This window comes from Brassica napus, chromosome A7 (genome assembly GCF_020379485.1).
Source record: "Brassica napus cultivar Da-Ae chromosome A7, Da-Ae, whole genome shotgun sequence".
NCBI classification, from domain to species: Eukaryota; Viridiplantae; Streptophyta; class Magnoliopsida; order Brassicales; family Brassicaceae; genus Brassica; species Brassica napus.
Genome location: NC_063440.1, coordinates 5,194,697 through 5,255,644, shown reverse-complemented (window position 1 = coordinate 5,255,644; position 60,948 = coordinate 5,194,697). Strand labels below are relative to the sequence as shown.

The following is a 60,948-nucleotide window of genomic DNA, read 5'->3' as shown; positions in this document are numbered from 1 at the left end:
GGGGGGGGTTACGGAGTACTCTTACTCATGGCCACAAAACGCTTGATCGAAACGATGTTTGGGTATATGAAAGACAAACTCGCAGCACTGACTGCTCCTATGGCCAATGCTTACGCAAACGCCGTAGTTTTCAACAAAATCGAAAACTTAGTCGCGACCTTCTGTCACAGGAAGAACACTAAAACAAGCTCGCGATTTCTCCCTGTAAACAAGAAGGGAAACGAGAAATCTTATCAAAACCCCGTAAAGAAATCTCGATGCATAACGTTTTACCAAAACACGTTTTCCGAAAATATTTCGGAAGGATAAAACTTGTTCTCCCAAAAAAACCGCTGTAAACCCCTACGTTAATCGCGGAAAAAAGAAACACAACAAAACGATTACACAGCTCGGTCGCTACGTAGGGACCGAGCACGCACACTGCTCGGTCGCTACGTAGCGGCGGAGCACGCACACTGCTCGGTCGCTACGTAGCGACCGAGCACACACGCTGCTTGGTCGCTACGTAGCGACCGAGCACGCACGCTGCTCGGTCGCTACGTAGAGACCGAGCACACACGCTGCTCGGTCGCTACGTACCGACCGAGCACACACGCTGCTCGGTCGCTACGTAGCACCGAGCACGCACGCTGCTCGGTCGCTACGTAGCGACCGAGCACGCACACGCCGAGCACACACACTGCTTGGTCGCTACGTAGTGACCGAGCTCAAGCCAACTCTCCACTCGCTACATAGCGAACTGTAAGGCCTCAGAAAGGTCCTCCTTTGGGTTCTCTTTTGAATCCTCGTCGAAACAATTTTCATTTCGTCTCAATCGGAGTTTCCGCTAAGATTTTAAGACAAAAACAAGTAGGACTCTTCTCGGCTTGCTTCCACTCGCTACGTAGCGACCTGTCAGACTGTCAGTCGCTACGTAGCGACCTGTAAGGCCTCAGAAAGGTCCTCCTTTGGATTCTCATTTGAATCCTCGTCGAAACGCTTTTCGTTTCGTCTCAACCGGAGTTTCCGTTGAGATTTTACGACGAAAACAAGTAGGACGCTTCTCGGCTTGCTTCCATTCGCTACGTAGCGACCTGTCAGACTGTCAGTCGCTACGTAGCGACCTGTAAGTCCTCAAAGGGTTCCTCCTTTGCGTTCTCCTTTGAATCCTCTTCGAAACGCTTTTCGTTTCGTCTCAATCGGAGTTTCCGTTGAGATTTTACGACGAAAACAAGTGGGACTCGTCTCAGCTTGCTTCCACTCGCTACGTAGCGACATGTCAGACTGTCAGTCGCTACGTAGCGACCTGTAAGGCCTCAGAAAGGTCCTCCTTTGGGTTTTCTTTTGAATCCTCGTCGAAACGCTTTTCGTTTCGTCTCAATCGGAGTTTCCGTTTAGATTTTACGACGAAAACAAGTAGGACTCTTCTCGGCTTGCTTCCACTCGCTACGTAGCGACCTGTCAGACTGTCAGTCGCTACGTAGCGACCTGTAAGGCCTCATAAAGGTCCTCCTTTGGGTTTTCTTTTGAATCCTCATCGAAACGCTTTTCGTTTCGTCTCAATCGGAGTTTCCGTTGAGATTTTACGACAAAAACAAGTAGGACGCTTCTCGGCTTGCTTCCATTCGCTACGTAGCGACCTGTCAGACTCTCGGTCGCTACGTAGCGACCTGTAAGTCCTCAACGGGTTCCTCCTTTGCGTTCTCCTTTGAATGCTCTTCGAAACGCTTTTCGTTTCGTGTCAATCGGAGTTTCCATTGAGATTTTACGACGAAAACAAGTGGGACTCGTCTCGGCTCCCTTCTACTCGCTATAGCGACCGAGATGACATCCTCACTCGCTATAGCAACCTGTCAGGCCTCAAAGGGGTCCTCCTTTGCGTTCTTCTTTGAATTCTCATCGAAACGCTTTTCGTTTCGTCTCAATCGGAGTTTCCGTTGAGATTTTACGACAAAAACAAGTAAACCTCATCTTAAAACTCTTTGGCTTGTTTCTGCTCACCCTACCTCCATCTTTGCGTTCACTTTCGAATCTCGATCGAAACGTCTCTTGTTTCGCCTCGATTGAAGTTACCATTGAGACTTTACGATATAAAAAAAAACCGCAAAGACCTATTTTCTCGCATGGATTCAGATTAATCGTATAAAACAGCAATGGTTAACTTAACACCTTAGCCTCCTTAACTATACGATTACGTTGAACCTTTTTACAAAAATCGACGTCTTATCTAAGGAGAAGATAACAGTCAAGTTCGGAAGATAAATGACAAGTTTCAAAGGATAAACACCAATATCGGAAATGGCGAACATACACGAGAATAGGAAACGGAAATGAGCACGCAAAACTGAGAAGGGACAAAACTGCATCTTCGAGAGAACTAACGTATTTCCGACTTGAAATTTTTGAAATCAGACTTGGAATTTTCGTAGAAAATTACTTTGAGGCTGCCATAGAACTTTAGGGAACGTAAAACCTAGGCGGATAGTCTAGCGAACTAAGTTTTAAGCGATTTTTCCTGTCACGATATATTGTTCCATAATTGTTCATCCAGATCTTGCAAACTGATCTAAACTCTCCGAAATTCGAGAAACGATCGCCACGCATATCAAGCTTGCTTCCTAAAGAGAGAAAAAGTTAGAGACATGAACGTTGTCCCAAGTCGTCAACGTGAAAACAACCAAATCACAGTCCAAGCGTCGTCTATAAATCGTCCCGAATTATCGATCATTCCAAACATCAGGAGAGGAAACGTACACAACCCTTCAAAGTATCGGTTCAACCGTTTTTCATTCGTAAAAAAAAAAGGGGGAGTAGGTACGTATACTATACTCGTATACTCCCAAACTTCAAAAAAATTTCTGCAAATCGTCAAGAATAGGCAAACGACAATCTTAATATTCGTCTAAACGCTAGCAACATATCCAGACGATCATGAACATAATCTCAAAAACTATACATCATTTCTTGTCGCAATCATGCGTACAGAAAACTTGTACCAATATCAAACTGAAACTCGACGATTAGCCAAAGTATTGAAGCCTTTTCCGGCTTCAGAAAGCCAGTTTCGTTTTAAAAATTTCTACGAGAAATCTTCAATCACCAAAGCGTTTCTTTCAGTTTCCGTTGTACCAAGTAAGTCACGGAAAAGCATCGAAAACATTTGCGACGAAGAAAACTCGAGAATATATGTAGCATCGTGCACATTAAAAGGAGCATTTTTCTCCCGATGGTTAGCTAGAACCACTTTTGGTTGACCAATTCGTTCAAGAAACGAATGTGTCATGAGAATCCTCTCGAAAAACCTATGAAAAGCGTTCCGCGACTAGATCGTATTGAAATAAACTTCGGTAATACTCCATGGGTAACTCCAAGCAACTTTCATCTAAGATCAAAATCACAGCGGGAATGTTTCTCGTAGAACCCGCAAAAACAATGCTACTTTGACATATGTTTACATATCACTGATTTACAACCTTCGTAAAATCGGTTATATGATATGATAAATTATCGTGTAGACCACAGTCGGAAATCATATGATAAATTCTTCGTAACGAAACTAAGTCCTAACAACCAAACGGTTAACGGAAAATCTAAACTTTTCGAAAATTGACCAAGTTAAATACGTTCCACAATTCACTTTAAGCCCGCAACGTTTTAACCATAATACGCGGCATGTAAGGAAAAATTCGTAACAAAGCTTCTAGAGCTATACGAAACATCCTAAAAAATGCATGAAATACATCTCGGAAGGCCAACTCTTCACAAAGAACCATGAAGGAAAACGCTTGTTCCCATGGACAAATTTACACGACACCTCAGTCATAATTCCTCGATCGCAAATAAAGCTATTAGCATCCGAGCAGGAACAACAATTTTGGCTGCGAACATTCATAGTCAGACCAAAACGTTTCTCAAACACAGGGCTAATACTAAACCCTCGCAACATCGCGAAATATCTTCAAAGCCCGCGAACATTTCAAGCACGAAACGTGGCATACGAAAGAATAACAAATCTTCAGCATCGCGAGACGTCGCGGACGCCTGAAGATTAGTTCTTCGACGAAATTTCCTTCCTCGATAAAAACACCTTCATGGAAGACCAGACAGTCATACGCACTAACATCTTCTCAAAACATATTCTTCGCGAAGACTCAAAATAGTAATTTTTACCATTAAGTTTGTTGCTGATCACAACAAACTCTTAAACGTCCTAAACAGACTTAGCCATCTCGTAGAAGATGACTCTCTTACATCCGACACAAGGATAATAGCGCTATAAAAGAAATCCGAAATTTTGGTCTAGCACTTCCGGTTTCCGGAGAGATGCTCGATTCGTATCAAACAAGTCGTATAAGCCGAGAACCTATCGCGGACTTTAAATCGATACGAATCAGGAAGAAATCGCAACAGGAAAAACGATAGCCGGCCAGTCACCGCACAATCCTTAAACCGAAAGTAAACCTAGGTCTTGCCCTAAATCCAGCGCACTGGTCTCTAACATCTCTAGGCATAGTATCAAACACCCTGATACGAGATCCCAAAATTTGTCTCTTTGCCAATATTCGAACGTCTTCAGAAAAATCCCGCAAGTTTACACACTGCGGAAAACTCTCGAAACAGATTATGGATATGGCAATACACACAGAGTTAGATTACGAGACGACAACTCGTAGTCTTCCCTCTACACCCATACAAAATGCCATCGGCAGCAACACGCCTTATAACCGTTACATAAAAACTAGACCATAAAGGTCCTACTGGAAAACTAGTCATAAGAACCTTAAACTCCAAGACGAACTACGAAAGGCTTGATCCCTTCAACAAGGGTACGTAGGCAGCCGTCATACGGCGCAGCCCCAATCTTATCGCGTTCTATTTTTAGAAGAGCGAGAAGACCATTTACCACTGACCTTTTCAACCATTAATTCCGCCTAACTCACTTGCCTAACTTGCCAGACCACTCGCTAGAACCTCACGCTGTAAACTCATGGTTCTAACAAGCTGGGGGGCTAACTGTTGGGGTCAAAATCGGTCAAGACGGAATCAATGTCTAAAAGTCCGTAAAAATCAGCATTAACATTTTTACGAAAAAGTAATCTTCGTAAAGATATCTTTACAAAGAGCCTTGCGGTAAAATCTTGTTCAAATCTCAATCGAACCACTAAATACCGATTATCCGAAGGAAACATACATGTATCCAATTCGGCCACGGACAAGCTCGAGTACGACAATCGGACCACGGACAAGCCAAGCTCGATTGATACGCGGCGACCAAGCATACACACAGCCCGGTCGCTACGTAGCGAGCGAGCGTCCGTGATCGCTCGGTCGCTACGTAGCGACCAAGCTTGGCTCGAGCCCGGTCGCTATCGTCCCGCTCGGTCGCTACGTAGCGACCGGGCTCGAGCCAAAATTCGGTCGCTGTGTAGCGATTGAACCTTTCCGAACATCGATACGACACCAGTTCTTGCATTCTCGTCAAACCTTCGAACGCTATCTCCCGAAGACCGTAGAAAGCTCAGTCCATGTTTCCCGCCATTCTAATTCATCGATCAAACTTAGCGGATTAGAAACCGCGGAAAACTCGTAGTAAACGTGTCGAGTCGGAAGACGGCCCAAAGGGACCTAAAACACGACTCGAGGCCCATCCTATGATTTTCCTAACCAAAAGCCCGTAAACCACAGCATGGTTTACGCTTGGCCCACAAGGAAGGATAAATGTCAAGTTTCCGCGGATAAATACGGAAGTTTTGAAGATAATTGTGAAGATCGGGAAAAATGGAATATCTCCATTTTTATGCTATGACGGCTTAAGGGCAGAAGAGTAAAAGCGTAAACCGACCTTGGAGCTAGTATATAAGGAGTCCTAGGCGAGGAGCAAGAGGGGAGAGAGAACTTTTTAGACTCGGAATTCTCTGCACTTAGAAACTTTAGGCTTTATTCTCGACAAGTTTGGTTTATATGACTGGCACTCAATTACTAGACGAACTCGCCCAGGCAGTTCGATCTCTTGTCCAGCTCTATCAATTGAACTACGTTCGGCTTGATCCTCGAAAGGGGTACGTAGGCAGCCTTTAACAAGGTTCAGTCCGAAACCAATCAAAAACCTTTTATGTATCTTTTCGTCTTTTGTTATCGAGCTGCGAATTAACTAGGTTTGAGCTTTTAGGCCGCTAGAACTAAGTAACTCGCTGACAGTCTTTGCGGCCAAAGCTTTCATGATCTCTTGTAATGATCGCAACGCTCTTACGCGGACTCGAAATAAGATCTACTGTTTTCTCTAAAATCGTTTGTTATCTTTTCATGATTTCCGCATATATTCGGTCACTTGTCGTTGGCTCTCGCAGAGATCCGGGACCTCTGGGAAATTAGGGTTTTTCTAGTTTCCTTATTTAAACGGAAATCGACAGTGCGAATTTCGGTTCCCACAACCGGACTCATAGGCCACCGGTGGAGCACCTATCCATTTTTGATGGCCCTCCCCATCTTCTGGAGCACTTCTTTCCTGCATCAGATCCGTTAATAACGCACTTCAAGTAATGTACAACAATAACAGACCAAACTTAATGTGACAGATATAACTACTGTCTATGATATAATCAGTAGCAGACACGTTTCAATTCCGGTGGATGCAACCTTAGGTTTCGAGGAGGGGTTTCCATCCCATGAAGGATGAAAGGAGCGTACACTACCAACCGAACGGTAACAGTTCGGCTTTGTTTTCTCCCATGCGACTGGGGAGCCTTGCTCATACCGGTACGTTGGGTTTCTTTTCTGCCATGCCCCCGGGGAGGTTACCGCATGCTGGAAGGTAGAAGAAATCCGCAAATATTCACAACTATTGTTATTACCACTACTTAGCCAAACACTACACAACTAATTAAGATGCAAACGAACCTCTGCTGGTAACACATAGGACTCAGGCTCAACATCTAATACATCTCCAAATAGGACGAGGGCATTCGATTGTGTTTCTTGCTGCTGACCATCCCCCCCAGCACTGGGTTAGAAGTCTAAGCAATAACACAACAATAAAACTATCTATCACATTACCTGATCGCCTTTGTTTCCGCCGGATGGTGGAAAACGTGCATTGTCAGACTCGTTTTCTTTTGCATGATCATCATCATCATTCTGGTGACCACTTTCTCTCTCTGATGAGGGTGGGTTCTTCCTGCTCACTTCCTGGAAAACGGCAAAGGTGTCAGGACAGTAAATGACCACGAATTTGTATATTATGCGAAAAAATAACTTCGGCGTACAACCTTTGTCACCTCCTTTCCACCTCCAGATCGACGCCGAGGCAACGTTTTTTTCACACCATGCCGAGTGCCAACCGTTTTCCTTTTTTTTCCCTTCCTGTTTCACCCCTCGGTTTCACTTACAATACTATCATCAGGAGACGGAGTGCGACGCACCTGCGGATCATCCATCGCTTTCCTCTTCCTAGAGTTGCGTTTGCTCCCCTCGGGCAGACCCAAACTCTTGCAAATCAGTGTCCGCAACTCTTCAATATTGTTCTCCATCCCCTCAAACCGCTGGGATATCCAATGTTTTAAATTTTCATGCGTACACCTCTCTGAGCATTGACGATTCTCTTCTCCGCTGTTTCCAGAAGAAGAAATATCTTCAACTTCAATGGGCGCTGTATTACGCGGTCACAAATTTCTCTGGCGTACGGGAGTGGGACAAGCTCCATCCCCCTGGACAGCGTCTGGAACTTTAAATTTGGGGGAAAACGACTGGTCACCACCTGGAAAGTCCTCAGGCTTGAATGTTTCCCCACAAAGCAACTTCTGCACCAAAGAAGTAACTTGCCTATCTTCATTTTGGTCCAACAACAGCAGCCGTTCCTCATCAGGAATCACGGTGAAGTGGACAGAGAGCTGCAGGCAGGCAAAAAGCAATGGAAGACACGTTAACCACAAAAGCCGTAACCGTTTAACTTCACTGTATTTTTGCATCCGCTGTATTTAAAACAAAGGGAAAACAAACTTACGTCTGGATCTTCCTCGACAGCAACTATTTCGTTGACTGTGAGAATAGTGGACGGCGAAGCGTAAGCTCCGGGGGAATCAATGAAAGTGGCGCTGTTCCCTGCATCGGGAATTTTCTCCAATAGCAGAGGCACAACATCAAATACGAACAACTGCAGAGCAAGTGGAAACCCATAGCAAACTGTTGTCTTTTGCGATAGCCGATCACGCATCACTTGCAGTGGGTTCTCACCTGGTGCGACAACAAGGGGAGGCAGGAAACGCGGTACGGTCGTCAAGAACGACTCTCGTCCCCATGGATACGCTAAAAAGCTCTCAACGTCTGATAGCATCTCAACGTACCTAGGCGTTAGTTTAAGATCTTTACTACTGGGGCAGAGAACACCATCAACCAACGCGATCAGAGCCAAAGGGAGCCATTTCTCCACAGCTAGATATTCATTTCCCAACATGCGCAGTACACTCAGGACTGTTAACTTACCGACATCCGTATCAAAGAGCTTGTTCCACATCGTCGGAGGAACAGATTCAGATGCTTCCGCATCCTGAACACCGAAAGCTCCGCAGTTCAAACCTGTAACGTCTCGGAATTCATCCAGCGAGAAACGGAGTGGATTGGGCTCGAAGGTGAACCAGAACTCGTGTCTGCGAACCGTAACTAGCTGTCGGCTGAGGAGGCAGCCGATGAGCTTCGTAGAGTTCTGGCAGCGTACAATGGGAAGCTCAAACAGCCCCCGAAACTGGGAAGCCATCAAAGTGTCCATCGCATCCATCCCCCTTAGAGCAGCAGCAACAGAACCGATGACGTGTGATTTTGAGTAGATGTTTACTCGCAACTTTGTCGGGTACGCACCATATGCGAACAGTCTCCGGGGCAAGACAGATGAGGGCACCCCATCAGAGAATTGTCCCCCTGAGGAATCACCACCACCGGGGCCGTCCTCAGATCCAGAATCTACAAATAGAACAAAAATCGATAACTCAAATAAATGGCTTCGAACACAAAACGGTTTCGACTAATCATTACTAAAGAATCTGTCCGATGACATGCAAAGACGGAATCCACATGAACGGAGGTGGACGAAACACATACCCGGATAGCGCTGCTGTTTCGCAGGAGGGCGCTCCGGGAGCTCCTCGCCAGAGGATCTGGTCCGACGACGAACGGTTGTCTCACTTAGGTTGTACTTCGTCATCACTGCAGGCGTCGTCTGGGGTCTAATTATCGCCGGGGAAGATTCTCCAACGGCTGCGGATGGCTAGACAGGTGGATCTAGGTTGAAAGTCGAACAGTCCTCTCAGACTTTCACAGTAAAAGAATTTACCAGAAGGTCGTTTACCGCCCAGTGTAGGTAAGACGACGAAGTTAATAACCCGGGTTTTTCGGGAACCGGGAAAGTCGCCGAAATTCTCACGTGCGAGAGGGGAGTGGCACTTCCGATATTCCGCAGCTGGAGAAAGGATCGTTTCGTCTTTTGCTTTCAAGTTGCATAGGGTCACAAATACACGCGACCCATTTGCCGAATAAAAACTACGCGCGGCCCAAAGCCCGAATAATAAACTCGAAAGTGACCCACTTTGCCAATATTTTCCTCTTTAGCTTCATGTTTTCTTTAAAATTTAAGCTAAAGTTGAATTAATCATTACATATGTCAAAAATATTTTTAGATACCGGCTATTAGAATAAGTAAAATATTATATCACTTCTGTGTTACTAAAATTAATTAATTCAGTATTATGTTTTAAAATCATTTATTTTAATTAGTGAAAAGCTTACAAAATAGTAGATCAAAACAACCTTAATGATCAAATAATTTCTGTTTATTTTTTAAACTATTGTTTAAAAACTATTTACCATTTGTTCATCCAATATTTACTGTGTTAGTAAATTTAATATCTGAATACTATACTATCAAATACATATAAAACAATATATATTTTCTAAATAGTAAATATTAATATTATGTTTTCATAATGTCTTACATCATTTAAATTGCAAGCATTGGGTCTGAAGTATGAATTAATAATATTACGAGTATACAGTTATATTTGTAAATAGTCATTAAAATAATGTTTATAAATTTTACATTCATTTACTGCAATCAGAGACATTATCCAAGACAGGTTAGTCAAACAATTTCCCAGGAACAAACTAGAGAATGATGAGAATGAAGACACAGACGATCAAAAGACATAGATCAAAGACACAGACGATCAAAAGACAGATCATTTTACTCATGAACACGTTTACAAAACTCCTATAGTCTCTCACTCTATCTCTCTTTATCTCAGTAAAATGCATTTACTTAACATATAATATCAAATGTTTTGAGAACAAAAGGGGAGGTAACCCACTATTTAGCGCTAATCATATGACGCAGTTGAATCAAGTGGGGATGAGCTAGACGCCATGGCCGAGCCATTGCTAAGGGTTAACAAGAAGGTTGGTAACCATTGCTAAGGGTTACCAAGAAGGTTGGTCAGGTCAATTATCATGATCAAGCCAAGGTTCATGAGCTTCAAGTCATGTTTGCAGGGGAAGCAACACATAGAACCCATTACTCTACAATTCATCCTTACTTTAGTGGTTTCAGGCCAAGCATATTAATTATGATTTTCGAGTGATTGTTTTAAGATATGTTTTTTTGGTTAATGTGTTTAGAGAAGCTTAATTAGTTTTGTTAGGTTTAAGAAAAGAATATTAAGATATTTAATTGAATTTGCATTTCTCTTTGTTCTTCGCTACAAGAGAGAATGAACTCTACTATATGTAAGATCTTTATAAGGAGTAAGAAACATAGGACAAAAAAGTTAGTTAATATACACAAAAATATAGGTTTATGTTAATATACACAAAAATAAAAAGCATAAAAATTGACTATCGAATTAATTCTCACATGATCGTAGAGATATGTAACATTACCACCGGTTTAACTGGTTTTTCCGCTACCACCTGCAAACGCACATTTTACGGTTATTGGTGGTTGTTAATATCTGACAATAATCACAAAATGTTATAAATCGCTTTAAATCGCTTCAAGCCTTTTAAAATCAAAGATGGTTTCTATTACGGAGAATGCAATGAATAAAAAAATATAAAAAGTTTTTAAAAATTTTCAAAACTGAAATACTTTAAACAATATATATATATATATATATATATATATATTATATTTTAATTCACTAAAAGAATCATAAATTATATTATAAAAACTTTAACCAATTTTCACTATAATTTTTTAAACATTAGTATATATATAAGGATTTGTACATATATAAACAAGACAAAATATTTTTTAAGAAGTTCCAATAAAAATCTTCAAAAGGTTTTTAGTGAAATTATAAATTTTTGAAAACTAATAAAATAAAATAAATAGATGTAATATTGTTATTAATTATATTATATTAATTATTATTATATTTTATCATAATATTATGTTTTTAATATTTTGTAATATTATAATGTATTAATATTGGTCATTTATTATTAAATCACAGCAGTGTCTCATAATTAACTTGGCATAACTATTTCGCAACAACACTAATTTTTAACTGATGTAGCAGTCTTACAAATTTCTTAATAACGCTAAAAACCGTAACAATCCATATCTGCAAACTTTAACAACCGCATCCGCAACCGCTGCATTTTAACCAGTCATACTCCTAAAACATGTAGAGGGGATACTAAATGTTTCTATGCTACTTCGTTTATGTTAATATATTACAAAACAATTAAGTCACAGCACATCAAGAGTGTAAACATTACATCCAAATGCAAACCAACTATTAAAACATTGCTTACCCAAAGAAAATATATCTCAAACAATATATATGGTTGTAAATTTAAGGGAGGGAGAATCCATTAAATTACTTAGAGACTAACTGGAAACAAACATTATAAATAGTTTTAAGTGAAATGAAACATGTCTACAATTCAACCAATTAAATACCATAACTAAAATTTAATTAATTTTTCATTCTACTCTTCACCTTATATATAGTTTCCTATAACAAAAAAAAAAAATTGGATACTACAAATTTTGAATTGCCTAAGACAAAAAAAAATTAATGATTTAAAATTATTTTATATTTTTCTATAGCTACTTATGTTTTTATAATAGATTCTAAAATTTATATTATAAAAACATATTAAATATTCTAAAATTAGAAAACATACATATTAAATATTAAATATATTTAAACAGACATAAATTTAAACATAACATATTAAATATTATGTGTAATATAAATTAAAACAAAACATATTAAATATATAATTAAAAGTAAAATTTAAACAGAAAACCCGGGCGTAGCCCGGGCCGACCCTAGTTATTCCCTTATTGTCGATCAATTTTTTAGCGTAACTAGAATTGGTTTTTAACAACTAAAGTGAGTTTTTCATTTACATTGGATCAAACATTATAAACTCATTTTTATTTGCATCATAAATTATTATGTGTAATAATAACATTTTATAAATCATTATATATAAAATCAAATGATGAAAATTTAATGGAAAACTATTTTTACAAATATTTAATTACTATTTAATTGCTAAACAAATTTGTAACTATGCTTTATTAATTTTTTTTTAAAATAACAAATTTATAACTGTTTAGAAAAAAATCAAAATTAATGTGTGAAATGACAATGCTACAAGTGTATACTTTGGCAACCTCACAAATTTAATAGAATTATCAAAAGTTCTTACCAAAGTTTTTTAAAAATATTATACACAAATATGATTATAAAGAAAACCACAAATATAATTACAAAAAACACAAATATGAATATTTCATTTCTAACGAAAAATATAAACAAAAAATATACCTGGAGGACGAGTCAAAATGTAGTTTTATCTTTAAAATTGTTACAATGTACAGTTTCCCAATTTGTGTTACCAAAAAAAAAAAAGTACAGTTTCCCAATTTCACGCAAGAGGCCCAATTTCACGCAAGAGGCCCCGGTAAGTCGACCGAGAAGAAAGCAAAGAAAACAAAAATATCTAAAGATGGGGAAATCGAAGCGATACTGGCTTCTGAAAACAGAGCCAAGCGAGTGGTCATGGTCAGACCAAGACGCGAACGGCGGCATCAGCAAATGGGACGGGGTCAAGAACAAACAAGCCCAGAAGAATCTCAAGTCCATGGCTTCAGGCGACCTCTGTTTCTTCTACCATTCCGGTACGAAATCGAGATGCGTTGTGGGTGTGGTGGAGGTGGTTCGTGAATGGTACGCAGATGATGATGACGGAGAAGGAGTGGTTGACGTCAAAGCTGTTGGAGAGATGAGGAGATTTGTCGATTTGAAGGAGATGAAAGGAGACAAAGGGATTAAGGATTTTGTTTTGTTTAGACAGCCGCGGTTGTCTGTTGTTCCAGTGGAAGATGATGTTTGGAAAAAAATTTGTGAACTGGGAGATGGGTTTTGTGGAGATGGTAAGGAAGATCGTGAAAGTAGCGATGAGTCTTAAATTGGTAGTCTGTTTTTTTTTTTTGGTATAATTACGGATGGTGTTATTGTTATGATGCATGATTAAGACTCTAGTGACGCCATTGATGTTCTTCTTTTGTTAACTTAAGTATGATTTATGATCATTGATTGCGTTGTGGTGTGACTCCATTGAAGTTTCTTCTTTGTTTTGTGTACTCTATTACGCATTCTATCGAACATATGGCGTGCAAGTAACAAGGTGAAATCTATAGGGACCAGTCAAAAGAAGTAAACTTTCTAGAGAAGGTAAGTCGTTAATGTCATTATGTATATTACTTCTTCAAGATTCCTGATTTTTCTCTTCTCTCTTCGTCTTTGTCGCAGAGAACCAAAACGAGGAAGAAGGATTAAAGGTTCATTTAATCCCAATCACAAAACTACGTAGTTTTGAGATAATGGCAAAACGACGCCGTTTTACGGTGCTTATCGAACCCACTAACGGTTTGTTAACGCTCAATTAACTCTGTTAACGCTCGAGTAACGAAAAGTTAGAGTGGGTAGGTTTTTTTAAACGGAAAGGAGTTCGGGTAGGAAATTTAAATAAAAATAGAGTTCGGGTAGTATTTGGCACTACCTAATTGTCTGGGTCGTATTTAGCACGATGCAGATTGTTCGGGTCTAAATAGGCACTTTTCCCATTGATGTTTCTTCTTCTTTGCTTTGTGTACTCTATTACGCATTCTATCGAACATATGGCGTGCAAGTAACGAGGTGAAATCTATAGGGATCAGTCGAAAGAAAATTCAGAAATATCCAAAGTGTTGAGATAATGATTATTTATTTTGTAAGAAGATAATATTTATTTTCATATTTTGTCGTTTACCTTTCAAGTCGGTTTAACCGACTTCCACCTTCCCTATATAAAAGGATATTAAGACTCAGATAATTAATTAAGACAAGATCATTTGAGCTCTCTTTCTCGTTGTTTCCTCACCCCGAAATACAAAGAACAACAATAATAATTAAATAAAATACTTACTCTCATCTTACTTTTGTTCATTCACAAATACCTAAGTGACTTAATTGTTCTCTCTTATTATGCAACACGTTATCAACTCGAAGCTTTGACTAACTGTAGTTTATCAATCCGAAAGTTCTTAAACCAGTTGAAGTAATGTTTAAATTTACGTATTTCAATATACTTCATTTATTTAAATTTTTATTATTGTTCCGGAGTGAGAGGATAGGTCTTCTCTGTTTATTTTTTGGGATGATAGGCGTTATCTTTCCTGACTGATCGTTATGGTAGGCTATGCCTTCACGATCAGAGAAACACGTGGTACGCTTTGCCTCCGTTAATCGAAAAAAATGTTACGTGGAAGGCTTTGCCTACGTAAATAAAAAGAAAAGGTCAAAAATGGTAGACTAAGTCTCTTCGGACCTTAAAATAAGTAAAAGTCAAAATAGTATACCATGTCTATGACTTCTCGGATCATGTGGTAGGCTGAGCCTCCCGATTTTATTTATGCTATTTAAACTTCTGCAATTTAATTTATGCATTTATTTTATGCCTTTAATTTCTGCATTTAAATTCTCGTCTTTATTATAATATTATTTTATGAATAATGTTATCATGTGAGTTTTGACAAAGCTCGAAATTAATGCGCTGGATATTACGAGAAACAATTATAAGACTTGGGCATTGGGTGCAAAGATGCACCTAAGAGAAAATGAGCTTTGAGAAATCATCGATATAAACTATATCAGATGAGAAAAAAAAGCCATGATATTTACACCAATTCAAGGATGGTTTTGAATATCAGGTGTATCATGAAAAAAAGATCTAGAAGATCTTTGATGATTAAATCCTTGAAAGAGAGGACCGAAGTTGATGTATATCATCCGAATAAACTGAAAAAAAAAAGAAAAAAATGAAATCATGATACTAAACCATCAAGTCGGTCCTACTAGAAAATGACGAGAATGTGGATGCGGTAGAAACCGCAATCATGGTCGTGGAAGAGAGCGAGGAAGAAGATTCAGGCCCTATAAAATAATTAGAACTTCCACGAAAATGAAAGTGGCCGGGTGATAAAAGGCAAACAAAAAAGGTTTGCTACAGATGCGGCAAGAAAGAATTTTGGGTACGTATTTGTCGTATTCCCAAATATTTAGCCGATCTGTATCGAGAATCAAAAAGAAAAAGAGAAATGAAGTATTTTAAACTTCATCTCTTCTGAGCCCAAACCATCTTTCGTAGCTTGAATGCTCATCTTGTTGATTTAGATTTTCTGGTTGGTCCGGAAAATGAAAATTAAAAGATCAATGTGATATGAGAATTATTTTCCTGAATAAGATTTTGAAGATTGAGGATGTAGATAGATATACTTGGCAAATATTGAGTCATCTACATGACTACTAAACGTAACACAAATATATCTCCTCTCTCAAAATAAATAAGTATAGTATTTAGTAATATAAACATATTATTGGCTCTAGAGGAGCTTACGATGAAAAGACATGCATAAAAAAAGATGACAAAATTATAATTGAGTGGTAAACCTGAAGTTTACTGATATATAGCCATCTCCAATAATGTTATCGACATTATTGTGAAATGTTGAAAAACCAGAAGTTTTTCACATACATATAGCATGTCAAGAAAATAAAGAAAACCATCATGGGTGATGAATCATTAAACAAGTTCACAATATGTGATTTCTTTAAGCAGACCCCAAATTAAGATCTCACTCTAAAGGATTTGAAACATAATTCATTCCAAATGGGAAAACTGAATATCTTATTGGTTCTAGAGTGGGATTCAGTACGAGATTTTAGACATGGAGTGTCATCATCTCGAGGGGGAAAATTAAAGAATCCTAGTGAATGGGACATTAAGAAAATATGTTCGCACTTGAAAAAGAACTTGATAAAGTAAATTCAAGTAAGATAATCCCCATGATCGGGTGTTAATAAAGACATATACAATCCAGAGAGATAAAGTATATGGATTCTTAGAAATATGCTCGCAAGTTTGCTACAAGCATATAATAAGCTAATGAAATGAAATATGTGAAATGGATTACAGTGAAAAGTAGAATAATCCATTTACAAAATACCTGCCAGACATTTTGATGAAATAATGAAATCTCATATTCCAGCTGAAAATGCTCCAATAAGAAAATGTGTCCTAAAAGGACGATATATGAGTCTATATCACGCTGGAGACGTGATAGACGACTTTGGTTCAAGAGAGTCCTCGAAAAGGAGCAAAAATATGAATATAGGATGAATCTCATGATGAAACCGTTGATATGGTTAATATTACAGTCAGGTACCTGGGTAAATCATCAATAACGATAAAGAGATCTCGATTAACCATATCAGTACGGATAAAAAGATGGATCCAAAGAGAAAATAGATTGTTGACAATAAAAGGAAAAAGCGCTATATAAATAAGTATTATTAATTTACCTCTATGTGTGAGGGTAGAGTGAATTAATCGGCCATCAATTCGATATAAAGCTCGTTAGAAAAACGAGAGATTTTTGGATCAAAAGTCCAAGGTATAGTTCTCCAGAGAATGAAATGAAAGATGATCTTGAGGTATGAAAAACGGCTTGTTCCGAGGTCACTGGAGAAAATTTAAAATAGATGCAATATATTGAAATGTCTGGCAGGAGAAAAATGACTTGAGTTGCATCTCGATATTTAGTAGTCTCTGGAGAGTTAAAGATGCTCTCGGGAATGTATAAAACTCTAGAAGAGTTAGAGCAAGCCGTATATAAGGTATCTTGAACCAGTAACTGGTGATGTATTTACGGCACGATTTGCCGATTGCCATTTTAATGAGAATGAATTCCAGCGTTAGGGGAATTACATGGTGTACACATTCGTTGTTACACTTTGGTCCCCCTACAAATCAAAGAGAGCTGAAAGTTCAGGAAATTGTGCATTTGCATATTTTGGCAAACCAGTTACCAAATGTATTCACAGATACGACATGATATACCCGCTGAAATGTTCCATCAAAAGTTGATGTTTCTAAAGAACAAAGTGATGGTAACAAAATAAATGAACCTAGGGTTCAGTTAAAGAGGGCGAGACTACCGGGTTCTAGAGATAAAAACCCCCAAAAGAAATTGGTTGAGAAAATTTGCAAGGTTCCAGAAGAACCTGATATTATAAGGTGTCTGAAAGAAGGCATAAGTGGAAAGGTTCTAGAAGAACCTGGTATTGAAAGGTGTCTGAAAGAAGCCATAAGTGGAAAGATTCTAGAAGAACCTGATACTGAAAAATGTCTGAAAGAAGGCATAGATGAAAAGATTCAAAATGAACCAAATAAAGATGATCCAGATGATGAAAATAGAACATAAAAGAATGAGATTTCCATCAACTACACTCTTGATAAAAAGTTATAAGATAAAATATGTTGATGGAATGTTCTCATTTTCTGTGTCCAAAGATATCGATCACGAAAGTGATGATCCGATCTAAGGTCCATTTTGGAGTGTTAAAAAACATGATTGGGAGGAGTGGCAGAAGGCCATTCGAATTGAATTATTCTCCCTAAATAAAAAGAACGTCTTTGGACCTATAGTCATAACGCCTGAGAATATAAATGTTGTTGGGTATAAGTGGGTATTCGTGAGAAAAGTAACACGATATAAAACCTAATTAGTTGCCCAAGGTTTTTCTCAGAGACCGAGAATTGATTTTGAGGAAACATATTCTTCGGTAATGGATGCAATTACGTTTAGATTTTTATGAGCCTAACGGCATCTAAAAATATTGAAATGCATCTCATGAACTTTGTGACTACCTATTTGTATGGATCGTTGGATGACGATATTTATATGAAACTCTCTGAGGGATTGAAAATTTCAGGGGCATTGAAAGAAAAATCCAGGGAGATTTGTTTGGTCAAGTTACAGCGATCACTTTGCAGATTAAAGCAATCCGGACGCATGTTGTACAATCGCTTAAGTGTATATCTTTTGAGTAAAAGATATGTGAATAATGCGATATGTCCATGCGTTTTTATAAAGAAATCGTCATATGGCTTTGTGATCATTGCTGTATATGTAAATGACCTGAACATAATTGGAACTCAAAAGGAGGTTGATGATGCTCGAACTCATATGAAAGAGGAGTTTGAAATGAAAGATCTCGGCAAGACAAAGTTTTGTCTAGGGCTCCAGATAGAGCATTTCCGAGAAGAAATATTTGTGCATCAATCAAACTATACAAAAAGGTTATTGAAACGCTTTTGTATGAATAAAGCGACTCCTTTGAGTACTCCATAGTAAATTGATCTCTCGATGTTAAAAGAGATGTTATTTTAGAAGATCTTGGTAAGATCTTATATAAATAAGTACTTTGGAGAGTTAAGAATGTTATCCTCTGGACTATATTGTACGAAAATAACCATGACTGAGTCCTATGTCGTGGTAAACATGAAGTTTACTGATAGATTTATAATCTGGCATGAGAGGCTAGGACATCCTGGGCCGTTCCACCCACCGTGCGGACCGTTTAAGTATTTCATGGTAATGATTGACGCATCTAGTGGATGGTCAAGTGTGTCTCTTTTGACGACACGAAATATGGCTTTCGCAAAGTTCATCGCCCAGATTATAAAGCTGAGAACGCAGTTCTCAGAGTATGCCATTAAAAAAGTAATGCTTGATAATGCTGGTGAATTTACATCGCAAGCCTTTGATGATTATTGTATGTCAATGGGGATTGATGTAAAGCATCCGTTCCCCATGTTCATACACAAAGTGGCATGGCTGAGTCATTGATAACACAGTTGCAGTTGATTGCAAGACCGTTAGTCTTGAGAACAAAACTCCCAATTTCTGTATGAGGACATGCTATATTGCATGCGGCTGCACTGGTTCTGTTAAGACCGAGTGCTTATCATAAGTACTCCCCATTCCAATTAGCATCTGGGCAAGAGCCAGATATATCCTATCTCCGTGTCTTTGGGTGTGCGGTCTATGTTCCGATAGCTCCGCCACAAAGAAAAAAAAATTGGTCCACAAAGGAGATTGGGAATATATGTGGGTTATACGTCACCAAGTATTAATAAGATATCTGGAACCAGTAACTGGTGATATGTTTACGGCACGATTTGATGATTGCAATTTTAATGAGGATGAATTTCAAGAGATTACATGGCGTACACCGTCGTTGTTATACCTTGATCCCCCTACAAATCAAAGAGAACTGGAAGTTCAGAAAATTGTGCATTTACATAATTTGGCAAACCAGTTACCAGATGCGTTCACAGATACAAGAAGGGTGACGAACTCATGTATACCCACTGAAAATGTTCCATCAAGAATTGATGTTCCTAAAGAACAAACTGATGGAAAAAAAATGAATGAACCTCGGGTTCAGTTAAAGAGGGGGAGGACAGCGGGTTCTAAAGATAAAAATCCCCGAAAGAAAAAGAAATTGGATGAGCTAAATAGTAAGGTTCGAGAAGAACCTGATTATGAAAGATGTCTGAAAGAAGAAATAAATGGAAAGGTTCCAGAAGAACCTGATACTGAAAAATGTCTGAAAGAAGGCATAGATAAAGATGGTCCAGATGACGAGAAGGGAACATAAAAGTGTGAGATTTTCATCAACTACACCCGAGATGAAAAGATATAGATCAGAAATAAGATAAAAGATGTTGATGGAATGTTCTCCTTTTCTATGTCCAAAGAGATCGATCATGAAAATGATGATCCCGATCTAAGGTCCATTTTAGAATGTCAGAAAAGACATGATTGGGAGGAGTGGAAGAAGACCATTCAAATTGAATTACTCTCCCTGAATAAAAGAAGTGTCTTTGGACCTATAATCATAACGCTTGAGAATATAAATCCTGTTGGGTTTAAGTGGGTATTCGTGAGAAAAGTAAATGAGAAGAATGAAGTAACATGATATAAAGCCTGATTAGTTGCCCAAGGTTTTTCTCAGAGACCGGGAATTGATTTTGAGGAAACGTATTCTCCGGTATTGGATGCAATTACATTTAGATTTTTGATGAGCCTAACGGCGTCTAAAAATCTTGAGATGCATCTTATGGACGTTGTGACTGCATATTTGTATGGATCGTTGGGTAACAATATTATATGAAGCTCCTTGAGGGATTGAAAATGCCTGAAGCATTAAAAAAAAGTTCAGGGAGATTTGTTGGGTCAACTTACAGCGATCACTTTATGGATTAAAGCAATCCGGACGCATGTGGTACAATCTCTTAGAGCATCTCCAAAAAAGAACTCTATTTTGAAGTTTCCAAAACTCTATATTTGAAGTTTAAAGGTGTTTTTCTCCAAAAGCAAAACTTCAAACTCAACTTCAAAACTATTTGTATTTTATAATATGGTCCTTATATTTGTCATAACTAATTTGAATTCACAAAACTTTTGTAAATAACTAGCACATATATAAACATATTACAAGAATATTAATTAATAAAATATTCTATTAAAATATAAAATTTTAAACAAAATAACTTAATTAATATCTTTTGAGTAAAGGATATGTGAATAATGCGATATGTCCATGCGTTTTTATAAAGAAATCGTCATATGGCTTTGTGATCATGCTGTATATGTAGATGACCTGAACATAATTGAAACTCAAAAGGAGGTTGATGATGCTCAAACTCATATGAAAGAACAGTTCAAAATGAAAGATCTCGGCAAGACAAAATGTTGTATTGGGCTCCAGATTGAGCATCTCCGAGAAGGAATATTTGTGTGTCAAACAATCTATACGAAAAGTTTATTGAAACGCTTTCGTATGGACAAAGCGACTCCTTTGAGTACTCTAATGATTGGTAGATCTCTCAATGTTGAGAGTGATCCTTTTAGGCCCTGCGAAGATAGCAAGAAGATATTAGGTCTAGAAGTACCTTATATGAGTGCTATCAGTGGGCTGTTATATCTTGCAAACTGTACCAGACCAGATATAGCTTTTGCTACTAATCTACCAGCGAGATATAGTTCTGCTGCTACTCGCAGGCATTGGGACAGAATAAAGCACTTATTCCGTTACCTTTAAGGTACATTTGATTTAGGGTTAATGTATTTTCGAAAATCCAAGTTTGGTAGGGTTGGTTTTGCAGATGCAGGATACTTATAGGATCCTCATAAGGCTCGATCGCAAACCGGCTATGTTTTCGATCTCTTGAAGGTCCCAGAAATAAACTCTGGTTGCGATATCTTCGAATCATGCTGAAACTATTGCGTTTCACGAAGCAAGTCGAGAATGTGTGTGGCTTCGGTCATTGAGTCACCACATACAAGAATCAAGCAGAATAGTCAACGAGAAAGAGCCGACAAAACTTTTTGAGGATAATTCGGCTTGTGTTGCTCAACTCAAGGAAGGCTACATTAAGAGCGACAAAACAAAGCACATCCCTCCAAGATTTTTCTCGTACATAAGGGAGCTCGAGAAAAATAAAGTAGTGGACATCGAGTATGTACGGTCATGCGAAAATCCGGCTGACTTATTCACCAAAGCTCTTCCGACTACAACATTCCGAAAACATGTCTACGATATCGGAATGCAGCATTTGCGTGACTTGTGAAGAAAAAGCTATGTCCATTATTTTAAGGGGGATATTACGGCAGTGTACTCTTTTTTCCTTGTCATGGTTTTTGTCCCAATGGATTTTTCCATGACCAGGTTTTTAATGAGGCACTACGTAATACAAGATGGCAAATCAAGGGGGAGTGTTAAAGATAATGATTCTCCATCTATCTACACGTATTGGGCACTTGTCCTTATACAAAGTGACTTGTGCATCATCATCCTCCAGATGTCATCCTTATATTTTTGTCCTTTTCTTTATTGGTTTGCTATAAATAGCACTTCCTCCTTTTGGGTTTGTAACGTGAAACAATAAGAAAAAATTAATCATCAAATCACAACTTCCTCTCTCCTTTTACGTTTCCAGATAACACAAGAAAAATAATAAAAAGCTCACCTTTATTCTCTTTCTTGCGACACACACACATAATTATTATATCATCTCTCTCACTTACGTTCACCTTCTTTCTCCTTTTTATTATATACAAAGAAAATATATATAAATACAAAACCCTTTCACTTATATTATACAACACGTTATCAGCACGAAGATCTGACCAACTGAACACGAGCTCTCATATACCGGTGAAGTCTATCAATCCGGAAGCTCTAACCAACTGAAACTTATCAATCCAGAAAGTTCTTAAACCAACCGAGGTAATGCTTAAATTTATGTATTTCAATATACTTAATTTATTTAAATTTTATTATTATTTCCGAGTGAGAGGCTGGACCATCTCCATCTATTTTTCAGGATGATAGGCGATGTCTTCCCCGACTGATCCTTATGGTAGGCTATGCCTTCACGATCAAAGAAACACGTGGTAGGCTTTGCTTCTGTTAAATAAAAGAAAAGGTCAAAAATGGTAGACTAAGTCTCCTTGGACCTTGAATAAATAAAAGTCAAAATGGTAGACCATGTCTCCTCGGACTTTGAAAAATGATCAATATGGTAGTCTATGACTCCTTGGATTATGTAGTAGGCTGAGCCTCTTGATTTTATTTATGCTATTTAAATTCCTGCAATTTAAATTTCTGCAATTTTAGTTTTTTCTTTTATTTTATGCCTTCAATTATTGCATTTAAATTATGCATATAAATTCTCTTGTTTACTATATTTATATTATTATTCTATGAATACAGTTATCATGTCGAATTTGACAAAGCTCGAAATTAATGCCTTGGATATTACGGGAAATAATTATATGACCTGGGCAGTGGGTGCAAAGATGCACCTGAGAGGAAACCGACTTTTGGAAACCATCGATAGTTCAAAAACGGTGTCGTATTTGCATGCGGCTGCACTGGTTCGTTTAAGACCGAATGCATATCATAAGTACTCCCCATTACAATTGACATCTGGGCAAGAGCCAGATTATCCCATCTCCGTGTCTTTGGGTGTGTGGTCTATGTTCTGATAGCTCCGCCACAAAAAAAAAAAATGGGCCCACAAAAGAGATTGGGAATATATGTGGGTTATACGTCCCCAAGTATAATAAGATATTTGGAACCACTAACTGCTGATATGTTTATGGCACGATTTTCCGATTGCCATTTTAATGAGGATGAATTTCCAGCGTTAGGGGGAGGAATTGGTAAAATTTCTTAACAGATTACATGGCGTACACCGTCATTGTTACACATTGATCCCCCTACGAATCAAAGAGAACTGGAAATTCAGAAAATTGTGCATTTGCATACTTTGGCAAACCACTTACCAGATGCGTTCACAGATACAAGAAGGGTGACGAAGTCATGTATACCCGCTGAAAATGTTCCATCAAGAGTTGATGTTCGTAAAGAACAAACTGCTGGAAACAAAATGAATGAACCTCGGGTTCAGTTAAAGAGGGGGAGGCCAGCGGGTTCTAAAGATAAGAATCCCCGAAAGAAAAAAAAATTGGATGAGCAAATAGTAAAGTTCAAGAAGAACCGGATATTAAAAGATGTCTTAAAGAAGACATAAATGGAAAGGTTCCAGAAGAACCTGATACTGAAAAATGTCTGAAAGAAGGCATAGATAAAGATGGTCCAGATGGCGAGAAGGGAACATAAAAGTATGATATTTCCATCAATTATGCCCGAGATGAAAAGATATGGATCGGAAATAAGATAAAATATGTTGATGGAATGTTCTCTTTTTTTGTGTCCAAAGAGATTGATCATGAAAATGATGATCCCGTTCCAAGGTCCATTTTAGAATGTCATAAAAGACATGATTGGGAGGAGTGGAAGAAGGCCATTCAAATTGAATTAGTCTCCCTGAATAAAAGAAATGTCTTTGGACCTATAGTCGTAACGCCTAAGAATATAAATCTCGTTGGGTTTAAGTGGGTATTTGTGAGAAAAGTAAATGAGAAAAATGAAGTAACACGATATAAAGCCCGATTAGTTGCCCATGGTTTTTCTCAAAGACCGGGAATTGATTTTGAGGATACGTATTCCTCGGTAATGGATGCAGTTACATTTAGATTTTTGATGAGAAGATATTAGGTCCAGAAATACCTTATATTAGTGCTATCAGTGGGCTGTTATATCTTGCAAACTGTACCAGACAAGATATAGCTTTTGCTACTAATCTACTGGCGAGATATAGTTCTGCTCCTACTCGCATGCATTGGGATGGAATAAAGCATTTATTCCGTTACCTTCAAGGTATAGTTGATTTAGGGTTAATGTATTTTAGAAAACCCGAGTTTGGTGTGGTTGGTTTTGCAGATGCAGGATACTATTCAGATCCTCATAAGGCTCGATCAAAAACCGGCTATGTTTTTACAATTGGTAGAACCGCGATCTCTTGGCGGTCCCAAAAAAAAACGCTGGTTGCGACATCTTTGAATCATGCTGAAACTATTGCGCTTCACGAAGCATGTCGAGAATGTGTGTAGCTTCGGTCAATGAGTCACCACATACAAGAATCAAGCAGAATAGTAAACAAGAAAGAGCCGACGAATTTTTTTGAAGATAATTCGGCTTGTGTTGCTCAACTCAAGGAAGGCTACATTAAGAGCGACAGAACAAAGCACATCCCTCCAAGATTTTTCTCGTACATAAGGGAGCTCGAGAAAAATAAAGAAGAATACATAAGGGACATCGAGTATGTACGATCATGCGAAAATCCGGCTAACTTGTTCACCAAAGCTCTTCCGACTACAACATTCCGAAAATATGTCTACGGTATCCGAATGCGGAATTTGCGTGACTTGTGAAGAAAAAGATATGTCCATTATTTTCAGGGGAAGAGAACGGCAGTGTATTCTTTTTCCGTTGTCATGGTTTTTGTCCCAATGGGTTTTTCTATTACCAGGTTTTTAACGAGGCACTACGTAATAAAAGATGGAAAATCAAGGGGGAGTGTTAATGATTATGATTCTCCATATTTCTACATGTATTGGACACTTGTCCTTACACAAAGTGACTTTTGCATATGTCATCTTTATATTTTTATCCTTTTCTTTATTGGTTTGCTATAAATAACACCTCTCCTTTTGGGTTTGTAACGTGAAACAATAATAATAAATTAACCATCAAATCAGTCATATCTCTCTCTCTCTCTCACGACCTATCTCACTTTTCCTTTGTTTCTTTTAAATCATTATACAAACAATAAAATATACAGAAAATCTCCCTCAGTTATATTATTCACAACATGTTGGATAATAATAGGTGAGTGTTTATATATCAGAGAATTTTTTATTGTTTTTATATATATATTGTTTATATATATATATATATATTATATATATATATATATATGATTTTTTGTTTGTGAGATAACGTAAAGAGAGAAATTATGAGAGGGTATATGAGATTATTATTATTGAGTTTTGATACAACTTCTATTTATAGGAGTAGAGATGGTCAATTAATAACCAGATATTTCTACAACAATTATATAAAATGGCGAGATATTTAGTGTCTATAAAAATAAAAAACCTTAATGGATAATCACTATATATTTGATATTACCTTCAATATTCCCCCTTGATTATCCATTGTGTATTACACAATGCCTCGTTAAAAACCTAGTCATGGAAAACTTCATTGGGATACAAACAATGACAAGGGAAAAATAATACACTGCCGTAATCTTCCCTTGAGAATAGTGGACCTAGCTCTCTCGTCACATGTCACGCAAATGCCGCATTTCGATACCATAGACGTGTTTTCGAAATGTTGTAGTGGGAAGAGCCTTTGTGAGCAAGTCAGCCGGATTGTCGCATGACCGTACATACTTGATATCCACCTCTTTATTTTTCTCGAGCTCCTTTATGTACGAGAAAAATCTTGGAGGGATGTGTTTTTTTTCTGTCACTCTTAATGTAGTCTTCTTTGAGTTGAGCGACACAAGCCGAATTATCTTCAAATATTTTCGTCGGCTCATTCTCGTTAACTATTCCGCTTGATTCTTGTATGTGATGACTCATTGACCGAAGCCACACACATTCTCGACATGCTTCGGAAAGCGCAATAGTTTATGTATGATTCAAAAATGTCGCAACCAGAGTTTGTTTCTGGGACCGCCAAGAGATCGCGGTTCCACCAATTATAAAACCATATCCGACTTGTCTTCGACTCTATAAATATCATGTATCTGCAAAACCATACCAAACTCGGGGTTTCTAGGATAAATAAATCCTAAATCAATACGTACCTTGGAGAACAAATATGTTCTCGACGCCGTTCTAATTTCCATAAATAGGAAATGAGCTATATCTCGCAAAGACATTAGTGTATAAAAGTATATTTAATCAAACACAACTTGCAAGATATATATATATATATATATATAAGCTCATATATGTTTTATTATCATTAGCATCTCCAAAGTACTTATTTATATAAGATCTTACCAGGATATTTAAACATCTCTTTCAACATCGAGAGATCTATTTACCATTGGAGTACTCAAAGGAGTCGATTTATTCATACAAAAGTGTTTCAATAACCTTTTCGTATGATTTAATTGATGCACAAATGCTCCACATCAATCCCCATTGACATACAATAATCATCAAATGCTTGCGATGTAAATTCACCAGCATTATCAAGCCTTACTTTCTTAATGGCATACTCTGAGAACTGCGTTTTCAGCTTTATAATCTGGGCGATGAACTTTGCGAAAGCCATATTTCGTGTCGTCAAAAGAGACACACTTGACCATCCACTAGATGCGTCAATCAATACCATGAAATACTTAAACGGCCCGCACGGTGGGTGGATCGGCCCAGGATGTCCTAGCCTCTCATGTCAGATTATAAATGTATCAGTAAACTTCATGTTTACCACGACATAGGACTCAGTCATGGTTATTTTCGTACAATATAGTCCAGAGGATAACATTCTTAACTCTCCAAAGTACTTATTTATATAAGATCTTACCAAGATCTTGTAAAATAACATCTCTTTTAACATCGAGAGATCTATTTACTATTGGAGTACTCAAAGGAGTTGCTTTATTCATACAAAAGCGTTTCAATAACCTTTTTGTATAGTTTGATTGATGCACAAATATTTCTTCTCGGAAATGCTCTATCTAGAGCCCTAGACAAAACTTTGTCTTGTCGAGATCTTTTATTTCAAACTCCTCTTTCATATGAGTTCAAGCATCATCAACCTCCTTTTGAGTTCCAATTATGTTCAGGTCATCTACATATACATCAATGATCACAAAGCCATATGACGATTTCTTTATAAAAACGCATGGACATATCGCATTATTCACATATCTTTTACTCAAAAGATATACACTTAAGCGATTGTACCACATGCGTCCGGATTGCTTTAATCTGCAAAGTGATCGTTGTAACTTGACCAAACAAATCTCCCTGGATTTTTCTTTTAATGCCCTTGGAATTTTCAATCCCTCAGGGAGTTTCATATAAATATCGTCATCCAACGATCCATACAAATAGGTAGTCACAACGTTCATGAGATGCATTTCAATATTTTTAGATGCCGTTAGGCACATAAAAAATCTAAACGTAATTGCATCCATTACCGAAAAATATGTTTCCTCAAAATCAATTCTCGGTCTTTGAGAAAAACCTTGGGCAACTAATTAGGTTTTATATCGTGTTACTTTTCTCACGAATACCCACTTGTACCCAACAAGATTTATATACTCAGACGTTATAACTATAGGACCAAAGACGTTCTTTTTATTTAGGGAGAATTATTCAATTCGAATGGCCTTCTGCCACTCCTCCCAATCATGTCTTTTAACATTCCAAAATGGACCTTGGATCAGGATCATCATTTTCATGATCGACAGAAAAGGAGAACATTCCATCAACATCTTTTATCTTATTTCAGATTCATAATTTTCGTAGTTGATGGAAATCTCATACTTTTTTTTTCCTTTTCGTCATCTGGATCATCTTTATTTATGCCTTCTTTCAAACATTTTTCAGTATCAGGTTCTTCTGGAACCTTTCCATTTATGTCTTCTTTCAGACATCTTTCAATATCTCTTTTGGAACCTTACTAATTTGCTCATTCAATTTATTTTTCTTTCGAGGATTTTTATCTTTAGAATCCGCTAGTCCCCCCCTCTTTAACTGACCCTAGGTTCATTTATTTTGTTACCATCAGTTTTTTCTTTAGGAACATCAACTCTTGATGGAACATTTCCAGAAGGTATATCATGTCGTATCTGTGAATACATTTGGTAACTGGTTTGCCAAATTATGAAAATGCACAATTTCCTGAACTTCCAGCTCTCTTTGATTTGTAGGGGGACCAAAGTGTAACAACGAATGTGTATACCATGTAATTTATTTAGGAATTTCTCAAATTCCTCCCCCTAACGCAGGAATTTATTCTCATTAAAATGGCAATCGAAAAATCATGCCATAAACATATCACCAGTTACTGGTTCAAGATACCTTATATACAGCTTGCTCTAAATCTTCTAGAGTTTTATACATTCTCGAGAGCATCTTTAACTCTCAAGGGACTCCTAAATATCAGGATGCAACTTAAGTCGTATTTGTCCTGCTAGACATATTAATATATTGCATCTATTTTAAATTTTCTCCAGTGACCTTGGAACAGGCCATTTTTAATACCTCAAGGTCATCTTTCACTTCATTCTCTGGAGAAATATATACCTTGGACTTTTGGTCCAAAAATCTCTCATTTTTCTCAACGAGCTTAATATCGAATTGATAACCAATCAGTTCACTGTACCCTCATACATAAAGGTAGATTCATAATCCTTATTTATATAGCGCTTTTTCATTTTATTGTCGACAATCTATTTTCTCTTTGGTTCCATCTTTTTATCCGTACTGATATGGTTAATCGAGATCTCTTTATCATCATCAATGATTTACCTAGGTACCTGACTGTACTATTAACCATATCAGCGGTCTCATCATGAGATTCATCATCTATTCATATTTTTGCTCCTTTTCGAGGACTCTTTGGAACCAAAGTTGTCTATCACGTCTCCAGCGTGTTATAGACTCATATATCATCTTTTTAGGACACAATTTCGTATTGGAGCATTTTCAGTTGGATTTCATCAAAATGTCGAGCAGGCATTTTGTAAATGGATTATTATACTTTTCATTGTAATCAATTTCACATATCTCGTTCCATCAGCTTATTATATGCTTCTAGCAAACTTGCGAGAATATTTCTAAGTATCCATATACTTTATCCTTCTGGATTGTATATGTCTTTATTAACACCCGATCATGGGAATCATCTTACTTGAATTTACTTTATCAAGTTCTTTTTCAAGTGCGAACATAATTTCTCAATGTCCCACTCACTAGGATTCTTTAATTCTCCGCCTCGAGATGATGACACTCCATGTCTAAAATCTTGTACTGAATCCCACTCTAGAACCAATAACATATTCAGTTTTCCCAATTTGGATGAATTATGTTTCAAATCCTTTAGAGTGATATCTTAATTTGGGGTCTGCTTAAAGAAATCACATATTGTGAACTTGTTTGATGATTCATCACCCATGATGGTTTTCTTTATTTTCTTGACATGCAATATGTGAAAAACTTATGGTTTTTCATAATTTCAGAATAATGTCGAGAAAATTATTTGGAGATGGCTATATATCAGTAAACTTCAGGTTTACCACTCAATTATAATTTTGCCATATTTTTCTTATGCATGGCTTTTCATCATAAGCTCCTCTAGAGCCAATAATATGTTTATATTACTAATTACTATACTTATTTATTTTGAGAGAAGAGAGATATTTGTTACCTTTAGTAGTCATGTACGATGACTCAATATTTGCCACGTATATCTACTCCATCCTGAATCTTCAAAATCTTATTCAGGAAGATAATTTGCCATGTATATCTACCACTCGATCTTTTCATTTTCATTTTCCGGACCAACCAGAAAATCTAAATCCACAAGATGAGAATTCAAGCTATGAAAGATGGTTCGGGCTATAAGAGATGAAGTTTAAAATACTTCATTTCTCTTTTTCTTTTTGGAATACGACAAATACGTACCCAAAATTCTTTCTTGCCGGATCTGTAGCAAACCTTTTCTGTTTGCCTTTTATCACCCGATCACTTTCATTTTTGTGGAAGTTATAATCATTTTATAGGGACGGAATCTTCTTCATCGTCCTCTTCCACGATTATGATAGCGGTTTCAACCGCATATACACCTATTTAAGGTGAGTTTGGTCTCGGGTGAAGTAAACAATACTAAAAATGGGTCGAACAGAGGTGTTTATTAGATTTCGAGATGATGTTACAAAGGTGGAGAAAGTAAAAGCAAGCCGGAGCTCGTGAGAGCTTAAACCGGAAAAGTACAAATAGCAGAGAGATGATTGTACGGATGATAAACCCTAATCTCGCCGCTAAGTTTGTGTAGCTAAGTGTCGATACCTTTCTCCTTTGCTTTCCTCTCCTTTTATACTCTGTTCGATTACCTTAACCTAATCTCTTTTTACTGATTGGGCTTTGTCGGCCCTTCGGGCCTGATTATGAGATGCTCGCTCTGAGACGTTTAGTCGATCAACCTCGCTTCGCTTGCTCTCCGTTTCGACTAACGGCGCTTCCTGGTTAAGTTGAAGCCTCGAGAATCGGCTTCTGCGCCGACGTCGACTCGGTTTGCTGGACTGGGCCCTTTGTTCGATGGGCTTTGTGGATGGGTTAAATCCATCCCCAACAGTAAGTCCCCCCCTGTTTATTGATGGTCGAGCAATCGATCTTCGATGAATTTGGTGTCTGTAGTTCGGAGAACAAAAGGTTCAATCCGAGCAAGTGACTGATCGTTGAGGAGTCAATCCGTTCAATCGATACTTCTCGATCGAGAGAATGGATTGACGCGTCCGTTTCTCACGCGTTGCGATCGTGAGATAAACGCTTACGGGTCGAGAAGACGGACCGGCGCATCTGTCGATCACGCGCCTGATTGGGTTTAGGCCCACTTAGGCCTTATTAGGCGTAATGATGACGCCTTGATCTCCGCGCTTATCTCTCCCTATAAATAGCTCCCCCCCTCTCCACTTCTTTTCATTTTTCTCCGCAGCGCTAAAGGTACTTTCTCTCTCTACGCTCCTTCTCTCTCTTTATCTCTGTTTTTAGATCTGCGATTATCCGAGATGTCGTCATCTCATCGTTTGACGCGAGAACAAAAGGGAAAGGGGGCGGTATCTTCTCGGGATTCTGACGGTATCCATCACGAAGCGATGATGGATATGGGAAATACGGACTTATCGCAGCGTCTCTTGGTCTCGGAAGCGAGAGAACAGTTCCGGGGTGATGACGACGGTCAAGAAGCGGTCGACATCTCGATTGTTCCGATCAGCTATTATCCCGGGAACATCTTCGCCGAGGAGAGCCCACTGGAGGTTTGGAGAATTCGACCTTCGGTCGTCGACGGACAAGATTGGTCCAACGTCGAGAGGACGAAGTCCACCGTGGAGTCGGTGGAGGCTATCCTCCGAGATCTCAATGCACACGGGGTCTCGTTCATCATTCCAAAGCGGGATCAGAGGCCTTGGTCGCCTCCGAAGGGGTATCAGTGCATTTACGAGTCATATTTCAGGAACGACACGAAGTTATGGTTCCCAATTCCCCGAATCGTCACGGCTTATGCTTTCCGCAGAGGAGTCGCTTTAAGCCAGTTGATGAACGGTTCTCTCCGGTTGATGGTCGTTTTATCGGTGATCGCGGCTGAGGCAGGGACATCGATGAGTGTGAGGTCGTTTGAAGAATTGACCTCAGTTTCGATTTCCGACGATGGGCTCGTCTCGACGAGGATGCGCCCAAACTATAACGTGGTCACGGGGTATCCGACCAAAACTTCAGACTGGCAGCGCTCGTACTTCTACGTGAAGTCGAACAGATCAGCGTTCGAAGAGCCTCCGAAGTCTGGTTACCGCGTTCTCTGGAATGCAGAGATGGGTACTGCACGCTGTCTTATGTGACGATTGTGGCGTGTGCTCGTCTAACGCGTATATTTTTTTTTGTAGTTGGTCACCCGAATCTTGCTACGTACCCCGAGGATTGGAAGGAGAGTGCTCGGATTGTCGCGTTGCAGAAGCAAGATCACTGGGAGGATTTTACTCGGGAGAGAATTCAAAGATCTGTAGAACGGATTGCGAGTCGTAAGTTCTCACTCCCCCTTTATGTTTCCTATCAAGCGAATAACATCTTATTAGGGATTTTCTTTTGCAGAGCATTGGATTTCGGATTCGCTTCCTCTCATCAATCGATCGACTTTGAAGCGGTTGTCTCTTTTTACACGAGCCGAGCAAAAGGAAATCAATCAGGCCCGAACAATGAAGCAACTGCCCGATCTTAGCCTTATTGCGGCGGGGAAGATAGGTGCCAAAAAGGGTACTGACGACTCTGCGGGGGTCGAGATTACGGACGCTGTCCCCGTTACCGCCGAGCGGGCGCCTACTGGTGGTTCTTCTCAGGGAAAGACCTCGAAGAAGAAGAGAAGCAAGGAGACTCGGAAGGAGTCCAATGAGATAGGTCAAACCGATCCGGATAACCCCTCTAAGAAGGGTAGTAAGAAGAGGAAAGCCGCGGAACCACCTGCAGAAGACGTTCCCAGGAAGAAGAAAACGAAGAAGCAAGATTTCTCCGTGCCCCGACCATCCTCGGTTTGCGAGGAGGAACTCCAGGCTTTGGTCCCTGACGCTACTCCCGAGGTTGGGACCTCGGATGATGATGAAAACGAGACCATCGCTTTGCGTCGGAGAAGACGAGAGGGCCTTCAGCAGAATCGCGGAGCCTTAGTGGGTGGTCAGGTCCTCTCGGAGACTCCAAAGGAGTTGCCAGCCTCTGAAAGACCGCGAGTCCCTCTGAGGGGCGACTCTTCGGCTCATATCACGGAAGGTTCTGAGACCCGTGTGTCCGGCCGTCCCAAGGAAACCCCGGAGGATGGGTTCAAGTTCGAGTTCAACCGAGAGCTCCCGCTGGCCTGTTACCCGGAGGATTGCGCTCGCTTGCTACGGCTAGTCAAAGGCGGTCCCGATCTGCTTCCTTCAGTGGGGGACCTCATCTTCAAAGATGAATATGAACAGGCTTCTTGCTCGTCGGTAAAGGTAAGTTGTTGCTCGTTTCCTTCTTCTCTGAACCTTAAATTATTTTGGCTAAGTCTTTTTTTTGTGTTTTGATCAGAGTCACGGCGGCTGGAATGTTCTGGTCGGGAAGTATGACTCAGCCCTTAGGCGGGCTAGAGAGCAGATCCGCGAGAGCGAAGAAGCCAAGAAGAAAGCGGAGGAGGCTCTTCGGGTGTCTTCGCGGGAAAAGACTGAAGCCATTGCTCGGGAGAGGTCTCTCAGGAAAGCGTTTGACGAGACGCGAACATCTGACGCGGCTGAATTGCAGATGTGTAAGGAGGCGATGAACAACCTTGAAGTTGTGGTGGACAAGCAGCGGAAGGAAAAGGTCGACCTAGAGAGAAGGATGGCCGCGGAATCACTTAGGCATTCCGAGGAGATGGCCAGGCTTCGGAAATCTCGTAGGTACGAGGTTACGCACGAGAGGATTCGCGTGTTGATCGCCATGATTGCTAAGGCCGAGAAACGCTTCCATAAGATTTCTCTTCGTGAGGACCAAAGGGACAAGTATGACGATGCTAGATGTGTCTACAGCCAAGCCTTTGGAACAAGGAAATGTCTCGAGCAGATTAAGGCCTCAGGTGTCGAGATCCCGCAGGAAACCATCGATTTCTTCGCTGGGCAAGAGAGGCATTATGAAGAGGAAGCAGAACGCTTGGAAGTAAAGGAAATTCCAGCAGAAGATCTTCGCCTCTCCCCGTTAGTGTTGGAGTCTCGGTTCCTGATCGAAGAGATTTGGCGTCAGCTCGACCCATTTGGATCGAACATTGGTTTGATCGATTCAGAGGCTGCCATTGCTCTTCGTACTCCCCTCGCCGACCGAGATCCCCGATCTGCAGATCCGACGGAGAAGCCCGCTCAGACGGCCGTATCTTCCAATCAGCACACCAACCAAGGTGTCGACCCGACGGAGCGAACATCAGTGGGACCGGTTGTTCAGAAGGACGGGGCTGTGCCTACCATCGTGCTGACCGATTCCTCTGCGAAGGCATCGAAGAATGCCAGCTCGTCGGCTTCCTCGTCGGAAGACCCGGGGAAGGGAGATGACCTTCCAACTGAGACGCCAGCTGCGAATGTTACTGAGTCAATCCCAACAAAGTTTGGCCGCGTCTCGGGTCCCGGAGAGGGTGACGGCAGTGGCGACAAGGATCCTCCTGTGGTCGATTAATAATCAATGTTGTTTGTTGTAACTTCTTTCGCTTTTTTTTTTGTAGCCTTGATTCCTCGGAATCTATGAACTCAACATTCTGTAAAAACTTTGAAATTTCTATTAAGTGTTTGTTCTTTATGTGGGTTACGGATAACAGCTAACAACTCAGTAGATTATGAAATTATTCGTTGCTCGTTAATTCGATCCCGCTATTCTTTCTTTCAATAAGTCGGGAGCAAATTAAGACAAGAATTCTAAATAAGTTTCCGAGGGAAAGGTTTCTGGACGCGACACGGTAATCGAGAGAAATAAGGTCGGCCAACTCATTATTCTTCGATTTGTGACAAGGTCCGAAATTCCACTCGTGAGTTTGGTCAATGATTTTCATCATTGGTGACTCTGTTTTTCCCTTCGTTCAACATCTGATCAGGATATGTTCGATTAATTGGGCGAGTGCTCGTGCGCCGCTTTCGAGTTAAGGGGCTGGCATCGTTTGCTCGTTAGATAAACGAGACGAGTAAAAAGTTTTTTTTTTTGTTTGTTTGGGGCTGGAACCCGTAGAGGGGATGCCTACGTACCTCCGAGGAGGATCAAGCCTTTCGTAGTTCGTTTTGGTCCAAGTAAAAGTGGCTTGGTAGTCATTTTTACTTGGTCGAGTAGAAGTGACCGTAGGGTGCATCTACTCATGTTTTTTTTTTTTTTTTTTTTTTTTTTGCGAGTAAAACGGTGATGTAGATCATTTTACTCGTTCTGAAAGGTTACTCGTTTTACGAGTAAAAACGACGAAGATGTGTTGGGGTCAAAAACGGTTACGACGGAATTACCACCCGAAAATCCTCGGAGATCGTATTTCCGAAAGAGTTAGTAAAAGAAGGGATGTAATTTTCGTCGAAATAACCTATACGAGGTTTTTACGAAGAAGTATCCTTTGGGATTCAAACCAGACCCGAGCCAAGTTCGGTCGCTACGTAGCGACCGAGCGATCGTCCCGCTCGGTCGCTACGTAGCGACCGAGCTCGAGCCAAAGCTCGGTCGCTACGTAGCGACCGAGCGATCGTCCCGCTCGGTCGCTACGTAGCGACCGAGCTCGAGCCAAGCTCGGTCGCTACGTAGCGACCGAGCGATCGTCCTGCTCGGTCGCTACGTAGCGACCGAGCTCGAGCCAAGCTCGGTCGCTACGTAGCGACCGAGCGATCGTCCCGCTCGGTCGCTACGTAGCGACCGAGCTCGAGCCAAGTTTGGTCGCTACGTAGCGACCGAGCGATCGTCCCGCTCGGTCGCTACGTAGCGACCGAGCTCGAGCCAAGCTCGGTCGCTACGTAGCGACCGAGCGATCGTCCCGCTCGGTCGCTACGTAGCGACCGAGCTCGAGCCAAGCTCGGTCGCTACGTAGCGACCGAGCTCGAGCCAAGCTCGGTCGCTACGTAGCGACCGAGCGATCGTCCCGCTCGGTCGCTACGTAGCGACCGAGCTCGAGCCAAAGCTCGGTCGCTACGTAGCGACCGAGCGATCGTCCCGCTCGGTCGCTACGTAGCGACCGAGTTCGAGCCAAGCTCGGTCGCTACGTAGCAACCGAGCGATCGTCCCGCTCGGTCGCTACGTAGCGACCGAGCTCGGGCCAAAGCTCGGTCGCTACGTAGCGACCGAGCGATCGTCCCGCTCGGTCGCTACGTAGCGACCGAGCTCGAGCCAAGCTCGGTCGCTACGTAGCGACCGAGCGATCGTCCCGCTCGGTCGCTACGTAGCGACCGAGCTCGAGCCAAGCTCGGTCGCTACGTAGCGACCGAGCGATCGTCCCGCTCGGTCGCTACGTAGCGACCGAGCTCGAGCCAAGCTCGGTCGCTACGTAGCGACCGAGCGATCGTCCCGCTCGGTCGCTACGTAGCGACCGAGCTCGAGCCAAAGATCGGTCGCGGTGTAGCGATTGAACCTTTCCGAACATCGATACGACAACAGTCCTTGCATTCTCGTCAAACCTTCGAATGCTATCTCCCGAAGACCGTGGCAAGCTCAGTCCATTTTTCCCGCTATTCTAATCCATCGATCAGAACTTCGATTAGAAACCGCGGAAAACTCGTAGTAAACGTGTCGAGTCGGAAGACGGCCCAAAGGGACCTAAAACACGACTCGAGGCCCATCCTACGATTTTTTCTAACCAAAAGCCCGTGGACCACAGCATGGTTCACGCTTGGCCCACGAGGAAAGATAAATGTCAAACCAGACCCGAGCCAAGTTCGGTCGCTACGTAGCGACCGAGCGATCGTCCCGCTCGGTCGCTACGTAGCGACCGAGCTCGAGCCAAAGCTCGGTCGCTACGTAGCGACCGAGCGATCGTCCCGCTCGGTCGCTACGTAGCGCCCGAGCTCGAGCCAAGCTCGGTCGCTACGTAGCGACCGAGCGATCGTCCCGCTCGGTCGCTACGTAGCGACCGAGCTCGAGCCAAGCTCGGTCGCTACGTAGCGACCGAGCGATCGTCCCGCTCGGTCGCTACGTAGCGACCGAGCTCGAGCCAAGCTCGGTCGCTACGTAGCGACCGAGCGATCGTCCCGCTCGGTCGCTACGTAGCGACCGAGCTCGAGCCAAGCTCGGTCGCTACGTAGCGACCGAGCGATCGTCCCGCTCGGTCGCTACGTAGCGACCGAGCTCGAGCCAAGCTCGGTCGCTACGTAGCGACCGAGCGATCGTCCCGCTCGGTCGCTACGTAGCGACCGAGCTCGAGCCAAAGCTCGGTCGCTACGTAGCGACCGAGCGATCGTCCCGCTCGGTCGCTACGTAGCGACCGAGCTCGAGCCAAGCTCGGTCGCTACGTAGCGACCGAGCGATCGTCCCGCTCGGTCGCTACGTAGCGACCGAGCTCGAGCCAAAGCTCGGTCGCTACGTAGCGACCGAGCGATCGTCCCGCTCGGTCGCTACGTAGCGACCGAGCTCGAGCCAAGCTCGGTCGCTACGTAGCGACCGAGCGATCGTCCCGCTCGGTCGCTACGTAGCGACCGAGCTCGAGCCAAAGCTCGGTCGCTACGTAGCGACCGAGCGATCGTCCCGCTCGGTCGCTACGTAGCGACCGAGCTCGAGCCAAGCTCGGTCGCTACGTAGCGACCGAGCGATCGTCCCGCTCGGTCGCTACGTAGCGACCGGGCTCGAGCCAAAGTTCGGTCGCGGTGTAGCGATTGAACCTTTCCGAACATCGATACGACACCAGTCCTTGCATTCTCGTCAAACCTTCGAATGCTATCTCCCGAAGACCGTAGCAAGCTCAGTCCATGTTTCCCGCTATTCTAATTCATCGATCAAACTTCGATTAGAAACCGCGGAAAACTCGTAGTAAACGTGTCGAGTCGGAAGACGGCCCAAAGGGACCTAAAACACGACTCGAGGCCCATCCTACGATTTTTTCTAACCAAAAGCCCGTGAACCACAGCATGGTTCACGCTTGGCCCACGAGGAAGGATAAATGTCAAGTTTCCGCGGATAAATACGGAAGTTTTGAAGATAATTGTGAAGATCGGGAAAAATGGAATATCTCCATTTTTTGCTATGACGGCTTAAGGGCAGAAGAGTAAAAGCGTAAACCGACCTTGGAGCTAGTATATAAGGAGTCCTAGGCGAGGAGCAGAAAGAAGAACTTTTCAGAGCAAACTTAGCACTTAGAGCGATTTAGGCAACTTTCCGTTTTTGTTATTTCGAGCTGCGACTCAATTAGGTTTAGCCGTCTTAGGGTTGCTAGAACTAGGAATCTCGCCGACAGCTCTCGAGCCCAGGCTTATACCTTGTTGTAACGCTCATACGCAGATTCGGAATAAGATCTACTTTGCTCTCTTTTCGATTTCTTATTTTTATCGTTGTTATTCTCGTGTTCTGATTGCTTGACGTGTGGTAATTAACAGATATCCGGGTCCTCTGGGAAACTAGGGTTTTCTTAGTTTCCTTATTTAAACGGAAATCGACAGTGCGAATTTCGGTTCCCACAGTTTGGCGCTAGAAGGAGGGGGCCTTACGGATCAATCTAACCCGCAAAAGCCACACACAGTCAGACATGTCAACCAACGACGCGGATAACGTGCAAACTCCCCTTAACGGAGGCAGCGGCACCGATCTCCACACTCCGGTAGCGGACGTATCTGCGGCCAACGCGCAAGCCAACGCCGCGACTCTCGAGGAGTTTAAAAAGATGTTCGCCACCTATGAAAAAAGGTCGGAAGAACAGGATAAGCTCGTGAATACCTTGACCAAACAGGTTGAAACCTTAACGGCAAGGACCCAAGCTATCCGTCCCCGCGGAACCACCAAAATCCGCGGGAAGAGGCTCGACTTCGCCACCCCACTCGATAGAGCAGGAGTCGCGCGGGAACGACCTTCCGGTCAAAACCCTAGCGAGAAATCTCCCATCGAAAAGGGGAACTCTGAAAGTCTTCCGCCCCCTGCAAAGGACTCGGAGGATAACGAAGCCGAACACATTGACCTGGATCCTAGCGATGTCTCCAACGACACCGACGAGGATGTCGACAGACATCCAAGAAGGACCAGAAGCCGATCCGCTCGGGAAGGCTCCCCGTTCGAAAAACCAATGACGGAAGAAGAAGAAGTCGCCTATTGGAACGAACAAGAGGAGCTGGCCGAAAGGCAAACCGAGCTCACTCGCAGTAAACGCCGACAGGCTCGGAAATCCACTGACGAGACATCGGATATCCGCGATCTTCGCGACTACATCACTAAGACTGCGGCAGAAGTGAGAGCCGTAAAGTCTCAAATCCATCATGCTACTAGTGCTGCCCCCGAGATCGATCGACTGCTGGAAGGAGCTCGAAAGACCCCCTTTACCAGTCGCATTTCGGACATGAGGGTGTCCGATCCGGGAAAAATCAAAGTACCAAAGTACGATGGTACGGCCGATCCGAAAGCGCACCTTCAGGCTTTCCACATCGCGATGGGAAGAGCAAGACTGAAGGACGGCGAAAAGGATGCCGGCTATTGCCGCCTGTTTGTCGAAAATCTTGAAGGAGCAGCGCTCGAATGGTTCGCACGCCTTCGTCGCAACACCATCGGGAGTTTTCGACAGCTCGCATCGGAATTCCTCAAACAGTACTCTGTATTCATAGACAGGGAAACCTCCGATGTTGACCTCTGGAGTCTCTCCCAGAGGGAAGACGAACCCCTCCGCGAGTTTATCAGTCGGTTCAAGCTGATAATGTCCAGGGTCAGCGGGATAAGCGACAAAGTGGCCATCGACGCGCTGAGAAAGACGCTCTGGTACAAGTCGAAATTCAGAAAATGGATAACTCTCGACAAACCGCGAACGATCCAGGACGCCCTCCACAAAGCAACGGACTACATCATAGTCGAGGAAGAAACTAAAGTCTTATCGCAAAAACATAAGCCGGCAAGACCATCCTCGAAAGACGCAGATCCGAAGGGGAAAAAGAAGAACTCTCGTAACGACAAGTACGTCCATCACGAGGGGGAAGATCTCCAAGGGGCGCATAACTATGCGATCAATTCGGATCAAGGCCGGACCACGGGCAACACATGGACTCGCAATCAAGGGTATGACGAGAACACCTTCTGCGAGTTCCACCAATCCCGAGGACACTCCACGACCAATTGCAAAGTCTTGGGAGCAAGACTGGCCGCGAAGCTACTCGCTGGAGAGCTTTCGGAAGTAACTAGCGTCAAGGATCTCATCCTCGATTCTGATCGGCCCCCAAAACGGACAGAAATCCGCCCGCTGAAAAATCCCCTCAACGAAACCAACCTGGGGATAAACGCGGTAGGAGGCCGGATGACAAGGGAACGATAACAATCGTCGCAGAGTCAATATGATCATCGGAGGATCACAATACTGCGGCGATACCGTGTTGGCCATCAAGGCTTACCAACGGAAGGCAGAATCAAGCGCAAATTGGCCTACATGGTCTCCTCCTCGAGACGGCCAAAGTTGCTCGATCACCTTCACAGAGGAAGAAGCCGGCAGTATCGACCAACCTCACTGCGACCCGCTCGTCATAGATCTCGTCATACGAGATTTAGAGGTCGGAAGGGTACTCGTCGATACGGGAAGCACGGTCAACGTAATATTCCGCGACACTCTTAAGCGGATGAGTATCGAACTCGGAGAAGTAATTCCGACGCCAAAACCACTCACGGGTTTTTCAGGCGAAGTATCGATGACTCTCGGATCGATCCAATTGCCAGTCATGGCCAAGGAGATCACGAAAATCGTTGAATTCGCGGTAGTCGACCATCCCGCTATCTACAACGTGATCATGGGAACCCCATGGCTCAACGCCATGCAGGCAGTTCCGTCAACTTACCATCTGGGGATGCCAAAAACAGTCGCGACTATGCTTTCTCGCGGAGCATAAGTTAAGACAAATCACGGCTTCTGCAAACGGCAAACGCGCGAAGATAGATCGATCTTCGGCCAAAAGCGCCCCGCACAGGACGAAGTAAAATCATCTGTCAACGCAAACGCATCGGACGACGAAGCTCGACATAAATCCGAAGCCCACGCGACAACTCAACCGGAACATCCGGAAAATAGCGTCGACCCAGCCACGATCGACACGGTCAAGGCGGACATCGCGACACCAACCGCCGAGTAAGAACACTCGCGGCATGAAACAGAACTACGAGATGGCTTGATCCTCGAAAGGGGTACGTAGGCAGCTTGTCAAAACACGAGTTCAGCTATCCCCCTCTCTAAAAAGGGGGGGAGTGGGTGCGTATACTCGTATACTCCCACAATCGCCATTATTGTAATCGAGTTTTTAGAAACATAAAATTTTTACAATATACTGTCTTTTTATCGAAAACGCCTACGCTTCAGTTTACACTCGTCTGCGGCCTCATCCGGCCCAAAAAACGTATCACCTCTCAAACACGCAAAAATGCACGCATAATCCTCGAAAATAACTGCGAGACGTCGCAAAAAGTTAAAATTCGAGGACAATGCTAAACAAATTGTCCAAACGCGACCACCAAAAACCTTACACCCCGTTCGTCGATTGGCCCCGACGAACACGCCAGCCGTCTTAAACAAACGCAATCCGATCACTCTTTTGATCTTTAAAAACGTCCAGCACAAGGACAAAAGCGCGCTACAACAAAAATCCGAAATTTTGGTTTAGCACTTCCAGTTTACTCTGAGAAGATGCTCGATTCGTACCATACAAGTCATATAAGCCGAGAACATATCGCGGACTTTAAACCGGTGCGAGTCAGGAAGAAATCGCAACAGGAAAAACGATAGCCGGCTAGTCACCGCACAAACCTTAACCGAAAGTAAACCTAGGTCTTGCCCTAAACCCAACGCTCTGGTCTCAAACATCTCAAGGCATGATATCTAAAAGATACGAGATCATAAACCATGCCTCTCCGTTCGTATCTCAATGTTCTCGAAAATCGTAAAGACAGATAAATTTTTACGAAAATCACGAACGAACCAACAGATTGAACGTCTAATTAGAACTACATACGAGACGACAACTCGTATTTACTTCAACCCTACTCAGGAAAAACTCGAAACAAAACATTTATCATATAAATAAACCGCGTAAAGCGGCAAGGGATTCAAAGCCACCAACGGCCAGTCCCGGAAATACAAATACGGCCATCTTGGCCTAAACGAAATCCAAATTCAAAGGGCCACATTCGGCCGAAAACAAGGATAACTGATCCATCCCTCATACTCCAAAGTCAAAGTCCCCGGACAACGAAGCACCAAACGCATCCGCAGGACGATCCACTTCCTCGCCACCATCGTGAAAGTCGATCGGGACCTCCTCGGTATCAGGAGAAACCGGGATGGAATCCCAGAACCCTTGAATCCTCTCGTCGATCGGAGGGATAAGCGCCTCAGCGTGGGCACGGTCACTCATCCCACTCTTCATCAAGCTCATTTCCTCTTCAAACACATAGTCGTCGGCTTGCGTCCTCCAAAGACTTCCGACCGAACCACGGCACTCGCGAAAGTCGCCCACCGAGGTAAAGGCATTCTTAAGGTTCCCGTACTCAACCTGGAACTGAGATGCGCGAGTCTTCATCACCTCAACGATTTCTCTTTTGCCTTTCCTCTCCGCTCTACGAACAGCCCGCGCATGATCACGAGTAAGCTGTGCCTCTCGCTCCAGCATCTCGCCTTGCACGCGAGCAAGATCCCGCTCCGCTTTCTCCGCTTTAAAGCGGTAGACCATGGCTTCTCTATGACCCGCCTCGATGGCCGAGCCCAGCAAGCTCAGGCCCTGCAAATTTGATAGGGGTGTTACAAATCCATACGTAGGATAATAAAAAAAAAAAACTAACCCCATTGATGATGCGAGATCCTTCCGCAACGACTCTCGGCCTCGCCGATTCTTTCGTAGGAGGAGGAGCATCGAAACCCGATGGCAGCCCAGCAAAGAAATCATCGAAATCCGGAATAGGGGCCTCGCTCGAACCGCTCCCGTCGCCGTAAGCAAGGTTCGGATCCCATCCTGGAAGCATAGAGTCGTCCATCGAAAACTCTATGTCGCCAAGATCGACATCTTTTCCCTTCCAAGAGCTCGACTCCGGCACAGCTGTCGGAGCTTCGACGGGATTCTGGTCGTCGGGTTCGGAGTCGCTTCCCGTGTCCGCATCCAAAGCAGGACCGGGTTGCACGAATCTCAGTGCCTTCCGAACCCTCTTCGGCGTAAAAGAAGTCCAGAAGAAGGGACCATTCCTGAGAAGATCCCTCACCGAAATAATGTCTTCGGGGAACGGAGCAAGAGGATTGATGAAAGGACGATTGTTCGGCAACCTTCGGAACAGTGGAATGCAACTCTCTTCGACGGACGCAGCGTCCAAACGAACAAAGAAAAAGAACTTCTTCCACGAGTTGAAGTTCGAAATGAACTTCTTAACCACCGACATAAATTTCCGAGGGACAAACCTATGCTTATCCGAATCCGTGACAAGTTGAAGCCTCAAAAGCGCTTCATAATGATCGACGGAGAGGGAAAGGCCATGCTCATAGCTTAGGACCAAGATCCCAATAAGGTGTTGAATGGCAGGGGGTGTCAACTGACTTATCGCAACTTCGAAACGGTCCAACACTCTGACGAGAATTTCGGGTATGGGGAACCAGAGGCGACAACGCACTATGAACGCCTCATAACAAGTAAAGTAACCCTCCGGGGGGTTGTTAGCACATTCCCCGCGGCAGGGAACCCGGAACTCCACGGCATCCGGGATGTGGTAGAACGACCGCATCGTCGCGAGAAACTCGTCGGTAGTCCTGCTTGCATCCTCTTCCTCGACTCCACGATGGACCAGGATCGGGAATGGCTTCTCCTTGGGAGGGGTCAACGAGCCATAATGAGCAACCCACCATGCCTCGTTCTCGGCAGGATGCACCGAGTGAGGCACGAACTCCATCTTCGGAACGACGAGCTCTTCGTAAGGGCTCGCGGACGAAGACCCTTTTTTCGCAACCTTTTTCTTGCTCGACATCTTCGCACTTCTCTTGAGAGAATAGAGGAAAAGGGTGGAAAGAAAGATAGAAAGTTTTTGAAAGATCTTAGAGAAAAACAAGAAAGTGAAAAAATTATGGAACAAGTTACCTCTCTTCTTATAAGACATGAGGATTTACTATTCAAGCTCGGACTTTCGGATATTAATTCCACCCATCACGCCTAACTTGCCAAACATGCCTAACCGCACGCTAGGATCCTACGATGCATGATCCTAACGGGCTGGGGGGCTAACTGTTGGGGTCAAAAACGGTTACGACGGAATTACCACCCGAAAATCCTCGGAGATCGTATTTCCGAAAGAGTTAGTAAAAGAAGGGATGTAATTTTCGTCGAAATAACCTATACGAGGTTTTTACGAAGAAGTATCCTTTGGGATTCAAACCAGACCCGAGCCAAGTTCGGTCGCTACGTAGCGACCGAGCGATCGTCCCGCTCGGTCGCTACGTAGCGACCGAGCTCGAGCCAAAGCTCGGTCGCTACGTAGCGACCGAGCGATCGTCCCGCTCGGTCGCTACGTAGCGACCGAGCTCGAGCCAAGCTCGGTCGCTACGTAGCGACCGAGCGATCGTCCCGCTCGGTCGCTACGTAGCGACCGAGCTCGAGCCAAGCTCGGTCGCTACGTAGCGACCGAGCGATCGTCCCGCTCGGTCGCTACGTAGCGACCGAGCTCGAGCCAAGTTCGGTCGCTACGTAGCGACCGAGCGATCGTCCCGCTCGGTCGCTACGTAGCGACCGAGCTCGAGCCAAGCTCGGTCGCTACGTAGCGACCGAGCGATCGTCCCGCTCGGTCGCTACGTAGCGACCGAGCTCGAGCCCCGCTCGGTCGCTACGTAGCGACCGAGCTCGAGCCCCGCTCGGTCGCTACGTAGCGACCGAGCGATCGTCCCGCTCGGTCGCTACGTAGCGACCGAGCTCGAGCCAAAGCTCGGTCGCTACGTAGCGACCGAGCTCGAGCCAAAGCTCGATCGCTACGTAGCGACCGAGCGATCGTCCCGCTCGGTCGCTACGTAGCGACCGAGCTCGAGCCAAGCTCGGTCGCTACGTAGCGACCGAGCGATCGTCCCGCTCGGTCGCTACGTAGCGACCGAGCTCGAGCCAAAGCTCGGTCGCTACGTAGCGACCGAGCGATCGTCCCGCTCGGTCGCTACGTAGCGACCGAGCTCGAGCCAAGCTCGGTCGCTACGTAGCGACCGAGCGATCGTCCCGCTCGGTCGCTACGTAGCGACCGAGCTCGAGCCAAGCTTGGTCGCTACGTAGCGACCGAGCTCGAGCCAAAGCTCGGTCGCTACATAGCGACCGAGCGATCGTCCCGCTCGGTCGCTACGTAGCGACCGAGCTCGAGCCAAGCTCGGTCGCTACGTAGCGACCGAGCGATCGTCCCGCTCGGTCGCTACGTAGCGACCGAGCTCGAGCCAAAGATCGGTCGCGGTGTAGCGATTGAACCTTTCCGAACATCGATACGACAACAGTCCTTGCATTCTCGTCAAACCTTCGAATGCTATCTCCCGAAGACCGTGGCAAGCTCAGTCCATTTTTCCCGCTATTCTAATCCATCGATCAGAACTTCGATTAGAAACCGCGGAAAACTCGTAGTAAACGTGTCGAGTCGGAAGACGGCTCAAAGGGACCTAAAACACGACTCGAGGCCCATCCTACGATTTTTTCTAACCAAAAGCCCGTGGACCACAGCATGGTTCACGCTTGGCCCACGAGGAAAGATAAATGTCAAGTTTCCGCGGATAAATACGGAAGTTTTGGAGATAATTGTGAACATCGGGAAAAATGGAATATATCTATTTTTTGCTATGACGGCTTAAGGGCAGAAGAGTAAAAGCGTAAACCGACCTTGGAGCTAGTATATAAGGAGTCCTAGGCGAGGAGCAGAAAGAAGAACTTTTCAGAGCAAACTTAGCACTTAGAGCGATTTAGGCAACTTTCCGTTTTTGTTATTTCGAGCTGCGACTCAATTAGGTTTAGCCGTCTTAGGGTTGCTAGAACTAGGAATCTCGCCGACAGCTCTCGAGCCCAGGCTTATACCTTGTTGTAACGCTCATACGCAGATTCGGAATAAGATCTACTTTGCTCTCTTTTCGATTTCTTATTTTTATCGTTGTTATTCTCGTGTTCTGATTGCTTAGCGTGTGGTAATTAACAGATATCCGGGTCCTCTGGGAAACTAGGGTTTTCTTAGTTTCCTTATTTAAACGGAAATCGACAGTGCGAATTTCGGTTCCCACAAGATGCATGGAGTTCCAAGCTCGTGGGACTGCTTCTCCGCGGGAAGTCTCGAGTCGGTATACTCCTGGTTTGACGACTCGAGTGATCTTATACGGTCCTTCCCAATTCGCGCCGAGTTTTCCAGCGTTGGGTTCTTTGGTGTTCTCAAAGACTTTTCTCATAACCAGATCGCCGAGCTCGAGAAGACGCGAGCGGACCTTTTTGTTGTAGTAGCTCTCGATTTGGTTTTGGTAGTTTTGGATTCGAAGTAAGGCTTGGTCGCGCTTCTCCTCTAGCCCGACGAGGGCATCTAGCAGCATCTCTTGATTAAGCTCAACATGCTGAGGCATCTTGGACCGGCGGAGACTTGTTACATTGACCTCGGCTGGAGCCATTGCCTCCATCCCGTAAGCGAGTGAAAAAGGGGTAGATTTTGTTGCTCCTCGGGGGGTTGTCCGGTGCGACCAGAGCACGCCGTCAAGTTCATCGGCCCAATGTCCTTTTTTGAGGTCAAGGCGCTTCTTGATTCCGTCGATGATAATCTTGTTCGAGGATTCTGCTTGTCCGTTTCCTTGAGGATATCTCGGCGTCGAAGGGCTTAGTCGGATGTTCCACTTGTTGCAGAAATCTTTAAAATTTCCGGCCATAAACTGTGATCTGTTGTCTGTCACGATCTCGTATGGTAGACCGTGGCGACAGATGATGTTCTTCCAGACAAAGCCGCGAACTTCCTTCTCTGTAACCTGCGCGAAGGCTTCTGCTTCGATTCATTTGGTGAAGTAGTCGGTCAATACCAGCACGAAGCGACGTTGGCGAGAATTCGGCATTGGTCCGATGATATCCATCCCCTATCGCATAAATGGGTAAGGGGCTGCGGACGTTCGTAGTAGCTCGGTTGGGCTATGGATACTCGGAGCGTGTCGTTGACATTTGTCGCATCGCCGGGCGTATGCTTCGCAGTCGGTATTCATAGTTGGCCAGAAAAATCCTAAGTTCCGAATCTTCAGGGCTAGTGACCGACCTCCAGAATGGTTTCCACCTGCTCCTTCGTGAGTTTCCGCCATTACTAGCTGCGTTTGCTCGGCAAAAATGCATTTCAGGAGGACCTTGTTAGCCGTTACTCGGTGGAGTTCTTCTTCCATGACGACGTAGTGCGCGCTGCGCCTCTTTAATCGTCTTGCGGCCCATTTATCCGTTGGAAGTGTGCCCGCGGTGAGATATTGGATGAATTCAGTCCTCCAGTCTGGTAGTAGCTGATCTTGGTCTGTCATCTCGGAGTCGTCGTTGGTCTCAGATAAGGGCGTTGTTTCGGGTTCTGTGGTGACGAAGTTAGCTGATTCCGTTGAGATGTCGATGCTTGGTTTCTCGATTCGGTGGATTGGAATAATCCTTTTGACTTGATCGCGTAGCTTGCTTCCGAGTGCTGCTAACGCATCCGCACAGACATTTTCTCCACGAGGAACCTTTGTGAGCTCGAAGAATTCGAACTCTTTAGCCAATGCTTGTACGACTCGGAGGTAAGCATCCATTCTATCGTTGCGCGCATCGTAATCACCGCTGAACTGACTGGCGACGAGCTGTGAGTCGCAGTACGCACTGAGTCGCTTAGCCTTGACTGCTTTGGCGAGGCGAAGGCCGGCGATGAGTGACTCATACTCTGCTTCGTTGTTTGATGCTGGGAAACCGAAACTGAACGACTGTCGAATGAGTTCTCCCGATGGGGATTGAAGCTGAACTCCTGCTCCAGAGCCTTTGTTTGTCGAGGAACCGTCGACATGCAGGATCCATGTTGAATCCGAGGTTTCCAAATCTTGAGCGAGTTCCGGAGATAACTCCACGAGGAAATCGGCGAGGACTTGAGCCTTAGCGGCGGTTCTACACTTATAAGTGATGTCGAGCTCTCCGAGTTCGATCGCCCATTTGGTAAGACGGCCAGCTCTGTTCGTGTTTTGCAGGACAGTTCTGAGCGGCTGGTCGGTGAGAACTTCTACCGAATGTGACTGAAAATATGGGCGGAGTTTCCTCGCTGATTCGACGACGGCCAGGGCCATCTTTTCAAGTGTCGGGTACCGGGTTTCTGGTCCGGTCATCCTCCTGCTCATGTAGAAAACAGGTCGTTGTTCTCCTCGGTCCTCCTTGATTAGCACGCTGCTGACTGCGGCGGATGAGACCGCAATGTAGAGAGATAAAACGTCGCCTATGTCCGGCTTTGCCAGGATAGGGGGCGTCGTCAGGTAATGTTTGAGCTGATTAAAAGCCTCCTCACATTTATCGTCCCAAATGAATTTTTTGTTTCCTCGGAGGAGATCGTAGAAAGGGAGACATTTATCGGTTGACCGGGAGATGAAACGATTAAGTGCTGCGATTCGGCCTGTTAGTCGCTGGACTTCTCGGCAGTTTCTCGGACTGGGTAGATCGAGCACAGCTGATATTTGCTTCGGGTTCGCTTCGATTCCTCGCTGCGTCACTATGTAGCCGAGGAATTTTCCGGACGATACGCCGAAGGTGCATTTGGCCGGGTTTAGTTTCATCTTGTACGCATTTAGGATGTCGAAACACTCCCGTAGGTGTACCAGGTGGTCGTCTGCTCGGACTGATTTGACGAGCATGTCATCAATGTAGACTTCCATCGTTGTACCGAGCTGTTTGGCGAACATGCGATTGACAAGTCGTTGGTAGGTCGCACCGGCATTCTTCAGCCCGAAGGGCATTACTTTGTAGCAGTAAGTTCCTCGATCAGTTATGAACGACGTCTTCTCTCGATCATCAGGATGCATCATGATCTGGTTGTATCCCGAGAAAGCGTCCATAAACGTGAGCATTTCATTGCCGGCAGTTGATTCGACAAGCCTGTCGATGTTCGGAAGCGGATAGCTGTCTTTTGGGCAAGCCTTGTTGAGGTCGGTAAAATCGACACACATGCGCCACTTGCCGTTTTTCTTCTTGACAACCACCGGGTTAGCGAGCCACTCCGGGTAACGAACTTCTGCTATCGAGCCCGCGCTTAATAAGCGCTCGACTTCCTCAACAACTGCTTTGGATCTTTCGGGACCCAACATTCGTCTCTTCTGTCGAATGGGCTTGATATTTGGGTCTACGTTTAACTCGTGAGTCGTGATGGACGGGTCGATTCCCTTCATGTCAGTCATCGACCAAGCAAAGGTAGACAAGTTTTTCCTCAGGAAATCCGTGATATCGCGCTGCATCTCGTCCGATAAATAAGCGCCTACTCGTAGCACTTTACTTGGATCTGATTCGTCGACTGGGACTTCGAGCACCTCTTCTTTTTGTGGGCAGATCTTGCTTACAGGAGGGGAGATCGAGTTGACTAGTGATTGAGATCGCTGCAGTTTGACCGTGGCAATCAAGAGATCTCGCGCGGCCCGTTGATCTCCTCGCACTGTCTTAATCGTACCATCCATTCCCGGGAATTTGACGCATTGATGGTACGTTGATGCGATCGCTCGCATGGAGTATAACCATGGAGTGCCTAGTATCACGTGGTAGGGAGCCTTGGTGCTGACTACCGAAAACTTGACCATCCGAGCTACTCCCTCAGCTTGTACCGAGAGACGGATAGTTCCCATGATCACTTCAGAGGAACCGTTAAAGCCGGTGAGAGTTCTGGAAGACGGTTTCACGTCTTTTAAGTCGATTCCCATTTTTACGAGAGTTTCGTGAAAAATGATATCGACCGAGCTGCCAGTATCGATCAGTACTTTGGTGACGTCGTACTTATCGATAGCCAAAACGACGAGAAGAGGGTCGTTATGAGGAAAGTTTACTCCGAGAAGGTCTTCGGTTGAGAAGGAGATTGGAGGATCAGCTGGGGACTTCTGCGGCCAGCGCTGCGAGGTGTCCACCATTCGTCGGTGATCTTTGACCGCTCGTACAGAGTCCCCGCAAGGTGGAGATCCTCCCATAATCACGTTGATCCGCGGCCTGACACTTGATTGCTTCCTGGTGAGAAGAGCTCGGAGGTCTTCGCTTTCTTTCGGCGACCCGGCTTTTTTGTGGTCTAGCTTTGCACGCAGATCACTGACTCGCGCGTTAAGCTGATCTCGCAGATCGACGATAGGGTTTCCGTCAGTAGTTGCCAGTGAAGATCCTGGGCTCAGCGAACGCTTAGTTCTTTTAGCGTTGAGCTCGACTCGGAGATCGGAAGGTCTGGGAGTCTTGTCTTTCGTCGCCGTGGTCTTTCGTTTGAGAAGTACACGTAAGTCCAACGGGTCGAGGGCTTCCTCGAGATCGCTCTCTTCGTCTGATGAGGACTCCGGTTGGGCGCGAATAACTTCGATCCTTTGTCTGGCTGCCGGCGGATCTTCGTCAGCTGAGGCGTCACCATCGTCGTCTGGGTGTGGGATTTGCTCGGCGACCTTTGGCTTTTGGTCGTCTTGACGCGGTTTAGCTGGATTTTTTCGCTGATTTTTCCTGTCCTTGTTTCTGCTCCAACTGTTCTCGCTTCTTGGCTTCGGAGGAGGAATCTTAATTTCACCGCTTTCGAGTGAGGAGAGGAACTGCGCGAAAAGTGTTTTGCACTCTGAAGTATTGTGACCCTTTACACCGTGGAGTTTGCACGATTTAGTAAGCCCTGGTGGGGTCCGGGAAGATCCCGCTGCCGAATCGACCTGGGCGACCGTGGCTGGCGCTGTTGCTCGGGGAGATTCGCTTGGAGGATCGGTTTCCCGATGAAAGGTGTTCCACTTCTTCCCGTTTTCGTCGACGACGTAAAGGAGACCGTTCTTACGGTTATTTTTATCGCTTGGAGCATGCTGACGAGGTTCGACGTGAGCTGTGACGGCGTTTTTAGGCGCCGATTGCTTCGCCGGGTTGTGCTTGCTCAAGATGGCTTTAGTGTCTTCTTCCATACGGATGAAATTGTGAGAACGAGCGACGGCATCTTGCAACGTCGTGGCGGTGCATCGATAGAGATCTTCTCGGAACTTACATTCCACAAGGAGATTGTTCCTCAAGGCATCGACAGCAATGTGGTCTGGGATATTGATTCTTGACACGACGGACTTAAAACGCTCCATGTAATCACGAAGATTCTGGTCCTTCGTTTGATTGAGGTTCCAGAGAGTCGAAGCCGTTGCTTCACGCTTGGTGAACATGATGTAAGTCTTGAGGAAAGCTGAGGAGAGCTCTTTGAAGCTTCTAATTGAATTCTCTTCGAGTCCCGAGAACCAGGTTAAGGCTTGCTCGTTGAGTGTCTCAATGAAGAGTTGGCAGTATCCCGCGTCTCTTTCGTCGGGAGCAAGTCTGGCCCTTGCTACCGCAATGTTGAAAGCTGTCAAATGCTCGACGGGATCTCCTCCTGGTTTGTATTCTGGAAGACGCAACTTGTCCATCTTTCGGAGTTTAACCTCCGTCAGTTCCTCGGTGAAAGGAGTACGCGATGTTGATGCGATGACACTGTCAATCTCGGGTACTGCGCTCGTTGCTTGGTGGATCCTCGAACTCATTTGTTGGAAATTTAGTTTAAGCTCGGCGATTTCTCGGACAGTCGATGGATCTGACGCTGTAGGAAAAACGTCGGCGGCTAGGGTTTCCGCGAGTTGGAGAGTAGGATCGACTGGGTTCGTCGTTCGTCCTTCTGCCGGAGTAGGGGGGTTTGTATTGAAAAGGTGACGACGAAGCGGTTGTGAGTTGCCGGTGGAGGCGCTAAGAGCAGCGATAATGGCGGCGAGCTGATCATTCGTCGTCTTCTGAATTTCTTCTTGGTGAGCAAGTCGGGCTATGACTGAACTCATGAACTCCGACGAGAGGAGGGGAGGAGGCGTGAGTGCCGGCTCCTCTCCGGAGGTATCAGGGTTCGTACCTCCGGTGGTCATATCGGTCTAGAAACGCTAGGTCTGTTCTGCCCCACGGTGGGCGCCAATTGTTTAAGGTGAGTTTGGTCTCGGGTGAAGTAAACAATACTAAAAATGGGTCGAACACAGGTGTTTATTAGATTTCGAGATGATGTTACAAAGGTGGAGAAAGTAAAAGCAAGCCGGAGCTCGTGAGAGCTTAAACCGGAAAAGTACAAATAGCAGAGAGATGATTGTACGGATGATAAACCCTAATCTCGCCGCTAAGTTTGTGTAGCTAAGTGTCGATACCTTTCTCCTTTGCTTTCCTCTCCTTTTATACTCTGTTCGATTACCTTAACCTAATCTCTTTTTACTGATTGGGCTTTGTCGGCCCTTCGGGCCTGATTATGAGATGCTCGCTCTGAGCCGTTTAGTCGATCAACCTCGCTTCGCTTGCTCTCCGCTTCGACTAACGGCGCTTCCTGGTTAAGTTGAAGCCTCGAGAATCGGCTTCTGCGCCGACGTCGACTCGGTTTGCTGGACTGGGCCCTTTGTTCGATGGGCTTTGTGGATGGGTTAAATCCATCCCCAACAACACCCTCGTCCTTTCCTATTAGGACCGACTTGATGGTTTAGTATCATGATTTCATTTTTTTCTTTTTTTTTTCAGTTTACTCGGAAGATTTACATTAACTCCGATCCTTTCTTTCAAGGATTTAATCATCAAAGATTTTCTAGATCTTTTTTCATGATACACCTCATATTCTAAACCATTATTGAATTGGTGTAAATATCATGGCGTTTTTTTTCTCATCTGATATAGTTTATAATGATGATTTCTTAAAGCTCATTTTCTCTCAGGTACATCTTTGCACCCACAGTCCAAGTCTTTTAACAATTTCTTATAATATCAAGGGCATTTATTCATTTTGAGCTTCGTCAAAATTCACATGATAAGATTATTCATAGAATAATATTATAATAAAGATGAGAATTTAAATGCATAAATTAAAGGCATAAAATAAATTGCAGAAATTTAAAGAGCAATAAATAAAATTGGAGGCATAGCCTACCACATGATCCGAGGAGTCTTAGACTACCATATTAATCATTTTTCAAAGTCCGAGGAGACATGGTCTACCATTTTGACTTTTACTTATTTCAAAGTCTGAGGAGACTTAGTCTACCATTTTTGACCTTTTCTTTTTATTTACAGAGGCAATGCCTTCCACGTAACCTTTTTTTTTTCAATTCACGGAGGCAAAGCCTACCACGTGTTTCTCTGATCGTGAAGGCATAGCCTACCATAACGATCAGTCGGGAAACGCAACGTCTATCATCCCAAAAAATAAACGGAGAAGACCTAGCCTCTCACTCCGAAACAATAATAAAATTTATAAATTAAGCATTTTGAAACACATAAATATAAACATTACCTCGACTGGTTTAAGAACTTTCGGATTGATAAACCTCAGTTGGTCAGAGCTTCGTGCTGATAACGTGTTGGATAATAAAAGGGGAGTAAATAGATAACTATAGCTTTGCTTATATTGATTATATATATTGTGGGAACCGAAATTCGCACTGTCGATTTCTGTTTATATAAGGAAACTAGGAAAACCTTAATTTCCCAGAGGATCCAGATATCTGCTAATACCACACGTCAAGCAATCAAAACACGAGAATAACAACGATAAAGTATAAGAAATCGAAAAGAGAACAAAGTAGATCTTATTCCGAATTTGCGTATGAGCGTTTACAACAAGGTATAAGACTGGGCTCGAGAGCTGTCGGCGAGATTCCTAGTTCTAGTAACCCTAAGACGGCTAAACCTAATTGAGTCGCAGCTCGAAATAACAAAAACGGAAAGTTGCCTAAATTGCTCTAAGTGCTAAGTTTTCTCTGAAAAAGTCCCCCCATGCCTCTCGCCTAGGACTCCTTATATACTTGCTCCAAGGTCGGTTTACGCTTTTACGCTTCTGCCCTTAAGCCGTCATAGCATAAAATGGAGATATTCTATTTTTCCCGATCTTCATAATTATCCTCAAAATTTCGTATTTATCCACGGAAACTTGACATTTATCCTTCCTTGCGCGCCAAGCGTAAACCGTGCTACGGTTTACGGGAATTTGTTTAAGAAATCGTAGAGTGGGCCTCGAGTCGTGTTTTAGGTCCCTTTGGACCGTCTTCCGACTCGAAGCGTTTACTGCGACTTCTTTCGATAAAGAACGAACTTTCCGCGGTTTCAATCCACAAAGTTTGATCGATGATTTAGAATAGTGGAAAAAATGAACCGAGTTCGCTACGATCTTTGGGAGATAACATCGAAGGATTGACGAGAATGCACGGACTGGGGTCGTATCGACGTTTCGGAAGAGCTCTGTAACACCCCCAAACCGTCCTAAGCATAGGTCGACCCACCGGCCAACAATCAAACAAGAACATGACCGACGGACGACCCACACCAAGGGTTGGAGATGAAAGGCCAACCGGCCAGCCAACAATCAAACAAGAACATGACTGACCGTCCAACCCAACACCATGGTCCGGAAGCGCTACGTGACGGGCTAGGGACAATCCGGTCAGAGTCACAAACTTTACTCCACGACCTAGACCAGTTCATCCACTAACTCGTCCCGCTGCGTCAAGGCATAAGGCTTTGCAACCCGTACCTAGAGTTAGCGTTTTCCGTTAGATCAAGGCCTAAGGCTTTTCAACCCGTACCTCGACCTAACGTTGTGTTAGACAGGACTAGTCAAATATCAGAGTACTCATGAAGCGCATATAAAACAATTACTTTTATTGATTCAAGAAATATTCATACATTGAATAATTCAAGACTGGGCCCGGCCTAATGCCAAATCGAGTCAACATAACACAATTCACAATACCGTTTACAAAAGGCATGAAAATCTACACCGGCGGTCCTAGCGTCTAGCACGAAGCTATACGATCATCCTTACCTAAAGCGACCTGCAAAAAGGACAACGGAGTTGGATGAGTAATCTAGTATTACTCAGTGAGCTGGCGGCCTCTACCCGCAATCTAGACTCTACCCAGACAACCCAAAATAACAATCAATCTAGCCCTAGCATGCAATAAAAGCTAAGGCTAAGCAAACCGTTACTAAGTTAGACTTGGCCTCCTGCCATGATCTAGCTTCAAGTAACGGGAACCTGCATTAAAACAAGTCAACAAGCAATCCCTAGTTACCCAAATATCTGTTTGAGTTCAGTACTCATGTAGTGTTAGACACTTGGACTATACAAATGCCATTGGCCGATCGACCAACAATCAAACAAGAACATGATCGGCCAACCAATGATACCGCATAGCTTTAATATCCACTACCCTGCACAAGCAATCACTCAAACACATATAGGCCAACGTCAGGCCTACACTAACAAAATACACATCAAGCCTAATCCGGTACCTAAGCCAGACTTAGGACTTAATGTCAGAACCTGCAAGCAAATCAATCAACCACAAACACAATCACAATAATAAGACTATATCTACGACTCGATCTAACTCATAACACCATATATCAGTGCTACACTATCTCTAGGGTTCCATAACCCTCTACGACACTCTAACACAACACAACACACTACCCCGGGAAATGGTGACTTAGTGTTCATCCTCTCTATCGGCAATATCCTATCTTCCTACCACAAAGGCCAGAAGAAGGAACTTTCAACCAACCGCGGCCCACAGTCCTTCGGGTCACCGCGCGACAGCCCACAGTCCTTCGGGTCACTGCCACATTACACCGTCGTGTAATCACTCAGCCATAGGCCATGATCCCGTCTCTCTGAGTCTTCCCGATTCAGCGAATAAGGGGTTTCCTTGAACCCGCTGAATACGAGGGCGAGGAAACACTAATCAACCCCAAATAAGCCTAGTATGGGCGGGTTACGCACATACTGTCGGCACCACTCACACAACACAAACTCAATCTAGAACCTAACCTAAGGCTAAAGTTCCAGATCCTAACTAGACACTCGACTCTACAACACAAACCAATGGTACCAGTAGTCCGGCCTATATGGCCTAAGACCCTTAGTACTAACTACTAAACAATAATATCAATACTAAACAATACAATCAAACCGTTACCCAGATAGTCCAGCCTCCCGCTGAGAAACTATCTTTAAAGATAACGGGAACCTGCACTCAACAATATCAACACGCAATAATAGAAAACATGATGCATCCTAGACCTTGTCCTAGTCAGGTTATTAACTCAGTCTTAATTCCATTCATCTCAGCTTAGCCCTTGCTAAACTGAGTCCGGTTCCATAAATAAAATAACCCTAAGGACTCTACCATTCAATAACGTGATCATTCTATTCTATATGCGACTCGATATACCCTAAATTCCAAGTGGAATTCAAACAAACCAACTCACAGTGTTCTAGGCGAGAAGCAGCTGGTTGATCGGAGAGGACATGGCCAAAACCCAAGGGACGCCTTGACTTGACTGGACTGGACTGATCTTGACTTGTACAGAACCTCCCCTGATACTGGTCTGGACTGAACTCAACTTGAACAGCACCTTCCTTAGCTTCTGAACAATTCTTCTGAAATTTGAACAGAGTATCGAACCATAACCTCGACTGAACTGAAACCATGGAACTGAACTGATCTTGGACAGCACCTGCACTTGATCATCAAATAATATGAGTAGAGTGGACAGATTGATTTGAGCAGAGCTTCTGCATAACAATTGCAGAAATTCTTCGATTGGACATAACTTCGCTTCTTGGTGAAGTATCGATCTTCGGAACTCAGCTACACTTTCTTTCTCTCTCTCTCTAACCACGTTGACTTGCTTCCCATCTGAATTGATCTTCAATTGGTTGATCTTAAGTTGGCCAGAACCTTCCCTAGGCGCTGACTTGAAATCAGTAGAGAAACTGATCTCGAAAACTCTCTAAAACTCTCGATATAGCTCGGAATCACTTGCTTTCTTTTTCTACTTTTCTCTCATGTTTTGAAATGGGTTTGGACAGGTCTGGATGTGAAGAAATGAGCTGGGATCGTGGGGTATTTATAGGGGACACCAACCAATCAGCTTCAGGTTGGTGGCAGCCCGTGTGTCGCTCCGCATGGCTCCGGACGCATGCACGGCGGCACCTCGTGCTCCACATGGCTGGCTGCATGTCCAGGACACATGCAGGACGCCACCACTCCTCCCAGATGTCAGGCTGCATGACTAGAGCTCATGCAAGGCGCCACACATCCTCACACATGTCGATCAGCATGCTTTGATTGCATGCGTCGCGACATCTCGTGCTTGGCCGATCCACCTCGTGCTCCACATGGCTGGCTGCATGTCCATGAAACATGCAGGACGCCACAACTCCTCCCAGATGTCAGGCTGCATGACTGGAACTCATGCAAGGCGCCACAGCATCACACAAATGGCTGGCCGCATGCTTCGGTTGCATGCGCTGAGACACCTCGTGCTTGGTCGATCTACCTCGTGCTTCTACATGTCAAGCTGCATGTGCAGCTTCCATGCACGGAGACACCTCGAGATTCTGTAGACACTCATCTTGCTGGATGGTTGACACCACGTTCTGAACCCATGCAACAAGCCACCTCGAGCTTCTCGGTCCATTCGCCTGATTTCGACCATTCTGGTGAATTTTTCGTCCCGCGATCAATCCCAAATATTTTTTTACACCCCTTCTGATGCTCGGAACAATTTTAATAAACTCCAATTGATCTCTGAAGTTTAGGGAAAATATGTCCTGATCCTCCAGCTTCCTCGAAAAATTTCATAATACCGAAATTAGGGTTTTCGTCCAATTTCGGGTTTTCCCGTCGTGCTTCGATCCCGTCGTGCTTGCTTCCCGTCGTGCTTGCTTCCCGTCGTGCTTAATTTCCGTCATGTTTCCAATGTCTTCGAAATAATATTCCGCTGATATGAAGTTTCGCGGAAAACTTCATGCTGAAGAAACGTCATTCTTCCAAAACGTCGAGCTTCTAAACCGTCGTGCTTCCAAAAATGTTATGCTTCGAAAACGTCCGTCTCATCAATCTAAGACATCTTCTAACTATGGTCGAGCAACTTATTCGACTCATAGTTCACTCATGATCACTTCTTTGCCCACTTCATACTTCAAAACTTCTCGATCGCCCGCGACTCGACCACCACAAAGGTACTCGACCATTCTCTCTCCTTTTTTTTTTTTAACGGGTTTCTACATTCTCCCCCTCCTTAATAGAATTCGTTCTCGAATTCTTGGTTGCGCAGTTGCTCGTCTTCACAACATTCTCCACTCATCTCCATAACCTCTTTACGCTGTCCACCACAGTTCCTTGAGTGTCCTCTTCAAGGCCTCCACACAATTGTCTTCATATCTCTTCACTTGAATGATCACTGAGTCATCCTCTTTCTTTTACTCTGCCATAACACACTCATTGCCCTGATACGATCTTGTCCATGCTTGTTCCTGATTACTCCAACCACTTTCTCGATATTTGTTTTCCCAACTACTGATGAAGTCCTTTCCCAACGAAGTTTTGTTTCCTCCCATCTGTCCAGTCCATACCACTGTCCAGTTCTCTGAATCTGCCTCCACTCTTTCGCTTCGGGTTTGGGTTTGGCCTCGAACTCCCTCCACTTTAAGGTTTTCATCCTTAAAGTTCCGATCAACAAACATACTTACTCGCTGCAACTCAAAAGAACACTTAACATGCAAGTTAGTAGACAATTAATCAAATAATCTACTAACCTAGCAAATACTAACAATGCAACCTAACCGCAATTCTAACCAGCAACCTAACAGTTCTACCCAAGCAACCTAACAGTTCTAGATTCCACTATCTCAATCCTAATTTCCTAAAACCAGAAATCCTATCGCTAGACGTGACCGGTTTCCCTAATGCCTTTTGTGACTCATTTTGACTCGATAAATATTTAAAACCGATTAAATAATGAGTTCCGGAAGCATGGACGAAACCATGCTCTGATACCACCTCTGTAACACCCCCGAACCGTCCTAAGCATAGGTCGACCCACCGGCCAACAATCAAACAAGAACATGACCGACGGACGACCCACACCAAGGGTTGGAGATGAAAGGCCAACCGGCCAGCCAACAATCAAACAAGAACATGACTGACCGTACAACACAACACCATGGTCCGGAAGCGCTACGTTACGGGCTAGGGACAATCCGGTCAGAGTCACAAACTTTACTCCACGACCTAGACCAGTTCATCCACTAACTCGTCCCGCTGCGTCAAGGCATAAGGCTTTGCAACCCGTACCTAGAGTTAGCGTTTTCCGTTAGATCAAGGCCTAAGGCTTTTTAACCCGTACCTCGACCTAACGTTGTGTTAGACCGGACTAGTCAAATATCAGAGTACTCATGAAGCGCATATAAAACAATTACTTTTATTGATTCAAGAAATATTCATACATTGAATAATTCAAGACTGGGCCTGGCCTAATGCCAAATTGAGTCAACATAACACAACTCACAATACCGTTTACAAAAGGCATGAAAATCTACACCGGCGGTCCTAACGTCCAGCACAAAGCTATCCGATCATCCTTACCTAAAGCAACCTGCAAAAAGGACAACGGAGTTGGATGAGTAAGCTAGTATTACTCAGTGAGCTGGCGGCCTCTACCCGCAACCTAGACTCTACCCAGACAACCCAAAATAACAATCAATCTAGCCCTAGCATGCAATAAAAACTAAGGCTAAGCAAACCGTTACTAAGTTAGACTTGGCCTCCTGCCATGATCTAGCTTCAAGTAACGAGAACCTGCATTAAAACAAGTCAACAAGCAATCCCTAGTTAACCAAATATATGCTTGAGTTCAGTACTCATGTAGTGTTAGACACTTGGACTATACAAATGCCATTGGCCGATCGACCAACAATCAAACAAGAACATGATCGGCCAACCAATGATACCGCATAGCTTTAATATCCACCACCCTTCACAAGCAATCACTCAAACACATATAGGCCAACGTCAGGCCTACACTAACAAAATATACATCAAGCCTAATCCGGTACCTAAGCCAGACTTAGGACTTAATGTCAGAACCTGCAAGCAAATCAATCAACCACAAACACAATCACAATAATAAGACTATATCTACGACTCGATCTAACTCATAACACCGTATATCAGTGCTACACTATCTCTAGGGTTCCATAACCCTCTAAGACACTCTAACACAACACAACACACTACCCCGGGAAATGGTGACTTAGTGTTCATCCTCTCTATCGGCAATATCCTATCTTCCTACCACAAAGGCCAGAAGAAGGAACTTTCAACCGACCGCGGCCCACAGTCCTTCGGGTCACCGCGCGACAGCCCACAGTCCTTCGGGTCACTGCCACATTACACCGTCGTGTAATCACTCAGCCATAGGCCATGATCCCGTCTCTCTGAGTCTTCCCGATCCAGCGAATAAGGGTTTTCCTTAAACCCGCTGAATACGAGGGCGAGGAAACACTAATCAACCCCAAATAAGCCTAGTATGGGCGGGTTACGCACATACTGTCGGCACCACTCACACAACACAAACTCAATCTAGAACCTAACCTAAGGCTAAAGTTCCAGATCCTAACTAGACACTCGACTCTACAACACAAACCAATGGTACCAGTAGTCCGGCCTATATGGCCTAAGACCCTTAGTACTAACTACTAAACAATAATATCAATACTAAACAATACAATCAAAC

General features: G+C 43.7%; 2 protein-coding genes and 1 long non-coding RNA gene across 3 annotated transcripts; all 3 read left to right on the top strand.

The window, feature by feature from the left end:
* The first annotated feature begins 12,763 nt into the window (after nucleotides 1-12,763).
* LOC106419848 (thymocyte nuclear protein 1) lies at nucleotides 12,764-13,573 on the top strand. The gene has a single exon (XM_013860690.3). The coding sequence runs from the start codon at nucleotides 12,988-12,990 to the stop codon at nucleotides 13,447-13,449; it is 462 nt and encodes a 153-aa protein (XP_013716144.2). The 5' UTR covers nucleotides 12,764-12,987; the 3' UTR covers nucleotides 13,450-13,573.
* A 7,336-nt stretch (nucleotides 13,574-20,909) lies between these two features.
* LOC125576729 lies at nucleotides 20,910-32,110 on the top strand. Its single transcript, XR_007315160.1, has 2 exons — nucleotides 20,910-22,661; nucleotides 22,759-32,110. It is a non-coding gene; the product is annotated as an uncharacterized LOC125576729 (long non-coding RNA).
* Nucleotides 32,111-32,127: 17 nt separating this feature from the next.
* LOC111200423 (meiosis-specific protein ASY2-like) lies at nucleotides 32,128-34,741 on the top strand. Its single transcript, XM_048735452.1, has 4 exons — nucleotides 32,128-32,404; nucleotides 32,473-32,607; nucleotides 32,678-33,555; nucleotides 33,632-34,741. The coding sequence occupies exons 1-4, from the start codon at nucleotides 32,128-32,130 to the stop codon at nucleotides 34,739-34,741; spliced, it is 2,400 nt and encodes a 799-aa protein (XP_048591409.1).
* The last annotated feature ends 26,207 nt before the right edge of the window (nucleotides 34,742-60,948 follow it).

Excerpts from the sequence above, each read along its gene's own strand:
- LOC106419848 (XM_013860690.3), top strand. The coding sequence starts at position 12,988 with ATGGGGAAATCGAAGCGATACTGGCTTCTGAAAACAGAGCCAAGCGAG.
- LOC111200423 (XM_048735452.1), top strand. The coding sequence starts at position 32,128 with ATGAACGGTTCTCTCCGGTTGATGGTCGTTTTATCGGTGATCGCGGCT. Across the intron at positions 32,405-32,472 it reads TCTCTGGAATGCAGAGATGG|TTGGTCACCCGAATCTTGCT; the intron begins GTACTGCACGCT and ends TTTTTTTTGTAG. Across the intron at positions 32,608-32,677 it reads TGTAGAACGGATTGCGAGTC|AGCATTGGATTTCGGATTCG; the intron begins GTAAGTTCTCAC and ends TTTCTTTTGCAG.